We start from the raw sequence: 59,866 nt of genomic DNA, 5'->3' as shown, positions 1-59,866 counted from the left end.
TTAACCTCCATGCATTTGGAGGTTTTCCAAAATTTTTCCTGTGGTTGATTTCAAGTTTCCTAGCATTGTGATCTGAAAGTGTGCATGGTATGATCTCTTTTCTTTTACATTTATTATGGGCTGTTTTGTGACCCAGTATGTGATCTATCTTGGAGAATGTTCCATGTACACTCAAGAAGAATGTGTATTCTGCTGCTTTAGAATGGAAAGTTCTAAATGTATCTGTTAAGTCCATCTGGTCCAGTGTATCATTCCAGGCCATTGTTACTTTATTGATTTTCTGTGTAGATGATCAGTCCATTGCTTTAAGTGGAATATTAAAGTCCCCTGCAATTACCACATTCTTACCAATAAGATTGTTTATGTTTGTGATTATTTTATATTTTTGGGTGCTTCTGAATTGGGTGCATTAACATTTAAAATTGTTAGGTCTTCTTGATGGATAGACCCCATAATTACGATATAATGCCCTTTGTCATCTCTTGTTACAACCTTAAGTTTAAAATCTAGTTTGTCTGATGTAAGTATGGCTACTCCAGCTTTCTTTTAACTTCCAATAGCATGATAGATGGTTCTCCATCCCCTCACTTTGAATCTGAAGGTGTCCTCAGGTAGAAAATGGGTCTCTTGTAGCCAGCAAATGGATAGGTCTTGTTTTGTTTCGTTTTTTATCAATTCTGATGCCCTATGTATTTTGATTGCAGCATTTAGTCCATTTACATTCAGTGTTCTTATTGAAATATATGGGTTTGAGTCATTGTGTTATCTGTAGGTTTCGTGCTTGTAGTGCTGTATCTGGTACTTTGTGGTCCTTACAACATTTTAATCACAGAGTCCCCCTTAGAATCTCTTGTAGGGCTGGTTTAGTGGTGATGAATTCCTTCAGTTTTTGCTTGTTTGGAAAAACCTTTATCTCTCCTTCTATTCTGAATGATAGGTTTGCTGGGTAAAGGATTCTTGGCTGCATATTTTTCCTATTCAGCACATTGAAAATTTCCTGCCACTACTTTCTGGCCTGCCAAGTTTCAGTAGATAGGTCTGCTACTACCCTTTTGTGTCTACCCTTGTAGGCTAAGGCCCATTTATCCCTAGCTTCTTTTAGAATTCTTTCTTTATCTTTGTATTTTGCCAGTTATCAGCTATGATTTGTTCAAATATACCTTCAGCCCCTTTCTCTATAAGGGAACTACTTCTTCTGGAACTACTTCTGGAACTTCTAGGGTATGAATATTACTCCATTTCATTGAATCATTTTAGTTCTCTAATTCTCCCCTCATGCTCCAGAATTTTTTTTATCTTTTTATCAGCTTCATATTTTTCCCTAATTTCACCTTCTCTTTCACTTAATTTCCCCTGTGCTTCTTCACTCCTCACTGTCACTGGCCCTTAGTTTATTTTGGACCTCATTTACGGCATTTTTAATCATCATGACTATTTTTTAGTCCCTTGATCTCTGCAGCAATAGATTCTCTGCTCTCTTCTATGCTTTTTTAAAGCCCAGTGATTAATCTTATGACTACTATTCTAAATTCTTGTTCAGTTATATTATTTATATCTGTTTTGATCAATTCTTTAGCTGTCATTTCCTCCTGGAATTTCTTTTGAGGATAATGTTTCAGTTTTGCCATTTTGGCTAGTTTTCTGTCCCTTATGTTTTAAAAGCTTGTTATGTACCCTGCACCTGCCAGCACTACTGTATTAAAGAGGAGTCACACACTGTCCAGGGCCTGGCCCTTCAGGAAGTGTTTTTTGGAGAGTGTTACTTGTTCTCTGTTGTTGTGACTTTGGTTACTTTATCTCCCTACTCCTAGTAATGTTTTGGACTCTTCACCAAGTGTACTTTGATTTTTCTTTGAAGTAGCCCTGAAAAGTAAAACAAACAAACAGACAAACAAACAAAAACCTAAACATCAGCTACAAGTAAACAACAAGGTGGAGGGGGGGTTGATGGAAGAGGCCTTATCCCATACAAAGGGAGAAATCACAGGGGTGGGGAAAAATAAGAGAAAATAAAATTTGACCAGAGAAACTATATGGCTTAATCCAGAGAGAGAGAAAGAAAGGGAAATAAAGGAGGTGTAGAACATGTATCAAGAGAATAGGTTAAATATGTCTGCTTAAACAAACCAATAACCAGAGTAACCAGACTAGAGAAGGGAAGAGATGAGGAGAAAAGGAAGGAAGAATATATATATAATAAAAGTTGTCCAAGAATTAAATCAGACAGTGCAACAGCACTGGTCTGGAGGAGGGGCTGTCTGGTTTGTCAGCTACAATCCCACTCTTGGAGATAGGCAGTTACCAGGCATGGAGGGATATAGTTTGGTGTAGGCAGGTCCCGCCTCCACTGTGGGTCCACTCTCCATTCCCTGAAGCCCTACCTTGTTGGTAATGGGGAGAAAAATGGAAACATCCCACTCTCTTTCCATGGACTGGGGGTCCCAAACCATTCTGTTCAGGCTGTTCTCACTGTGCTGCGGGCACAAACAAGGGAAAGGGAATAAGCCCACTGTGCTGCGGGCACAAACAAGCATGTCCTGTGCTTCCCTGGCCCTTGGCTAGGATTTAAACCCCAATGTGTTTAAGGTTCCCACTCCATCCACCCCTGTTTCGGGGAAGTTTCACTCCTTTGAGTGGATATATATTTTCTTGCCACAGCACTCCAAAGAGGGGATTGTTTTCTCCCACTGAGGACTGCACCTCTGAACTAGTTACCCAGCCCAGGGCTGGCTTTCCTCCTCCCCAGGTGCATGAACAAGGCAGCTGGCCCCAGTACAGAGAAAGCCCCTCATTTAGATATTGGATCTTTTTCTTTCCAGTTCTGTGATTTTTCTCTTGTCCAGATACAGGCCTACACTTCCACAGCCTCTCTTTCTCTTCTCTTTGTCCCTTCGCAGAAGGGGATCCCTTCCCTATGTTCCTTTTATCTCTCACAGTTCACAACCACACACCTGTGGCCTATCAGGTTGTCCTAGTGGGTCCCTGGAAGCATCTTTGTCACTTTTCTGCCTGGACTCTTGGAGTTCAAATTCCTTTGGCCTCAATATTGCTTTGTTTGGGAGACGAGAGAACTTGGGATCGCCCTACTTCACCATGTTGGCCCCTCAAAATCTACACAATTTATCTTTAAAAATAGCAAATGAGAGCAAATGAATCAAAAACCTGGCTATAGGCTTAATTCTTGAATGGTAATAGGAGTGGAGTAATGGGAAAGCCAACTCCTATAAATGGTAACTTCAATCTGATACTGCACTAGAATTACTTGTTTTAACCCCTTTTAAATATGACACTGGTGCTTGAGTGGAAACTAGCCATGTGTCATCTAAACCTCCTGAAAAGTTCTTACAATTTGGAAGTCCAAATTAAAAATTTTCAAACTTCAAGGGTAAGTTCTACCTTCTTTCATGCTTCCAGAGTCAGGGGAAAAAGCACACACACCTTAATGTCAGATAAAATTTTCTACATTCTCTAGCTGAAGAGAATTATAGGGGGCAAACATTAAATAAGAAATACTTTCATGAGGGGTTTCTGAAATGATTCTGATGTGAACAGTGAAAATCTGTAGTTCCATGGAGTAGAAAGACTTGTCCACAGAGGAAATCATCTTTTATAGTCATTGTTAAAGATAAAAACTGATTAGGTAACCTATTAACTCTACTCACCTACTGCAAGGTATTTGCTTAAGACAAATTAGTAGCTACAGAATATCTGCTATAATTGAAACTGTGTAGGTACTCTGGGGGCAGGAGGAATATGACTTTTTTTTCCCAACAATAATTACTGAATATCTCATATGCCAGGCACTACTCAAGATACTCAGGATTTTGGTCGTGAGTAAAAGACACACAAATTTCTACCCTATGATGTAAGTTCTAGGGGGAGGAATAGACAATAAACAGGATACACAGCAATAACAAGTGTTGTAAAGAAAAATAAAGCAAGAAAATGGACTAAAGAGTAATGTTAGGAGGTGTACACCAATTGCAAGTGACAGGGAAGAATGGTTCTCCATTGAAAAGATGGTGAAGGAGGTAAAGAAGGAATCAGGGAGGATGTCTGCAAGAAGATCATTCCAGGGAAAGGGAATGAGCACAAAAGCTCAGAGACAGGAGATTGGTAAAGTGGAAGAACAGCATGGAAGCCAGAGTGGCTGGAGTAGCATATGGGAGAGAAAGAGGAGTAGGAGGTGGGGACAGAGAGGTAAAAGGGGACAGATTCCCTAGTGTCTTATTATAGGTTATTGTAATGACTTTCACTTTTACTCTGAGAAGGGAGCCACTGTAAGAGTTTGAGCAGAGGTGAGAAATGTTCTAAATTGAGTTTTTAAATGTTCTTTGAAAGATTCATACACACAAAAATAGCCTGATATATAGCAAGTAATTACACCACCAAAGAATGAAAGCAATCACTAATATATTTTTAGCTAATGAATTGAGTGCTTACTATATGGTTAAGTAGGTTATTTCACAAATATGCCCAGTAAACCTATTCTCTAATTTAGTTGAGGAAATTGAAGCCTGGAGAGTTTCTACAACTATTTCATTATCACACAGCAGAGTGTAGCAGAGCTGGCCTTCAAACCTAAGCATTCTCAATTCTGACTCCTTGAAAGGAAAGCTTATGCTTTCTGGCTTCTTCATTGCTCAGGGCAATACAACAGAGGGACTGATTTGCTCTTTCTGATAAGTTGAAGAGGGCTCTGCAAAGAAAGCAATGGTTGAAAATATCCTAGAAGAATGACTAGATTTCTTGGAAAACAGTAGGTACAAAGTCATCTAAGCAAAAGAAAGCATGGTAGTTCAGGAAGAGGTTTTGTGTGGCTACAGCTTGGTTAACCCATAGCAGTGTCTTGGGATGACATAAGACAGGTGATTTTAACAGGCCCTAACCCAAAAGGAAGATTTCCTCTTTGCTGAGATAAATATTTTTTTCTGCAACTGATCAAGGGTAAGAAGAGCCCTACCAAAATGTTTGCTTCTAGGCAGAAAAGTTTGCCTTCTGAGGACAGGAACCTCCTCTCTTATTTGCTGTTGCTTCCCAGCTCCTAAGACTATTAGATTATATGTATTTTCAGTAACAATGTATACTTCTTTCGTGCCAATTCAAGTCCAGGAGTGAATGATAGCCATGCAGAGCTAGGTGCATGTTTTTCTGCCCTCCGAGGGAAATGAAGCATTCACAAAGTTAGCATATACTACACTACTGGTTTGGCAAATTTGCTCAGCCTAGATGTGATTGATTCACTGGACTCTTGGTTGTCCCTCGTGGCACACAGTTTCCTCAATTCCAGATCTTATTATCTAAGAGGAAAGAATCAACTCAACTAGGAAATGAGTAGACTTTGTTAGGTTATCAACCCTTGGCAGGGGACATCCTCTCATCTCCACGTCTTGCTTATCAGGGGTAGCACCAATGATGTCATGCAAGAGACAATATAGGGATGAGACAAGTTCCTGTTCCCATAGACTTAACATTTGAAAGAAAATAACCCACTTCTGGAAAAGGAAGTTATTCCTGATTAGACAGATACGAGAGTCTCATGTGTATAAAATGGAACCACTGAAATTCTGTCCATTTCAAAAATATATATAGATTTATTTATTTTTTGTGTATATCTAGATTTTAAAAAGGATTTGGCAATCAAAAATAATGAAATCTTGCCATTAACAACAGCAGGGATGGAAGTAAGCAATATAAGTCAGAGAAAGATAAATATCATATGATTTCACTCATATGTGGAATTTAAGAAACAAAGCAGATGAACATAGGAGAAACGAAGGAAAAATATAAAAACAGGGAAACACACCATCAGAGACCCTTAAATACAGAGAATAAACTGAGGGTTGCTGGAGAAGTCTTGAGTGGGGCGATGGGCTAAATGGGTGATGGACATTAAGGAGGGCACTTGTTCGGATGAGCACTGGTATTTTATATGTATTGTTGGATCTGGTTGGCTAGTATGCTGCTGACAATTTTTCCTCCATGTTCATCAGGGAAATTGGTCTCTAGTTATCCTTTTTAGTGGGGTCTTTGGTTTTGGAATCAAGGTAATTCTGGCTTCATAAAATGAGTTTGGAAGTTTTCCTTCCATTTCTATTTTTTTGGAACAGCTTCAAAAGAATAGTTGTTAACTCTTCTTTAAATGTTTGTAGAATTCCCCTGGAAAGCCATCTGGCCTTGGACTCTTGTTTTTTGGGAGATTTTTGATTGCTAGTTCAATTTCTTTACTGGTTATGGGTCTGTTCAAATTTTCTATTCCTGTTTCAGTGTTGGTAGTTTATCTATTTCTAGGAATTTTTCCATTTCTTCCAGATTGCCCATTTTATTGGCATATAATTGCTCATAATATTCTCTTATTATTGCTTTTATTTCTGCTGTGTTGGTTGTGATCTCTCCACTTTCATTCTTGATATTATTTATTTGGGTCCTTTGCTTTTTCTTTTTGATCAAACTGGCTAGTGGTTTATCAAGTTTGTTAATTCTTTCAAAGAACCAGCTTCTGGTTTCATTGATCTGAGGTTGTGATCTCTTTCATTCTTGGTTTTATTTATTTGGGTCCTTTCCTTTTTCTTTTGGATAAAACTGGCTAGGGGGTTATCAATTTTGTTAATTCTTTCAAAGAACCAGCTTCTGGTGTCATTGACCTGTTCTACTGGGGTTTGTGTTGTTGCTGTTTGTTTGTTTTTGGTTTCCATAGTATTGCTTTCTGCTCTAATCTTGATTATTTCCTTTGTTTGGCTGATTTTGGGTTTTATTTGCGGTTCTATTTCCAGCTCTTGAAGATGTAACGTTAGGTTGTATACCTGAGACGTTTCTTCCTTCTTTAGGAAGGCCTGGATTACTATATACTTGCCTCTTAGGACTGCCATTGCTGCATCTCAGAGGTTTTGGGCTGTGGTATTATCATTTTCTTTGGCTTCCATGTACTTTTTAATTTCTACTTTCACTTCTTGGTTAGCCCATTCATTCTTTATTAGGATGTTCTTTAGTCTCCAAGTATTTGTCCAAATATTTTCTTGTGGTTGATTTTGAGTTTCATAGCATTGTTCTCTAAAAATATGCATGGTATGATCTCAGTCTTTTTGTGCTTGTTGAGGGATGATTTATGTCCCAGTATGTGATCTATTCTGGAGAATGTTTCATGTGCACTTAAAGAATGTGTATTCTGCTGCTTTAGGATGAAATGTTCTGTATATATCTGTTAAGTCCATTGAGCCGGTGTGTCATTCAAAGCCACTGTTTCATTGTTGATTTTCTGTTTAGAGGATCTGTCCATTGTTGTAAGTGGGGTGTTGAAGTCTCCTACTATTATTGTATTATTATCAATGAATTTCTTTATGTTTGTGATTACTTTTATATATATAGACGATACCATGTTGGTGGCATAAATGTTTACAATTGTTAGGTCTTCTTGGTGGATCGCTTAATTATGATATAATGCCCTTTTTCATCTCTGTTACACTCCATATTTTAAAATATAGATTGTCTGATAAAAGTATGGCTACTCTGGCTTTCTTTTGGTGACCATTAGCATGATAGATGGTTCTCCATCCCCTTACTTTGAATCTGAAGGTGTCTTTAGGTCTAAAATGGGTCTCTTGTACACAGCATATTGATGGATCTTGTTTTCTTGTCCATGCTATTACCCTATGATTTTTGACTGGAGCATTTAATCCATTGATGTTTAGAGTGAGTACTGAAAGTATGGATTAATTGCCATTATGTTGCCTGTAAATTTGGAGTTTCTGGTGGTGTTCTCTGGGCCTTGATGTCTTTGTTGCTTTTGGCTTTTTTTTCCCCATCTTTTCTCCCCTCAGAGTGTCCCCCTTAAAATTTCTTGCAGGGCTGGTTTAGTGATCATGAAGTCCTTCCGTTTTTGTTTGTTTGGGAAAGTTTTTATTTCTCCTTCTATTTTGAATGACAGCCTTGCTGGATAAAGAATTCTTGGCTTCATATTTTTCTGATTCAGCACATTGAGTATATCCTGCCACTCCTTTCTTGCCTGCCAAGTTTCTGTAAATAGGTCTGCTGTGAATGTGATCTGTCTTCCCTTGTCGGTTAGGACTTCTTCCCTTGCTGCTTTCATGATTCTTTCCTTTACTGAGTATTTCTTAAACCTGACTATGATATGCTTTGTTGATGGTTGTTTTTGTTGAATCTAATAGGAGTTATCTGTTCTTCCTGGATTTGGATGTCTGTGTCTAACCTTTGTCCCCAGGTTAGGAAAGTTTTCTGCTAGGATTCCCTTCCATCAACATTCTACCCCTTTTTCTCTCTCTTCATCTTCTGGGAACCCTATGATTCTGATGTTATTCCTTTTTAATGATTCACTGAGTTCTGTAATTCTTATATTGTGCTTTTTTGTCTTAGTCTCCCCCTTTTTTCTGCTTCATTATTCTTCATAAGTTTGTCCTCTGTATTGCTGATTCCCTGCTCTGCCTCATCCATCCTTGCCACTGTGGCATTCATTTGAGATTGCAGCTCAGGTATAGCATTTTTTATTTCATCCTGACTAGCTTTTATCTCCACAGAAAGGGATTGTAATGTATTTTCAACCCCAGCTAGTGTTCTTACTATCATGATTCTAAATTCTGCTTAAGACACATTGCTTGTATCTGTGTTAAGTACCTGGATGTCATTTCTTCCTGTTCTTTGTTTTGGGGGAAATTCCTTCATTTTGTCATTTTGAAGGAAGAAAAGGAATTAATAAAGTAAAAAAATAAAAATTAAAAAATTAAAAACAACACAAAACAAGCAAATAAAGGATGCTAGATACTAGGTATGTTTTGGTCTGGTTGTTGAAAGAACTTTGATAAAGAAAAAAGGGAAAGAAAAGAATAAAAAGGAAAAAAGGAAAACAGTTGAAATTTGAAAAGTGAATACAATAAAATAGAATAAGATGAGATGATAAAAGGAAAATAGAATTTAAAAACAGAATTACAAAAAAGTGAAAAATATAATAGAAAAATATTAAGGAAAAAATTTTTATATAAAAATGGAAAATAAAAACAAGTTTTCTCTTTGTATATTCAAGAATAAGAAAAAGGAAAAAAATTAATAGATGGAGCAGCGAACAGAGTGAAATATGATTGAAATTACATCCATTTTCCCCTAGCAGTCAAATTATGAAGCACTTTATAATCCATAAAGTAAGCAGGTGGAGACACTCGTGCTCCTCAAGAGTGTGGTTGCCCAGTTGGGTGAGGCTTAGGGTAATTGTTCCATTCTCCACTAGATGGCGCTGCTTAGCTTACTGTGGTGGATTGTTGCGGCACGTGTAGGCATGTATGCACATGCGCGGGAGGGGTGAAAATGGCATCACCCCGCTAGCCAGTCTCTAGTTTCAGAACTCTGTGCTCTCCCAGACTGTAAATCAAGCACCCCTCCTTTGTCTACAGCTTCCATGTACTCCCCACACCTACATTGTCTGTGACAAAGCTGTCAGGCTGCCAGGAGGCACTTCCCTCCTGAGTTTTATCTCAGATGGGGTGGTGTTTCTCAACCTCTCACTTCTGAGGGACTGCAGCCTTGACCCACTCAGTCCCTTTGGGGGGTTCTTGCTGAGTAATGGCAGGATACTGGCTGTCCCCAGGAATGTTTGTGCAACCATGCTGCTGCCAATATCTAGGGACTGCGGCTGGGCACTACCCCACCCCACAAAAAGTTCACACATGTAGCAGCAGTGTTTTAGGGACTCCAGCAAATCACAACACACATCTGTCACAAAGCTTGATCCCCAGCATTCTTGTTCCAACACCAGTGAATGTGGATGTCTGGTGTCCATGTGGACCCTTGCCTGTGTGGTGGCCATACAGGCTCTACCAAATGTCTTCCCAGGAGGGGAACCACCTCTCCCCATGTGACCAGAGGACCTCTTGGACCTCCATCTTTGCTCCTGGGGGTTCACCCTTCCCACCAGAGCACTGCCAGGTATCAAGCTACAGAGCCTCAGACTCTGCGCTCCCCCTTTTTGTAGAGTCTTGATAGAATTTAAACCCTCTCCTTTCTCCTTTCTCCCTTTTCTGTCCACTATTTTGCAGATGTTTCCACTCTTCCTCTTTCTCTCCAGCTGCTTTTGGTGGGGCAAGGGTTGCTTTTCCTATACTCTGCCCCTGTCTCCGTCCTCTCTCCACAAGCAAAACCAGCTCCCTGCCCTCTGCGGATTCTGTCTCCCCCAGTTCACCTCTCCACGTCAGGTACCTGCAGAGTTCTGTGGTTCAAGTTGTGCAGATTATTGTGTTAATCCTCAAGTCAGTTTTCTAGGTGTGCAAGATGGTTTGGTGTTGATCTGGCTGCATCTCAGGGATGACAAAGGCAAAAAACTTCCATGATGTTCAGCCATCTTGGTTCCCTCCTATTCCTTACAAATGGAAGAGTTGAATTCCATGTAATAAATGGACGTCACTACCCTAGTAAGATGTCAACTTAATGATTTTCCTTAACATACTGCTGAATATAAAAAAACATTGAAAGCTAGGGAAACTGAGGGAGGACTTGTTATTTCCATGTGTTTTTTGAATCTTAAGGATCTAGAAGGAGAATCGGGGACCCTATGCTATCAGTGTACTTGTTTGTACACAAGAAACAGTTACATCTTGAATGCCAGTTTGAGTGTGCCTTGCCACCTTTTTTTTTTTTTTTTTTTTTTTGGATTTTTGCTTCCTCACTCTGATACTCTGTATAAAATAACTTCAGATTAGTATTTCACTCACATTGTTTTTATCAGGGAACTCATTTATTAACAGTAGATACAGCTTGTAATACAAACTCACATGAGTACTTTGAATAATTGAATCCATTACAGAGAATTCTATAGGATAGTCCGTGATAGACTTGCAACTTTAAAAGCAATGAAAGCAATTTTTAAAATGTGCTTAGACTTGACTTGACATATTTTCATATTTCATACTAGTAAACTGAAGAAGTACATTTTAAAATACTTTGAAATCACTGCTATTACAAATAAATATGATAACATTTTTTTCTGGGAATCAAGACAGGTAATAGTGCTTGATGATACTGCCATGAAAATGAATTTTAATTTTCAATCTCATGATGGTAATTCTTAAAAACTATTTATTCTTTGGTGGTTGCAGCTGTAGAGCTGAATGTCATGTTCACAGTTTGCATATTTGTGCAGATTTGTTTAGAAAATGGGCTCTGTTGTGAACTTGTTTCAAAATTGCCAAATGGGTGTGTAATGAAAACACATCTGCTAAACAAAAAGAAAACCAAGTATGAGAAAGGAATTAGCAAGGAAACATTAGTTTTAAAAGTTCTCTTATAATTGAAGTGTGTTGCAAATGAAGTGGATCTTTGCCCAAACATGCTATTCATAGCATCCAGAATCATCAAATAGTAGGCACTCCAGGCAGAGCCAGAAGTAGATAAGCCACAAGCAATTACGAATAATGCAGAAGAAGACGGGATGGCAGATTGGAGGTGAGGTAGTAGTGGCGTGATTGTCCAATATCAAGTACCAAGAAAACATATGTTGAAAAAAACTAACAACTAAGGTGACCTTGTGTGTCTTGCCCCAAGGAGTGAAGAGAAAATTTTGAAAGGGATTTTTAAAATTTGTTTGACTTACGGTGTCAACATTTTGACCAGCTCAGATGCTACCCCATCAGTGAGGTATTCTCTGCAAATACATATGTACACATAGACATATATTTATACATACATGTGTGTACATGTATATTGAGAGAAAAATCTTACTGGTGGGCATGTTATAAATTTTATTTACAAATTATTTATGAATTATAAATAGATATATACAAGACCTCCAGTGGCAGTCTTGAAATCCCAACCCCCCCCCCACTTTGTTTGCACCATATGATATATGATAAACAGTAAAACCTTAGTTTGTGAACATAATTCACTCCAGAAACTTGCCTGTAATCCAAAACACTCGTATATCAAAACAAATTGCCCCATAAGCAGTAAAGGAAACTCAGATGATCCCTTCCACAAGCCAAAAATATTCATATAAAAATGATTACAATAGAATAATTTAATACAAAATAATAAAGAAAATACAAAATATAAACAAAAAGATTAACTTACTCTTACGTTTGAAAACCTTCATGGCTGGTGTGAGGGAGATGACAGAAGAGGGCTCTTGCTTAAGAGACAACTTTCCCTATCACTAACAATATCATTGCTATCTATTGGCTCAATGGAATCTCTTTATTTTTGTGCAACTTTAACAAAGAACCTATTCAATTACCTAGAATGAAGCAGAGCATTCCTAAGCTTACTCTTATATGGAAAAGCAAAGGACTGTCCATAGGTGCTTTGAAGGAACAAAAAATACACGAGTGCCGGTTGTGGGCACCTTCCAACGTTCTGAAAAATCACTGATTTCTGCCAAACACCACAGCCTGAGACCAAGCATTTGAGTATGGGAGAAGATCACCCACAATCCCGCAGCGAGAAAGAGAGAGAAGAACCATTGTCTCAGTAGTGATCATGTGATTTTCAGCATCAGAAACTACTCATATTGCAAGACATCGCTCTTTACCAAGTTAAAGTTTATTAGAAATGTTTGCTCGTCTTGCAGAACATGCACAGTACAGGTTACTCACAATCCAAGGTTTTACTGTATTGTCGTATTATCTCTTTATTATCTACTCCATCTAAAATATATGCCTCATAATAACAGAAACTCTCTTCTCTCTTCACTCCTCTATTTCTAGAACCAATACTTGACACAGAGTTGATGTCCATAAAAATGTGTTTAATAAATGAATAAATCACCAAATAGGAGCCCCTTTTTAGCACATAGTGAAATATTACCTCTATCTGTGTACCTCTATCTGGGTAAAGAGGCTCCTTTGATCTCCTACTTCTATAAAACATCCATATTTCTCAGATGGATGAGAAAACATCTCACAGACAATTAGAACATCTTTGTAAATAAGGAAGTATGTCATGTCTTCTCTATATGGCATTATATTCATTTGAGAAAGAATTTTGCTTCTAGCTTATAAATCTGTATTTGTCCATTGATTATTATTTATCACTCTTTCTTCATACTCAGTTTGAGAACTCAAAGTTTTTTAAGTGAAACTTAATGAATTCCTTTCCCAAGTAGCTTTTTTTCATTTGAAAAAGCCAGACTTGATAGTATTAAATCCAGAAAGAAGGAAAGAAATTCCTAACAGCATTATACAGACCACATTCCTCATTTTTTTCTCCCATCAAATCTTAACAATAATTGCACATTAGAGAACAAAATTGGTAAATGAGTGCCCTTCCACTAAGCTGAAATTCTGCCACGAACAGAAAGTAATTTTTCTAAAATGCAAAGTACATCAATTATTTTACCCCCTTGTTTAAAACCCTGCAGTAGCTTCTCATTGCTCTTGAAGTGAAGAACAACATCTTCATCTCTGCTCACATGTCTACCTGGCCTGGCCCTTGCTTATCTCCCCAGTCTCATTAATCATCCATCTCTCACTTGGCCTGTGAGCTCTGGCCAAACTGCCTTCTCTCGTTTTTTAAATTCCATTCTTTATCCAAATGCCAGGCTTCTCTGATTTCACTCCCACATCCTTCAGATCTCAGCTCTGAGGTCCCTTTCTCTGGCAGCTTTCTCTCCCTCAAATTCTCATTCTAGACGAGGATCTTTTGTTACAGGCTCCCATAGAAACTTTCCCTCCCTCCCACTCTTCTCTGTCCTTTCCTTTCTTGAAGAGCACATACCTCCATTTCTAATCATACGTTCTTCTGCATTCTCATGTGACTAACACCTTTCTCCCAATTAATCTGTAGGAGAGCACAGATACCTCTTTTACTCACCATTATTTTCCAAGCTTGAGAACAGTGCCTGGCATATGTAATAGGCCACTAGTACTTGCTACATTAATGAAAACAGTTCTCAAACTCTATGATTTGCCTTGCTGATGGAAGTCAACTATTTAAGTAGTGTTAAATACTCTTAGCTTAATACAGCAATAATTGAGGTAGGGAATTATATTGATGTTTCCTTGTTGCCATGAACATAGGTAGTTAAGGAGCAGCAAAGGAAGAAGGAATGTTAAACAGTTAGAAGTAACTTCCTCAGGGGCTTCTTCGCTGTGCTGAGTACCTATAAGTCCATCTAATCTTTGGACATTCATTTCCACAGGGAGTATAAAATGCAGTAACATTCATGAAAGTACTCTAGATTCGTTTTGCCTATGATCTCCAAGAAAACGATTTATGACAAAATGTTGATAGTAATAATGAAATGAATATAAGAGAAAAAGCTGGGAAGTGTGAAAACAAAGCACCCAGACCCTGCTGAACATTTCCAGGGAAATAAATATTTAGGTACTCCATAGTGAGAAGGTCATGCTTTGTAATGCGAAATGTTTCATGCCTCATAGCACGGAAGTTATGAAAGATCAGTCAGTAATCAAAGAGTAACACCATCCGTTAACCAAAGCAAGAGATGACACAAAGATGATAAATGAAGTGTCTCTTTCGAAATGGGGAAAAAATGAATGAAGACTTCAGACATTGAAATCAGTCTGGTTTCCCTCTGGGATTTCGGAGAGGATTTTACATTTTTTCTCACTTGGCTTCTTCCATATTTTTGTGTGGACATGAGGCCTGTTAATACTTTCAGTACAAACTCAAATCAACAAAAATAGTTAGAATACATGGAGAAAAGAAACCGGATGATGGCCGAGCTTGTTTTCCTGGATCTGATATTGAATAGTTGTGTGACCTTGATGAAATAACTTGACCTCTTGCTTGGGTCTGACTTTATGCAGTACAGAATTTAATGAGAAACATACAAATGATTGTTGTTATGCCTCCTAACATACCTGGAAGAGGGGATATGTGTTAGTGTTTCCTTTTACCTAACCTTATGATTGTATGTGTGTGTGTGAACTCGAGGTGTATTCCAGAGTGCTGGGATGGCTTTTTTTGGTTTCTTTCAGAATCCCTTTCTAACTTGCCCATTGATGCCTGGAATTCCTCAAAAGGGGCACAGCATTTCATTATATAATTAGCATTATAAATTAACATACAAATCATTCTGGGAGAGGTGACACATAGAATTTCATACTATGAGTTAAAAAGACTTGAAGAAGCTCTTTTTCTGAGAGTAAATTTTGACAGGGTTAAGAAGCTGAAGGAAGTGAATGCTGACAAATGGGGAAGCATAAACATGAGAAAGCTTAGAGTACCAAAAGCACATTTTACTTGCTTCACATTTTTGTCTGGAGCTGGCCCTGGGGAGCAACTTGAAGAGGACCATTACATAGACTTTGAGTTTTGGTAGCAAACACCTCCCCTCCATCCTCCTCAAGAGAATGTAAGCTTGTAGGGTTGTACCCTGGGCCCACTTCACATTGAGAACACTTAAATTGTTGAGCAATGCTACACAGTACCAGGAACTGCACCAAAGGGAGCCTATCTGATGGTAAAATAGCAAATGGAATATACTTCAATACCAGTGTTTAGAACATGAAGAGCAATGACAGTTCAGTGAGGTTAATGTAACAACTTTTGCTTGTTTTTTTTTACTGTTTATATAATTTCTGTTTGTTTATTTATTTGGCAGCCAGCATGGAAAGCCTATATTTTAAAACTATCCATAGAATATGAGGGCACTCTAGGCATTTTACATTACCTTATACTTAATAATAACAACCCGTTGCTAAGGATCACAGCACAGATGGCATATGAAATTACTAGGAGGATGCGGCATTTCTGACAGTCTCATTTAGTCTGATTTTGATAAAATAACTATTCGATGAAAATGAGTTTCTGTGTTTTGAGTATTCTGGCATATTCTGGCATGTTGTAGATCGAACATTAAATAATAGTGTCTTGTTCTGTATCTAATATTAGTTCCCAGCATATCTGTCCTTAGTACCCTTCAAACCCAGTGTTCCATTGTTTTCATTTTCTTTGCCTTTTCTCACAATTATCAAGATGAAAATGAAGTTAAGGAAGCTGCTGAGTCTCTGCACGTGTATATAATGGATATCATGTTGACCCATATTCCAAAGACCTCTGGAAAACACAGGGACAGGTAAAAAGGAGTAAAGAAAAAAGGGGGGGGGTTATTGATAATGTACAGAGAGCCAGCAGTCTGATACCAGGGACAAGACCTATTTGGGAACCAGACAAAAAAATACAGGTATTCTAGTCAGAAAGAGGATTGTGTCTGGGACCACTTTGGTCATCTCTCCAAAAGGCTTTCATTTGAGTAGTATTTACTAGATAAGTCCCACTCTCAGGGGCTTTTTCTTAAAGACACTGCTGGGTTTCTGACACCTACAGGTATGTAGACTTCCCTCTTCTCCTGCACCATTTTTGTAGACTTATTTAGCAATTCAAGAATCCTTTCAAGATGTTAAAATCCAAACTACTATCAAGAATAACTATCCTAGGGGGCACCTGGCTGGCTCAGTTGGTGGAGCCCGCAACTGACTCTTGACCTCAGGGTTGTAAGTTCGAGTCCCATGTTGGGTGTACAGATTACTTAAAAATAAAAATCTTAAAAAAAAAAAAAAGAACTATCCTAATTATGATGGGGTTGAGATTGCTATCAGACTAGATGCATGAGGGAAGATTGCAAGAAAAAGGAAAGATAATTATAGTGAAATCCAGGATCTGCAAATCCCAGCACACCACTCCATTGTGCCCACAATTGCTGATTCTTGGTATTGCTCTGAACTTAAGTACTTTCTCCTGAGCTCTCTTGAAAGGGCCAAGAAGAATGAATAAATTCTTAATATTAAAGAATGAATAAAGAATAGGAAGAGATTAGTGTGTTTTTTGGTATTTTATTCTCCCAGCAACACAAGGCATGTAGACTATCAAAGACAGAAACTATCAAATTACAGATTTTCAAAGGACCCCTAAAAACACCTAGTTCCCACCTCTGTTTCTACATAAACTTGTCATTCTGAAAACTTAAGGTAAGATTTTATGTATATACTTATTTTAAAAGTTTTCTGACAGCCATATAGCATTGTTTTTCCTCAAATATTTCAGTTAGAATTAATTTCTAATATGTAATACAAGTTTGGCTGTAATTTAAGGCAATTTCTTTTTTTTTTTTGTCTTTTTTCACTGTTTTTCATGTTGGTTTTCTTCTTATACATACCTGCTGTTACATTTTAGATAAAGATATTAGATGATTTTATTCCCTTAGTTATGAGATTAAAATTGCTTAGGACTGCACATTCATTTTTTATGTTCAAGTTCTAGTGGCAAATTCATTCTTTATAAACATGCTTCTTTATATGGTGTGTCCCCGCGTGGTTTGCAGTTCCAAGGGCAGCAATGACGAAAATTCTTGAGGTAAAAGCTCATCTGTGACTTGATTCCTCCAATTCAGTTCTCACAACAATTCAGTGTCTCAGCTTTACTCCCTTTTGAGTGTTCTCCTTGAAACTAATACTATGGAAAACAAAACAAAACAAAAACAAAACCCCTCTTAGATATGGATAATACAGAAGGAGAGGGAAAATCTACAAAAGATCTCTTATGGACTGCTCACTGCTTGCTTCAGGGATATTTTTGAAAACAGAAATTATATCTACACAGCCAAAAATGCCTGGAACCAGGGCTGTGCTGAGTTGCAGACTCTGTCTGTCTCCACAGCCAAGCTGGGGCAGCTCTGGCCACTCGGCCTGGGCTCTGGGCCACTCTGGTTGGCAGCCTAGCCAACCAGAACAGGCCAGGGAGGTGGGGCTGTGGGGCAGCCTTGCTGTCTCCCCAGGACTGTGCAAGTGAAAACTCTAATAGGATTCCTGAGAAGGATTAGACCCAATCAGAGTGCTGATGCCACGTTAATCCTTCGGCTACTTTAACTCAAGTCCCCAGTGAGGCTGAGGAAAAAATGGAAATTATTACTTTTCCTGTTCCTCCCTCACTATGAAAGCATGACTGCACAACCTTCAAAAAGCCATCTTTAACAATCCCACTATCTTTTATCTATTTCTCTAACTGGATTTTTTGGCAGTAAAGGAGGATGTGAGCAAGCAACACATGTGCAACTAAACTTAACAAGAGCAAGAGCCAGCCTTGCTGGCTGATGGAACTGATACTCAAAGCAGTGGTTCCAAGCGTTGTAAAACTGCCATGATGTGGAGATTTGGCTGTATGTATGTCAACTAGATGATTACAAGTCACCAAACCAGGTCATTTGAGTCCATCATATTCCATCTGGGAACTGAATTACTTAATCTGGCTGCCTAAAATAATCAGATTAACTAGAAAACTGCCAGACTATTTAGGTTTGGGGTTGGTAAATATAAAACAGTAAGATAAAGAAGTACCATGCATTGCAGATTATAGGGAATTTAAAAAGTGCCATCAGATCCTTCCCATAGAGTCCTCTCTGGCATGTATGTGTTTGCTTTCCAGTAGACTGCAGGCTAATACTGTCTCTATCCTAGAGGTATTAAACATACCTTCCCCTTCTCAGCTTTTGCATTAGGAGGGAAATCCGTAATGGAAACTGACCAGGTGGAGATCTCATTATTTTTGGTGATCAAAGAAAAACAATTGATCCTTGGACATTGTTTTCCCTTGTGGAACAAGAATTGTAATTTGTGCCATTGGTTGGTTCTCTCCCTACCCAAAGGAAAATTAGGAAATTAGAGTGCAGATCCTAAAATAGGTTGTACTTCTGAACTCACTGGTGATTAATAATAGATATCTCTAACCCCTAGACAATTAGTGTTCATATATAATTCCCTTGACTCAGAGGGGAAACAAAAGAAACAAACAAAAAAAGAGTAAAGCCAAATGTAAAATCGAATCAGATTTTGTACACTGTTCCCCATAGCCAAAATGGAGACTTGGAAATTTATGCTGTCCAATTACAATGTTGCTTCACATTTAAAGGAAAGAAGAATAGAGCAGTTATCTAAAATACCATTCCAGGTCAGAGCATACCACTGTCACTGACTGGCTAAATTTGTCTCCAGCTTTGTGCTTATTCTCCCTCCCCCAGCTTCTGGATCCTTCTCTCTCAGGTTTGACCTTATAATTGTACTGACCCAGACCAATCTCGGAGCAATGGAGACCCTCAATTCAAAACAGATTAATCTCCCCAGGATTGATAATCTATCCAAGGTCTACATCCCCTTTCATTTCCAGCACTGTCAGTAAGATGGACAGTTAGCAGTCAGCAAGAAAAACTCCCTTTGGTCACCTATGGTGCAGTAGCACATACATTATAAAATAGAAATATGTATTTATGGCATGCTGTAAAGAGAGCTCTAATCTGAACACTGAAAAAAAAAGTGAATGATAATGTCAACCACATACATTCATCTATTTCATCCCCTTGCATTTAAGTTTTGCTTTGTCTTTTTCCCCAAAACTGGGTAGTTTAGACATTTCCTATAATACATCTTCATTAGAGTCCATAAATGTTTTATGGATGTGCATTTAGAAAAGTTGCTTTAAAACTTGAATTTAAGCAAGACCATCACTACAAGAAAAAGAAAAGTATCATTGACATCTGCTGAAGTGTTCATTTCTCTGAAAGCACAGAGGGTATTAACACAGACTCTCTCTCTTGTTAAATGGTAAGTTTTAAAATTGTTCAAAGAATGCCAAAGGGTTTTTTTTTAATGTTTGTTTATTTTGTAGAGAGAGAAAGAGAGACAGGAGAGAGGGAGAGAGAGGGAATATCCCAAGCAGGCTCCGCGCTGTTGCTATAAACATTGGATGATGTATACCTCTGAATTAGTATTTTTTCATTCTTTTTTTATTTTTTTTTTTAACGTTTATTTATTTTTGAGACAGAGACAGAGCATAAATGGGGGAGGGGCAGACAGAGAGGGAGACACAGAATCGGAAGCAGGCTCCAGGCTCTGAGCCATCAGCCCAGAGCCCCACGCGCAGCTCGAACTCAGGGACCGCGAGATCATGACCTGAGCTGAAGTCGGACGTTTAACCGACTGAGCCACCCAGGTGCCCCAATATTTTTTCATTCTTAAGGTAAATACATAGTAAATGCAATTGCTGGATTGTAGAGTAGTTCTATTGTTAACTTTTTGAGGAAACTCGGTACTGTTTTCCAGAGTGGCTGCACCAATTTGCATTCCCACCAACAGTGTAAAAGTGTTCCCCTTTCTTGGCATCTTTGCCCACACATTTTGTTTGTGTTGTTAATGTTAGCTCTTCTGACAGGTGTGAGGTGGTACCTCATTATGATTTTGATTTGTATTTCCCTTGTGATGAGTGATGTTGAGTACGTGTTCATGTGTTTATTCACCATCTGCATGTCTTCTTTGGAAAAATGTCTATTCATGTCTTCTCATTTTTTTAATTGGATTATACATTTTTTGGATGTTGAGTTTTCTAAGTTTGTTTTATATTTGGATACTAACCCATCAGCAGGCATGTCATTTGCAAGTATCTCCTCCCATTCCATACACTGCCTTTTAGTTTTGATTGTTACCTCCACTGTGCAGCAGCTTTTTATTTTGAGGCCCCAATAGTTTATTTTTGCCTTTATATCCCCTGCCTTAGGAGACATGTCTAGTAAGAAATTGCTACAGCCAGTGTCAAAGAGGTTACTGCCTGTGTTCTCATCTAGGATTTTTAATGGTTTCAAGTCTCACATTTAGGTCTCTCATCCATTTTGAATTTATTTCTGTGTAGGGTATAAGAGAGTGGTCAACTTTTCGTTCTTCCGCATGTTGCTATCTAGTTTTCCCAACACTATTTGTGGGAGAGACTGTCTTTGGCCCATTGTATAATCTTTCCCGCTTTGTCAAAAATTCATTGGGTGAATAGTTGTGGTTCCTTTCTGGGTTTTTATTCTGTCCCATTGTTTTATGTGTTTATTTTTGTGCCAGTATCATACTGTTTTGATAAGTACAGCTTTGTAATAGAACTTGACGTCCAGAAACGTGATGCCTCTAGCCTTTCTTTTCTTCTGTAAGGTTGCTTTGGTTATTCAGGGTCATGTGTGGTTCCATACAAATTTTAGGATTACTTGTTTTAGCTCTGTGAAAAATGGTGGTCATATTTTGATAGGGATTGTATTAAATGTTTAGATGGCTTTGGGAAATAAAGACATTTTAACAATATTTGTCCTTTCAATCCATGAGCATGGCATTTTTTTCCATTTCTTTGTGTCATCTTCAATTTCTTTCATTAGTGTTTTATAATTTTCAGAGTACAGATCTTTGATCTTTTTGGTTACATTTATCCCTAGTTATCTTACAGGTTTTGAATGGGATCAATTCCTTGTTTTCTCTTTTTGCTGCTGCATTATTGATACATAGAAATGCAAAAGATGCCTGTATGTTGATTTTGTATTCTGCGACTTTACTGAATTTGTGTATCAGTTCTATCAGTTTTTTGGTGGAGTCTTTTGGGTTTTCTATATACTGTATCATGTTATCTGCAAATAGTGAAGGTTTGACTTCTTCCTAGCTGATTTGAATGCCTTTTATTTCTTTGTATTGTCTTACTGGTATGGCTAGGATTTCCAGTACTGTGTTAAATAACAGTGGTGAGACTGGAAATCCCTATCTTCTTTCTGACTGTAGAGGAAACGCTCTCAATTTTTCCCCACTGAGGTTGATATTAATTAACAGTGGCTTTTTCATAGATGTCCTTCATGATGTTGAGGTATGTTCCCCCTAAACCTACTTTATGAGGGCTTTTATAATGAATCGATGTTGCGCTTTGTCAAATGCTTTTTCTGCATCTACTGAGAGGATCATATGGGTCTTACCCTTTCTTTTACAACTGTGGTGTATCATGTTGATTGATTTATGAATATTGAACCATTGTTGCAGCCCAGAAATAAACCCCACTTGATCATGAATGATTCTTTTAATGTACTGTTGGATTTGATTTGCTAGGATTTTATTGAGATTTTTTGTATCCATGTTACTCAGGGATATTGGTCTGTAGTTTTTTGTTTGTGTGTGTGTGTGTTTTTTGTTTGTTTGTTTGTTTTTTGTTTTTTTTTGTCTTTTTTTTTTAGGGGAGGCTTAATATGGTTTTGGTTTCAGGGTAATTCTGGACTCAGAGAATGAATTTGGAAGTTTTCCTCCCATTTCTATTTTTTTGGAATAGTTTGAGAAGAATAGGTATTAACACATCTTTAAAAGGTAGGGGGCACCTGGGTGGCTCAGTCAGTTAAGTGTCCAACTTTGGTTCAGGTCATGATCTCACAGTTCGTGAGTTCAAGTCCCGCATCAGGCTCTGTGCTGACAGCTTAGAGCCTGCTTTGAATTCTGTGTCTCCCTCTCTCTCTGCTCCTCCCCCCCTCATTCTCTCTATCCTTCAAAAATAAATAAAAACATTTTTAAAAAATTATAAATGTTAGGTAGAAACACCTGTGAAGCCATCTGGACCTGGACTTCGGTTTGTTGGGAGATATTTTTATTACTAATTCAATGTCTTTGCTGGTTATCAGTTTGTTCCAGATTTCTATTTCTTCCTGTTTCAGTTTTGATAGTTTATATGTTTCTAGGAATTTATCCATTTCTTCCAGGTTGTCCAATTTGTTAGCATATAGTTTTTCATAATATTCTCTTATAATTTTTGTATTTCTGTGGTGTTGGTTGTTATTTCTCCTTCCATCTGTGATTTTATTTATTTGGGTCCTTTTTATTTTCTTTTGGATAAGTATGGTTAGGGGTTTATCAATGTTAATAATTTTTTTCAAGGACCAGTTCCTGGTTTCATTAATCTATTCTATTGTTTTTTTAGTTCTTATATCATTTATTTCTGCTCTAATCTTTAATACTTCCTTCCTTCTGCTGGCTGTGGGCTTTATTTGTCCCCACCCTCAATGGGGAAAAACTGAGAGCTTTTACAGCCAGAAAGAAAACAGGGATTTCCACTCTCACCACTGTTATTTAACATAATACTGGAAATTGTGGCCATAATAATCAGACAAATGTCTAGGTGTAAGATTAGGTTGTTTCAGATTTTTTTTTTTTTTTTTTTTTTTTTTTTTTTTTTTTTTGCTTCTTGAGGTATGCACCTGTATAGCTATGTTCCTTCCTTTTAGGACCACTCTGGTTGCATTGCAAAGGTTTTGGACAATTGTGTTTTTATTTGTTTCCATGTATTTTTTTCTTAATTTCTTTTTTTTCCTGGTGACCCATTCATTGTTTAGTAGTATGTGGTTTAACCTCCATGTATTTGTGGTCTTTCCGATTTTTTTTTCTTGTAATGGGCTTCAAGTTTTATAGAATTGTGGGTAGGAAATATGAATGATATGATCTCAATCTTTTTGTACTTGTTGAGACCTGATTTGTGTAATCTTTTCTGGAGAATATCCCAGGTGCACTTGAAAAGAATGTATGTTCTGCTGCTTTAGGATGAAATGTTCTGAATATATCTGTTAAGTCCATCTGGTCCAGTGTGTCATTCAAAGCCATTGCTTTTTTATTGTATTTCTGCTTAGATTATCTGCCCACTGATGTGTAGATGGGGTGTTAAAGTCCTCTACTATTAATGTATCATCAATGAGTTCCTTTATGTTTGTTATTGCTTTATATATTTGGGTACTCCATATTGGTGGCATAATTAGAATTGTTACATCTTCTTGTTGGATTGTCCCCTTTATGGTGATACAATGCTCTTGTTCAGTATTTGGCTTAAAGTAGAGTTTGTCTTAGGGGTGCCTGCATGGCTCAGTCAGTTGAGTGTCCGACTTTGGCTCAGGTCATGATCTCATGGTTCATGGGTTCAAGCCCCATGTCGGGCTCTGTGCTGACAGCTCAGAGCCTGGAGCCTGCTTCCTATTCTGTGCCCCTCCCCTGTTCACACTTGGTCTCTCTCTCAAAAATAAGTATTTAAAAAAACTTCAACTCTAGTTTGTCTGATATAAGTATTACTACTCCGGCTTGCTTTTGATGTCCATTTGCATGATAAATGTTTCTCCATCCCTTCACTTTCAATCTGCTGGTGTCTTTGGGTCTAAAATGAGACTCTTATAGGCAGCATATATAGATGGATCTTGTGTTTTGTCCATTTACATTCAGAATAATTATTGGTAGATGTATATTTAATGCTATTTTATTACTTATTTTGTCATTGTTTCGGGAGATTTTCTCTGTTCCTTTCTCTTTGTCACTTTTGGTCTTTCCTTTGCTCTCAATGAGTCCTTTTAATATTCTTGCAGGGCTGATTTAGTGGTCATGAATCCTTTAGTTTTTGTTGGTCTGGGAAACTGGTTATCTCTCCTTCTATTCTGAATGATAGCCTTGTTGTGTAAGAGTATTCCTGGCTGTGGATCTTTCCCATTCAGCATGTTGAATACTTCTTGCCACTCTCTTCTTTCTTGCCAAGTTTCTGTTGAGAAATCTGCAGGTAACCTTATGAGTCTTCCCTTATAAGTTAATAACTTCTTTTGCTACTGCTTTTAAGATTTTTTTCCTTATCACTACATTGTGCCAATTTAATTGCAATGTCTTGCTGTAGGCCTGCTTTTATTGGTTTTGATGGGAGTTCTCTGTGCCTCCTGGATCTGGATGTCTGTTTCCTTCCCATGATTAGGGAACATTTTCAGCTATTATTTCCTCAAATTTTCTGCCCCTTTTCTCTCTCTTCTTTTTCTTCTAGGACTCCTGTAATATGAATGTTATTACTTTTGATGGAGTCACTGAGTTCCCTAAGTCTATTCTCATGTTCCATGATACTTCTTTTTTTCACCTTTATCATTTTCCATTATTTTGTCCTTTTTATCACTTATGCATTCCTCTTTCTTGCAGCCTTCTGTTGATTGCATCAAGCCTATTTTCAATATCAGTTATTGTTTTTTTTTCATTTCTGATTCTTTAACTCTTATCTCTGCAGTAAGGTTTCCCTGAAGTCTTCCATTCTCTTCTCAAGCCCAGCCGCTATCCTTAGATTGTTGCTTTAAATTCTCCATCAGGCATGTTATTTGTATCTGTTTCACTTAGATCTCTGGCTGTGACCTTATCTAGTTCTTTAATTTGGGATGAAGTCCTCCATCCCGGCATTTTGTCTAAGTCTCTATCTTCTTTTGTATGTTAGAAAAACCCATTATTGTCCCTGCTCCTGAGAGTAATGGCTTTGTGAAGAAGAGGTCATATAGTGTCCTGGGTCTGATGCTTCAGGGAATGCCTACGGTGTGGGCTGCATGTGCTTTACTGTTGTGTTTTGGCTTCTCTATCCTTCAGGCCAATCATCCCTAGAGGCTCTCCTTGCCTGAAATGGGTAGTGTTTGCTTTTTGCCCAGAATATGGCAAGTTATAACTAGATATGCTGTGGTCTGCTTGTTAAATGAGACCTGATTCTACTTCCACAAACCCAAAGCTTTGCAGGACTCTGGTCAGGACATGTGGTGTGTTTAGGGGTTTCTGCTGGTCTTTTGGGGAAGGATCTTGACATACTGGGACTGAGGCAAGCTTGACTGAGAAGGGCAGTCACACCACAATGCAGCAGTATGGGACTTGGAACAAACAGGGTAGACAGCAAGTGTCAGTGTTTTGCTGCTTAATACAGGTAGTTCTATGTTTATGCTGAGACGTGGGGGAGGGCAGTGGCAAGAGCTAGCTCCTTTGTTTCCAGAGAGGCATCCCATTAACACTACCTCTCAGCAACTCACTCCAAGAGGAGCAAATAATCTCCCCTCTGTGCATCCCAGGCATTTCTCAGGTCACTGTTTCAAAGCCTTCTGCCCCCGGGGTGGTTTGCCTGATTTCTCTCTACAAGTAGTGGAGCATGCCCAGGGCTCTATCCCAGGCAAGCCTGTTGGCCTTTATTTAAAACTGCAGTCTTTAAACCCTGCTGGTCACAAGAAAATCAACCCCTCTCATTTTTGCAGCCGCTGGCTTTGGGGAAGTGTTTTCCTTTCCTGCAGACTCCACTTTCTAGCCTTTCTCTGTGACAAGGGCTCCTTCCTGTCTGTAGCACTTGGAATCCATTTCTCCTCTAAGCCACATCTCCACACTTCCTACCTTCCTCTATGTGGCTTCTTCTCTCCCTTTGGATGTGCAGTTTGTTCTTTTAGTCCTCACAATGGTTTCTGGTGGTATTTAGAAAGATTTGATAGCTATGTAGTTGTGTTGCAGGGACAAGACAAGGCTAGGGTCCTCCTACTATGCTGCCATCTTAGTATCCAGACATGATTTATTCTTAAAAACTGGAGGGGAGTATTTTCTCCAAGGAAAAATTTTTTATGAGTGTGCAAAGGGGTTTTCAAATGAGTCTTGTTACTTAATAGTAATGAGTGAAAGCAAAATAAGTAAAATAAGTGAAGACTGTTATTTCCATCCTATGACCCAATCCATCCCATTTTGAGCTTTTTTACGTTTATCCTATTTTGAGCCTTTTGTTTTTAATTCATTGTCTGATGTTATTATTGTAACCAAGCGCCCCCCAAGCCAAAAATCCATGTAGCACTTGTCATTCCCCCAAAATGTAACTGCTAAGAGCCTATTTTTGACCAGAAGCTTTACTGATAAAATATACAAAATGTGTTAATCATCTGTTTATGTATTATGTATACATATGTATTCTGGCAATAAAGTAAGCTAGTGAAAAAGGTTTAAAAATCAGAAGAGAATATACATTTACAGTGCTGTACTGTATTTATTGAAACAAAAAAATCCGTGTATAAGTGGACCTGTGCAGTGTGGTTTAAGTATGTTGTTTGGATTTTGTTTTACAGTCTAATCTCCCATTTACATTTATTATTATAATGAAAATATTGGGTCTTATGTTTACTTGTTAAAGGATTTCTATCTGTTTTAAAATGCTGTACTGATGTTTTCATTTTCTGATTTCTGCCATATGTATTCATGTCTTTTGTCTTATATTTCTGTTTTAAACCATATGTAACCTATTTTAAATTCTAATCTTGTTTTTTACATTTAAAAATCATTTAATTTATATTTTGAGTGGGATGCATTGATCAGAACAAGAAGCTATTGCATACTAAACATGGATAAGCATGAGTTTACTGGAAGCAATTGAAGTTAAGTTGTAGAATGAAGAAGAATTGTGCCTATTAGCTAGACATTGAGGGGAAAGGAAGGGAGAACAGGAACAGAGAAAAGTAGAATCCATTGCATGACTTGCATTCTCTTAACATACTATGAAGGTATATTAATTATCTATTGCTATTGTAATAAGTTACCCGAAACTGAGTACCTTCATACCAAATTTTATAACTTCAGGTTCTGTAGGTCAGAAGTCCAGTGGGCTCAAGTCTCTGCTTAGAGTTTCACAAGACTGGTATCAAAGGGTTAGCAGTGTTGTGTTCCTTTATGAAGGCTCTGGGAAAGAATCTTCTTGTTTATTTGGACTATTGGTAGAATTCAGTTCCCTACAGTCGTAGGACAGAGGTTCAGTTTAATTGCTGGCTATCAGCTGAGGGGTGTTCTCAGCTTCTAGATGCTACGTGCATTCCTTGGCTCATAGTCCCCTTCCTCCATCTTCAGAGTCAGTACTTGGGTCAGATCCTCACACTGCATCCCTCTGACTCCAGCTGGGAAAGGTTCTCTTATTTTTTGTTTTGTTGGTTTTACTGCAATATTAAAATAACACACAAGCAATTTGAATCCAGTCTTGCTCTGATTTAGTCAACTTTTCACCAAAAAGTTGCCAAATTAATTTTTCTTAAATATCACTTAAATAGGTATGAAACAACCAGCTAGCTTGCTTGCTTCCTTCCCTTCCTCTCCCTTCCTTTTATAGGCTGGTGTGATTAGATTTGTCTGAAAGGGATAATCTTTCCATTTCAAGATCCATAAACTTCACATCGGGACAGTCTTTTTTTGCTATGTAACATGACCTACTTATAGGTTTCAGACATTAGGGAGTAGACATTTTTGAGAGGTATTTCTTCATCCTATAGCAGAAGGATAGGCAAGAACCTATTAGAAATCAGCTCAGGCAGCATTAGGAGTTCTGGGCAAAGCTTCATTGTATTGACCGGACAATAGTATCCTGCCTTATGAAAATGAATTATAATAAGAAAAACCATATGCAAGTTAAATGAACAGTAATTATAGGTGGAATTACACATGGCCTGGAGAATCTCACTTTGGGGAGGGTCTAGCAAGAGTTTGATAAGGAGTTTTGATGGAGATCAAGAACAGTAAGTGAAGGGAAAGAATGTGACACCTATGCAGGGAAATACAACAGAGACCTTCTGGGCATTGCAGACTTACTGCTATTCTTTGTGACCCAGGTTGGAGTAGATAATAAGTAATAAATCATGTAGTGGTCTCATCCAAGTTGCCTCATTTAGTGTGCATTACTATTTGAAAAACAAAACAAAACAAAATTCTTATTAAGAAATGTTTCCTGAGAAAAAGCAGGTGATCAGCCTTCTGTGCTCTATGTAGGGGTGCAAAGCACTCTAATCACTCTATACCTTGAATTCTGTTCCCTTAACATTATCCTGGAGGGTTATGCCATTCCAGGAGAAGTGGCATGGAGACAACAGTATTTGTCAATGTTTGGAGTCAAGGTTGAAATATTATATTAAGAGTTACATAAAACCATTCCCTTCCCTCTAGAAACCATGAGTTTGCAATGTATTTTATTTTTTTCATTTCATGTACCTAGCTTCTCAATATTTTCTGTTACATCTAAATTTTGCATCTAGATTATTCTTAGTACATTGTTTTTATCTATTCTTTTGAGTTTTATATTCAATTTTACTAAATAGATTTATAGCTATCAGTAATTCTACTGAGAGACCTTTTATAAAACTATTTTTCTATTCTTTAGTTCTTAATTGGATAGAGATGATATTGTATCAGTATGTGCTCAGTGTAAGAAAAGTAGAAACATTTCTTTTTCTGAAATATTTATTCTCCAAAAATCATTCTGTAGGGCAAACATTTAATCAGGCTCTACATAAGATTGCTTTTTCTTTTTCAGCCTATTTTGGATTCATCCTTTTCTCTCCACCTAAATTTTATTCTTCTACTTCAGACAGAAATATTCAGACTTAGATTTCTCTGTTAACCTTTCAACTTCTTTCCTCCCCAGTCTCTGCCCATCTCTATCAGTCCTCACGCTGGTGCTAATCCACTTTCCTAAAACATTTTGACCTTGCTGGTTTGTTCCTCATGACCTTACTAAAGCTGCGTGATATATGTTACTCCTTCTTGGATTGTCATTTCCATTTCTTTTCCCTGATCAAATCCTTAGGTTTCTTTCAACACTAAATGCAGATTATATCTTCTTGGCCTGATGACACCTGGCAACTTGTCTTTTCCTTGTCTCAATTCATGTAATATATATCATTCACTTCAAGGACATTAGCCTGAATTATATGTACTCTGTGCTCTTCTCTCATTGATTCTGTGAATCTTACTTCCTTTATCATATTTTAAGTTTGGTTAGGTCAGTGATTGTTTTTTCTTTAATGGCCTCCCCTGCACCTGGCCTGGTGCTATGCTCAGAGCCCAAGAGTGATTTGTTGTTCACTAAAATAAATAAGTTTATGCTAGATAACTCGGCTCAATAATTTAATGTAACTTTAAATTTAAATACAGAAGTTAAAAATGTGTTCATGGTTTTAAAATAAAGTTGTAAAACAAAGAAAATGAAAACTAAAAATCTCCTTAGCCTCTTTTTTCCCAATGTAAACTCTTAATGGTAACTTACATATACTTACACCTACAAGTAGAGAAAATATATAGGAATCCTATATAGGAATTTATAGGGAATCAAAATATGTAGGAAAATATATAGGAAACAGTGGATATACGGGTTTTTTTCTCACTTATTTTTTTCTTAGTTTGGTGATGTTTCCGTATCAGCATTTTTGGCTATATTTTATTACTTTTTAATGACTATGTAGCCTTTCATTGTGTAAATGTGCCAAGCACTATGGTGACAGTCAGTCTTGACAGTTTCTTGCTCTGGAACAAATGTAGCTACATTCATGTCAGATCTCTTAAGTAAACCTCCATCTCCAAAACCAGGAATTTATATTAACAGTGAGAAGAAGCACATCAGAAAGAGTGAGAGAAACCTTTAATCTAACACCAAATTTTAACAGTAAGTGGATAAGATTTGATTAAAAGTTTGGTTAATCATGGGAAATACACTATGTTGAGCTCTATAGTAAAAAGGTATAAAGTTAACATTTGCACACTATTTTCCTTGGGATTATGACAGTCAGGGAGGGAGCCACATAGGAATCTGGAGGAAAAATGTTTCAGGCAAAAGCACAAGACAAGTACAAAGATTTGGGGATGGGAACATGGGGCTTAAGTAGAGTGAAGAAGAGAGCAAGTAGTATGAAATACTTTGCCTTGTTCCTGAATCAAATGGGAACATATTGTAGGGTTTTAAACGGACAAGTGAGTTAATCTGACTTATATTCTAAGAGTCACCTGCTGTTTTAAGACTACGTTGGAAGAGGGCAAGGGAACAGAGTGACTTGTCAAGTGTAGAGGTGTAGAGTCCAGCTCTACAGTAATCTAAGTAAGATTAATTGTAGCAATGGACTGTGAAATCTAAGCTACTGTGTTGGGGGGAAATGAGGGCGCCGTTGTGGGAATGAACAGTGAAAAACTGATAGGCTCAATGGATCATTAGATTCTGGTGGGGGCGAAGAGTGGTGGAGTATGGATATTAAAAGGACTGAGTGGGAAAACAGGAACAGCAAAGAAAAGAAAGCTGAGATAGCGTGGAGGTTAAGATGACTGAGAGGAAATTGAGGAACTCATAGGCCAGAGTAGTGCAAGGTTCATCTATAGCAATATTGATATTTCAACAAATTATGGCCAGAGTAAGGTTAGAGAATATGCTAGTGAGCCGGGAGCTAATACTTGGAAGGATGATGGGGGTGCTGTCTTCCTTATTGAAGAGTTGAACATTTGTTTCCTGAGAGCTTCTTCTATATCAGAGAATATTCAGGGGAAAAAATGCCATGATTAGCACAGTTTAGGGTCATGCTTATAGGAACTGAGTTCTAGAGCCAGACAGCTTGGGATCAGATGTCCTCTTCTATTTACTAGCTGGGGGACCTGAAGCAAAATCTTATCTCAACTGTAAATTGGAGATGAAAGTACCTTCTTCCCAAGGTTGTTGTGAGTCTTACTTGAGACAATATATGTAAAGCACATAGACCAGCGCCTGGTGCAGACTAAGTGCTATGTAAGTGTTTGCCATTAATAATGTCACTTTTTTCCCTTGGGTATCACAGGGTATGTCAAGGAAATAGTCAACACATGCATTGTAAGTTGGTTAGAGGAGAAATTGGTAGAGAGCAATTTATCAGTGCCTTTACACAGCAATTCTATTTATCCTTTAGCTATACTTGCCCATCTATAAAATGACATATACAAAGATATTCTTGCTATATCATTGATAATAGTAAAAAGTTAATAATAAAATTATAATAGTAAAAAGGAACAACATATCCATAGAATACATCTGATGCAGCTCTTTAAAAGAATTCATTAGCTTTGTAATGTTGATACAGAATTCACCAGGACACATTGTTAGGTTAGAAAAAAAAATCAAATGCAGGACAGTATATATACTTAGCATTTGATATACACATATAAACATTTCTCTGTGTGTGTGTTTGTAAATGAATATAGGATTTTTGAAAAGTTACACAGGAAGCCTCTGCTTCTCAGGAGGAAAACTGGGTAGAAGATAGGGGTAAGAGCACCATTACTGTTTCAACTTATATTCCATGGCAGCTTTTATATTTTGTGTTGTGTTTATATTAAAAAAAAATATTTTTTAACTAAGTGTTGATTTTATAACGTTAAAAGGCAAATCCCTTCAGGAAATATTTCTTGTACAACCAAGCTCATGGCAGGCTGTACAAGAGTCTGAGGAACACTAACATTAGTCCTTCCCTTGTACTTGTTGGGGAGGCAGGGTGCATCTCATGAATCTTTCCAGAATAAACCAGAAATACGAAATTGAACGATCTAGGGGGTTAAGAAGGCTAAGGGGCTGACAACTGTTTCAACTGGGGACTTTTGAACTCAAAACCAGATCTGAATATACATGTAATGTATTCAGAATGACTCAGGAACATGATCAATATCTATATATTTGGTTCAAAAAAAAAAAACTTCTCAGTTACCTGTCACAATACAGCAATATGAAAGCAATAGATCTCCTTATTCTTGTTCCAGCTGCTTTCTAGTAGCACTGCAACTAAGATGTTCTATTTATTTAAACCTAAATTTAGCATGAGGTGACTGGGCAGCTCAGGACACTGTAATAAAATGTTAGTGAGTGGTACTATGATCCATGGCTGCTGATGAGAATGTAGGACGTTAATGTTTCCAACAAGTCTTAAGGCCATGACACACATGGAAAAGAAAATAAGAGAGAAGTAGTAATTGAGATTCTGAGAAGGGACATTGAGAATTACCTACAAATAGAAACTGACCTTTTTTTCTTTTTCGTATCCTTAATCCCCTTCTAACCAAATATCACAGCGATGTGTTGGAAAAGCAGGCATGGTTTCTGTGCTACAGGCTATAGCCGATGTGTGAACAGAGCAGTTTCTAATCCTGTACCAAATATAAAATTAACTTAAAAAATGGCTTTCTGTTTCAGTTTGTTTGCTCATAAGTTACAAAGCCTTGATAGATATTTGAGGAAAATGAAAGCAATAAGCTCAAAGTTGTTCAACTGAGAAAAATAGCGGCTTTGAGCAACAGACATTTCTGAGAAACCTCTACCCTCAACCCTCCACACTTAGTGCCACCTTCCCTCTGAAGTCATACGTTAGGAAGAATGTGCTGTGTTGAGCAATGCTGTACCACACATGGGCTGCCGACCAAGGGAAGGCTATTTCCATGCTAGATGGATTCCAAAGAAATACATTTTGTTGGAGCCTAATCCCGGCATCTGATCTTGCCCAGAGAAAGCCCTTGTGGTCTTGAAAGCCAGAAGATCCATCAGAATAATTCAGAGATTGAGAGTTTGGGTTCACTCTAGGGCATAACCAGGGACTAGGTTTGGCCCAATGGTCTCAGGCCACCCTAATGCCATTTTTAGTCAAAGCCCCAAACTGACCTGTTTTCTCAGGAGTCCTTATGAGAATCCCCACCAACACTTGCCCAGCTCTGAGACCAGCAATAAAGGTGTGCTGAGTATAGGACCCTGAGGCCTAGAGAGCCAGGTGTGGTAGTAGCTTAAGAGCTACTATACCCCGGCAAGGAATGTCAGGAATCCTATCTTCTTTCAGAGTCCTCGTGAGAGCATCAGACTTTAGATTCCCTTCATGGATGTCTCATCTACCTAATCAGTCTTTTACCCAAGTCTTAAGTTCTCATCAAAATTTCTGGGCAGTCCAGGGTCTATCTAGCCTAGTTAAAAGCATCCACTAGCAGCCCTTTTCTCCTGGGCTAGAAGGCCCAGGAGGGTTTTTTTGTTTTTTGTTTTGTTTGGTTTTGGTTTGTTTTTGCTCTGTTCAGACACCCTTCAAACAATGGGCATTTCAACACCAACCTAGGCACATTTAAAATTTTTACCTCTGTAGCTTGACTATTTAGGCAGCAGTCTGGTCTTGGATTTATTTGTTCCTCCCAGGCTTTCTTCAAGCTCATCACCACTAGATCCATCCTCCTAACTCAGAGCTCCCAGAAAACCTGATGGACAGGGAAGAACTATTTGGAATACTTGAATGGAAATGTACCTTGGCTGAGATGTGTCTGGGGGCTTAGCCATAAATAGGCCCCAAACACTCATCCATGCTATCTCGGACACACACAGGAACCAGACGGCCTCTATAAAAGAAAAGAGAAAACAGGAATATAAGTACAGGTCTACCTTGACAAATGCCACCCTAAGGGAAACACTCACCTCATCCTATGTCTACAATTCTAAGAGTAAATAGAAATACTATGCTTTCCTGTACTTGTAGGAAGGGTACTGCTTTATTCGTTTTTAAAAAATGACAGAGGAATCCTTGTTCTTCAGTTTTCTAATTCAGGTTGTAGAAGTTGACAGAGCATGACAAGTCTTCCTCTTACCCTAGTCCCACTCCACTGCTTCCAAAAGGTCATCAGAGAAGGAGCAAAGCCAAAAGATGCAGAAGAAGCACTGCATTTTTAAAAGACTGTCAGATTATGTGATTGATAGTACAGCTAACTCAGTATATTGAAACAGTAAATAAATAGGGCCCATGTGCCCTAAGTTAATATAGCTCCCAAGGGTGCCTTGGTTTCAAGGGCACAGTTTACGTCCTGCAGAATCTCACTCAATTAAATAATAAAAATAAAGTAGCAGAAAGCAGGCTCTCAATCAGTGAGTTCCTGCTGAGAACCCAAGCTCTGCTTTGTGCTGAGGGGTGCAGATGACAGCTTCCCTATCTTCGGGGGGCCCACAATCCAGTGGTGGAGGGAGAGACTCACACCCAAGAGCAGCACAGCAGAGGACTGAACAATGGGCAATTACGTGCTACGTGTTTGCTGAGACAAAGGAAGAATGGGTGAGAGAGAGGTTCGGGTGCAGGACCCTGGAGGGAAGGAGTGAGGACAGGTGGAGAGAGAGCAGCAGAATGACCTTGCTGGAGGTGGAACCGACAGGCTCTGTTCATGGACTGTGAAGAGGCTGGACCGATTAGAGCAGACCATCTGCACTGTGTTCATAATTTCATAAGTACCACTTTCAGAAAGAAGAATGTGTTGATCTAATGAATATATATAAATGCAAAAGAGATAGGATTCGTTTTGCTTTGCTCTTCCATCATATGTCTGTGACAGTTGCTTCAGAAATCATACGATACAAGCTTCAGGCTGAGGATGAAACTTTGAAAGAAAGGAACATTTTTAGTTATACCAATTACTTTAGGATCTCCTTGTCTACATTTAACATAAAGCTTTTCTGGTGTGAACCGTGGTCATTTCAGTCTTTTCTTTGATTTCCAAATATTAGATTTTCAGCCTGAGATTCCAACCCCATACCTTTTCCTGTATAAAATTAGTGAAGAGTCCAGTTGACTAAAAGTAGAGTATCAGGCTTATATAGGATTTAGAAAAAGAAACAGAGGAAAAGGAAAACAGTTCTGTGCAATAAGCCTCATGTTATATTTAAAAGAGAACATAAATATGTTTAGTCTATAAAGCTCTGTCTGCCACTAATAAGGCACATGACCTCAGTAAGAAGGAAATGATAAGACTTAAATAGTTCTGATAAACGAAGGGCAAAAAACACTTTGTGGATATATTTTGATCACAAATACTATCTTAGCATTTACTTTTTTTTTAAGTATAGGTTTGTATTTTCCTGCAAAATGAGTAATATCCAAATTTACTCTTTTCTTTTATTAAAAAGGATTTTTCCCTTGCAGAAAAGGCTAATACCAATGAAAATGTTAGGCAAAAAATTGAAAATTAATGAATAAAGAATGTATATGACTTTGGAACAGTCCTTGGGGAGGTGAGGCCATCTGGCTGTATAATTCACAACCCACCTGAGACACATTCCTCAAGCTGTATGCTGCTCGCTGATTTTGTACTTCTTGATAAAGATCACGTGAGAAATTACCAGCCTTCTGCTCAAAATGCAAGGTCCCCATACTTAATACTCACATGATGGAAAAGTAAACGTGCAATATCTCCCTGGTTCCTTGACCAGTTATTCTTTATCAGACTCTAGCTTGAGCTGCTTCTCAGTCAGCCTCTGTGAGCAAGTACACAAGTGAGTGTGTCCCGAGCTCATTGACAATGCATAACTTGCCAGGACCGCACACCCAAGTGCCATCAGAGAGATGAATGTGTGTTCTCCCCACCACTCCTGAAACAGAGCAGGTCTGCGTCCAGACCAGTCTCCCAAAATTCAAAAGGAAAATCCTAAACAGCAAAATACTTTTGTCAGAAGTCTAACAAGTTCATGAAAGCAAACAAAGAGGAACCCCACCACACAGACCCACAAATTACATTAAGGAAGACAGCGGGACCCCCTTATCTTTACACAAATAGGCATCATAGGCCCTAAGGTACCTGGGAGAATGAAAGCTAAGGAGTTACCAGCTGCAGGCGTGGCTCAAACGCTCACTGCCCCCCTCGGGCAGATACTTAGCTGGGGTGAGTCTGAGTTCACATTTATAAAAAAAGGACAGTACTCCATCTCCAGGGTTTTTTGACAATTACCGATAATATATTTGAAGGAAATTGCATTCAAAAAGTTCTCAAAAATTATACTTAGTCTTAACTTAGTCACTAGTAATGGTTATATTATTTCCACTTTTATCATTGACCCAACGTAGAGAAACTAGAAGCTTAGAAGCCTAATTTGCCAATCAAAACCCACCATCCTACAGGACTGGAACCAAGAATATCCTATCTTGCCACAGTAACATCTCTTTTTTGCAGTTAGTACTAGACTCTTTGGCACAGAGCATATTTTCCTTTTTATGGAAGTGAATGCAATATTACAAAGATGCTTTTAATCAGAATCAGGCCACCTAAGCAAGCAACATCTCCTCAATAGGAAGTAAAATGTTACTGTTCCATCATTTTGCCACAAGGCGGGCAACATGCTGGGAAATGCTTTTGCCCACTTGTCGCTCCTTGTCTAATCAATTTTTATTCTTTTCATAGTTCCATGTAATGGGGTTGGAAATGGCTAAATAAAGTGAAAGATGTTTTGAATTGCATTACTAAGTGGTAGCTACATTATTTCATAAATGAATAGTGCTAACTACATTCATATAATTTATGTATCGAAGTGTCATTTGGGGGAAAACATCAGTGTCAGATTTTGCATTTAAACGCCTGCATTAGCTGTCAGCTGTGCAAAATCCCATAAAGACAAACGGCTCCACGGTAGGCACACAGATGAGGGTATTCATGGCCCACATTTGCAAGTAGACGTGCTACTGTAATCACGAAGAAGTTTTCTGTAGTCAACTCCTTTAGAGCTTATGTAAAAGTTCCTAACTTCCATTCAGACAACAGCCACATCTACACGATCCATACTGAATAGCAGAGTCTGAACCTTTAGAGCATCATTTTTCTCTTAATTCTGTCTCTGCATAAAATTAATCTTATTTTTGTCATTTACCTTTAGAACAACCAACAAAAATGAGATTTAATGAACTGTATAAGTCAGTGGCATATAAGTCTGATATTTATATTGCAAATTTTAAATTGATACTTCTGTACTACTGCACCCTTCCAAATTAGTGGATACTTATGAAGTATGATTATTCTGCTATGTGGTGGTATGTGTGCGTGTAGGTGTTTGTGCATGTACACCCATAGCCTATAGGATAGAAGAAAAGGAGGAAGAGAAGAGAAAGAAGCCTTATGCCATCAAACGTTAAAAGTGTGAATGAAAATTGTCAAAAAAGCTCAATTTAATGAAACCTGTCATTAAAGCTGAATTTAATGAAACCTATCCCTAAGGGGTGCCTGGGTGACTCAGTTGGTTAAGCATCCAATTTCAGCTGAGGTCATGATCTCATGGTTTGTGGGTTCAAGCCCCGCATCAGGGTCCATGCTGACAGCTGAGAGCCTGGAGCCTACTTGAGATTCTGTGTCTCTCTGACTCTGCCTCTCCCACACTCATGCTTTGTCTCTCTCTCTCTCAAAAATAAATAAACATTAACAAAAATTAAATATATATTTTACTTCTCTAATTTTTTTAAGTTTATCTGAGAGAGAGAGGGAGACAGAGAATCCCAAGCAAGCTCCATGATGGCAGCACAGAGCCAGACTGGTGGCCTGAATACCTGAAACCATGAGATCATGACCTAAGCCAAAACCGAGTCAGATGCTTAACCAACTGAACCACCCAGGTGCCCCTACATATTTTACTTCTTAATCATCTATTCAACCAGAGTTTATTGAGCTTCCATGTGCTGAGCAAACTGCTGATTGTGAACACATTAAGTCTGCATGATGTATGGTCTTTGCCTTCAAGGAACAAGTCAGGAGGCGGAGAAACATAAGGGCCACAGACAAAACAGAAATGCCCTCTGACATCATTAATGGGATAAATGTTTTAATAGAACGATATCCAAGGTTTCAATGGGGGACAAAGGAGGAGAGCCTTAATTTAGCGAGTAAGACAGGCTATGTCAGGAAAATGTGGCATTGGTACTGACATTTGGAGACTCTACGTGATTTCCAAGGGAGGATGAGAAGAACAAGGGCATTACTTCTGAAAATTGCAAATGGATTATCTAGAATATCAAAACAGGATGAGAGGGGACTATGAAAATAGACTAGCAGGGAGCAGCACTACTCAGTCCAGGCCAACAGTTGCTATACTTCAGTAGTCCCAGGATTGTCTGATCTCTCGATTTATAAAGAAAAGCAAGGAACCCATATCTTTATATGCATTATACCCGTTTTTAAGTGGTAGCAGCTGATTATCAAATACTGAAAAAAAAAAATTCAGACCTATCAGAAGACAAATGTAAAGCAGATCTGACCTACTGTTTTCTATTTGGTGTCCTCTGATCTCATCGAACACTGTGCACCCAGGAGAATGCTAGCAGACCCTTTGCTGACAGAATAACACTAAGCTTTAGTCCTGTGAAACACAATTTGAGGCAGATATTCAAATATTTGTGCAGTGGAATTTATTTTAGGTGTAAAGAAATGCCAGCAACTCAGTCCAGAATATTTGGGAGCGAAATCACAAGATTAACCAAATTAAGATTATATTTTTGCCAGACAGGTCTTGATTACATTATATCATTTTTAGAATTAGAAATTATATGGCTGTTTATAATGGTCCGTTAAATGTACTGTTTGATGCCAAAGAAATGAAATGCTATTTCATTAATTTTTATTGTCTGTCAAGTGGTTATTTTTCTTTCAGATGTTTTGCTTTGCTGGAGAAGGCTGAGCCATTCACATGTGCCTATGCAGTTATCCCTCTGACTTCCCACCTATGAATGAAAGTGGTTAGGGACAACTTGATTGGAGCTTCAAGTCCTCAGAAACCTGATCCTGATAACACTGGTGCTTGGTTGAGTTTTCCCAACAAATAATGTTGTAACGGAGCATTGTGCTTCTTAACCAAAATTCAAGTGTTTAAAATTCGTAGCAGCAGACATGCTTAGGTGTACAATTGTCACTGTTCCCCAAAGGTAATAGCAAAATTGATCAAAAGCATGGTGTAGACAAGGGCACCTGAGGTGCTCAGTTGGTTAAGTGTCCGACTTAGGCTCAATTTATGATCTCATGGCTCTTGAGTTCGAGCCCCACGTTGGGCTCTGTGCTGACAGAGCTTGCTTCAGACTCTCTCTCTCTCTCTCTCTCAAAAATAAATAAACATTAAAAAAAAAAAAACTAAGGAAAAGCATTGTGTATACACAAAAAGATAGGAAGACAGTATGTAAGTATGCAAAATGGTACCATAGTTGTCTCAGATAAAAATGTGTGAAAGTCTAAACGCACTTTAATTTGTTATGTTTAATGCTTCCTTTCACTTCCCCTGTATAGGGAGTGACTGTAAAACTTTAACATGAAAATATAACCTGTCTTCTTTTCTTTCAGAGGGGGAAAGGCCAAGATTAGGCAAAGAGTCCTAAGGGGTAACTTCAATTCATGTCCGTCAAAACACAACCTGAGAAAGACAAAGAAACATGAAGGGCAAATATTTGATAACATTATATTAGTCTGAACGTGAGCTACGGCAACTGTGAGTATATATACTGAAATCAACATTTCAGAGCACTGGAAAGTAGCATGCATGTCAAAGTTATGAAATTGCTTTGATGGTAAACAACAGCAACAGCAACAAAACGGGAAAGAATAAGTAACCAGAATTATGCCACAGTCAGTGAATCTGAAAAATTAGGAAGACTAGAAGTCGACAAAACCTTGGTCCCTTTGGGCAATATGGATAGTTTGTTATTAATACTCAGTGTTCCTTTGAGAAGGTGAATAGCTCATTAAGGCTACAGAGAGACTTGCTAAGAAATGCAAAGGATTGGGAATAAAACTTGATTTCTTTAGAAACTGAAAATGATGCTTCTGAAGCTCCCACCAGCTAAATAGGTCCTTAGTGTGCCTAATGCCGAGATAAATAATGCTAAGTGTGTTACTACCTCCGTGTTTCCATTGCAATTAATATAATCCTCCAGGGATAAAACAAGATATCATGTAAAAACCCCTGGTACATTAAACTGAACATTAAATTGAGTCAGATCTTCTCAGCTGCCTAAACCATGCTTCAGCAAGTGCAACATTTGGGACATGAGGGTAACATCAAAGGCAGTTTTGATACTCCAGGGCATGGTACTCTAGCACCTGGAAGAATTAAGGGAACAATTTTAAACAATGGGAGAATCTGGCTCATTAAGAAAAATTCTTGCTAGAATAACAAACATAATGTGCACATTAGTCAGCAAGTGCTTTACTCTCTCTTGGGCATGCATGCCACACGTATCATTTCTTCCCCCATTTGTAACATCCCCTTATATAGCATCACTTGCCCATGTAATTAATAGGTTCTTCACTCTGTCTTCCAACTCACTAATGGTTTTTTACGAATTTTAAATTAACAGGATTAGACAGAGCATCACACCTAGTTACACACCATATGGTAGTTCCTCCCAAGTGCCATTTACTATTATTTTATTTATTCAGATCCAGGATATAGACACAGCCATGTTCCTACACGAATCTCAAAGGTCAGATAATCTGTTTCTCTCATTTTAACAGATGAAGAAGTTAAGGCCAAGCGAGGTTTAGTGATCTTTAAAAGATGACATTGCTCCAAATATTGACTACCAAATCTTAGACTAGACATTAACCGTTTCCTCTGCAGATATTCCACCTGCAGTCTGGAGAGAGTTATGCCACATGCAAGCAAAATCAGAGGAAAAATATTTTTCAAAAATCCTCCTAATGAGTCAAAAGAAATGGCGTCCATGAGCTTGAAAGGTAAAGGACTTGCATGTTACATTATAATTTGCATACTCGATGCTTTTAGGGCCTGGCAAGTTGTACCATCAGTGAAATGGATTTTAAGATGATAAGAAATTTGTGAACTGTACTAACTGTAAAGACTGGGCTCCTTTCAAAATTACTTTAATTCCAAAAGAAAGTATAAATATAGAACTATACATCTTGGTGAGTTCCAAATCAATTTTACAGAGTCCACCAATTTGTGATATTATTTTTTAAGTTTGTTTGTTTATGTCTTTAAGAGAGAGAGAATCCCAAGCAGGATCTGCGCTGTTAGCACAGAATGCAATGTGGGGCTTGATCCCACGAAATGTGAGATCATGACCTGAGGGGAAATAGTCAGATGCTTAACCAACTGAGCTGACCAGGCACCCCCAATTTGTGATATTTTAAATCCATCCCACAGGATGGACTGAATTATCATTTATCACTGCATAAATGAGATACTTTTATTCAGAGAAAAAAACAGGAGTTAGATATTCATCCCATACCATACACAGAAAAATTCCAAATTTTTTAAGATAAAATCATTTAAATAAATAAAGTGCAGGAAGTTTATACTTGGATGACTTCCTCTGATCAACACACATAGGAATAAAATACAGAAAGGAAAAACCAAAATGGCATAATAGGATAAAAGGTGAACTAAAACGTATCTTGAATCAGAAGCGGAAAGAAAGCAGGATGCTGAGTAGGTCCCAAACCCATTGGTCATCTGAGCTCTGGGTCTGGGAGCAGGCAGTAGGGACCAAGAGCTAAGCTCTATGAGCCCCTGTGAGTAGAGAGCCAAAAGTAGTTCAGGTGAGTCAGGGGCCACTGTTTAAAGTTACAGACAGGAAGGGAGTTCCCCTCTCACAAAACATAATTTTAAAAAGCACTGTGCTGTCAGCACAGAGCCCAATGTGGGGCTAGAACTCACCAGCTGTCAGATCATGACCTGAGCCAAAGTCAGACACTTCAGTGACTGAGCCACCCAGCCACCTCTTAAATGTTACTGTTTCTTTGGAGCTGCCCACGTACAAAGGCAATGAATACATTCAGAATAGTAAATCAAGAGACCTGTATGATTAGTATCCACACTTTCCATGTCTTTGGTATCACTGCAGAAACACTGCAGTGTATCACTGTAGAAACAGCCTTAAAACTATAAGCCAGAGATAGAAACTTGAGAACAGAGAAGGTCTCAAAATATCTGAATTAATTAACACCATACAGACTTCGGTTTTTACCCACAATGCAAGCAAATTAGATACGAAAGAGTAAACATGTATGAAAACACATACACACATACACTAAAACCTTAAAACGTGCTCCTTAGGTACTCACTCACAGGATACCAAGGAAGCTGTAATGGAAATGATGACACACTTAGAAACAAATGACAACTGAAAATACTATAGAGCAGAATCTAGAATTCTGTAGAATACTATAGAGCAAAAGTAAAAACAAAATAAATCTGAGGAAAGTCGAAGCAAGAAAATAATAGGAGCAGGTATAAGTAGAAAACAAAGAAGTGAAAAACATCACCAATGAAATCAAACCTGATTTAAGGGGGAAAAACTGAAAGAGAAATAAGATTAATCGATGAAACATAACACAAACATTAGAAATGAAAAGGACACATCTACAAAAAGCACACTTTAAAATGAAATCAAATTCAGGGAGCAATTTGACATAAATATAAATGCCAAAATATTAAATAATACAGTAGTATTTAGAAGTAAAGGTGTATATAAAATGATACATCATGTTCTAAATCCATTTGCCCTGGGAATATAGAAAGAGTTCAATAGAAAACTAGTAAGTATTACATTAATAAAAGTTAACAGGGTAAACCACCTGATTATAATAAATAGAAGAAAAAAAACATTTCATAAAATTCAACACTTTGTTTTAAAAAAATCTACTTAGATGACAAATATAGATAATTCCTCTATTGGATTTTAAACTTTAGCCAATGCAATGTATTACAAATGAAGAAACAAAATTAAATGTATTCCCTACCTATGTATTGTGGGATTTTCACAAATAGAAGATATCACAAGGTGTGCAGGATACAAGGTCAACATCAGAATTATTAAGGTTCCTACACAACAATAACCAATTAGAAGAAAAAATAGAAAAAAAATTTTGTCCATTGTAGGAAACAATAGTAATGACAAAACCACAAGGAGGCCAGGAATAGCCCTAACAACAGAAAGGTTTGGAGGAATAATACAAGCCTGAAGAACATAAACTTGAATAAATGGAGCTTTATTCACAAATACAAAGGTTTAATATTGCCAAGATGTCAATTCTCCCTTTGATTTTTAAATTTATACACATAAGTGTTTTTTTTTAAATTTTATGAAGGTCATATGAACCCATTTTTTAAAAAGTAAACTCACCTAGCCAGCCTGTATTAGCCAGATTTCGTTGGAATGTCTTCTATTTACTTCCAGAGTCTCTATATGACTTACTGGCTTCTACAGGTTCCTACTTAGGACTGCCCATTCACAATTCTAATTCTGTAATACATCCACCCTACTCTTGAGATTTTCTGATCCCTAGTTTGGCGAGTCCTGACCTCTGGTCTTACCTCCAAGCTTAGGTCATCCCCACCCTCCCCCCCCACCCCCCCACAGAGAACCGACTGCCGGTTTGTAGTTGCAGAACGTGTTCCACAAAACAGAACATGACCACATTCAGTGGATGGCTTCTACCTTACACTCAGTTTAATTTCTCTGTTTGACATCCAAAAACTTTAGGAGAAAACATTTTTGATGCATAAATGCTTCAGTTCTGCTAACGCATGTCTCATAATGGGTGTGCTGCTATCCATGATGTTGTGCCCTGGAAATGGGGTTTTCAGGCCAAAATGACTCAGTGAGGCACCATCTCTAGAAATCTAGTCATTTGTACTTACAAGATGGGTCATTCTCAGGAAGTAATGAGTAAGGTACCCAAAGGGAAGCTAAAGATTTGAAAGAAGTCTTGTGAGATTTGGGTGAGTCAAAGCCTTTTTTTTTTTTTCCAAAAGAAAAATAACCTTGGTTAATTTTCAACGTGTGAAAATCTGATTCTTCCAAAATGGAAAAGCAGCAGAACAAACTTTTTATAACTATGTATTACAAGAAACCTGGGTAATGATTGCAATTTTTTCAAGTTATTTTAAAAAATACATGTAACACATGAAGCTATAAATTTATCTGTCAAACACTTTAAAAATTAAACAGGTCAAATAATTTGTTTACTTAGAGCTTCCCTCTTATTATTTGCAACTCCTTTAGTACCTGGGAAAAACAACCAGATACTGGATAGCACTTTCTTCAAAATAACTAGTTACAAAGAATGTTTAACGTAATAGTCTATGTTTGTAAGTCTAATGAAAGTAGTAAAATAAGATTCAGTTCCATGACTGAGCTACCTGGAGGGTTAAAATTCACATTTATACACGATATTAAAAAAAAGGACTTTAGAAAGAAAGCATATTTCTTAACTTTTAATGTGACTAGAGGAGACAGCTCAATTATGCCTGAGGAGTGTTATTAGCCACAAAGGTGGTTCTCTACTGCCTTTGTCCCTCCTGTTCCACACTTATACAGACATGCATTCCACACTGCTTCTATCCTGTGGGAACAACCCTCTTTATTTCAGTCTGAGGAGCCTGCAACTCTTCATGTTGGGGTTGTGAGTTCAAGCTGCATGTTGAACATAGAGACATTAAAAAAATCAACAACAACAAACGTAATTGTTTTGTCTCTCATATATTTCTAAGTTCTTCATTTTCAGTTAGTTTAGCATGAGCTTGTTCATCAATAGCCATGATCTGCTAAGGAGAACTAACCGTTTCCCCTTTGATCATCTAATCTGTGTGTGTGGCAAAGATGACCCCGAACAGAATGGTCTCAACACATCAGATCCTTAGAACAGTGTTACTTATTAGTACCTATTAAGAATTGGTAGCACTCTAGTAATTATGATGGTTTATCTTATGTGTCAATTTAACTATGCCTGGGGTGCTCTCTCCTGTTTTATCCCTTCTTCAGACTCGGCTGAACATACTCCCCACAGAGCTCTAATACCAAGTATGTGCTTAAACACTGTTTCTGGGTGTGTCTGTGATGGTGTTTTTTTATTTTTAAACATTGTTTTAACTTCTAAACATAAAACTTTATTATATCTCTAGTTATGTCCTTTTGTAGGATATATTTAGGACCAAGTACTGTATAGAGAATCGTTCTGCTAATTGAGTTTCCACCCTCACCCATAGATGACCCTTATCCCCCTTCCCTACCCAGCTTAAGTAACTTGATCACAAAGAAAGTGGTAGTTTGTTGGACAGATGGAGCTCAAGTCTAAATCCTACAGTATAAGAACAAACAAGGAGAGGAAGTCTCATTCCTCTCAGGGCCCTCCCAAGTTAGCAAAAGAAAAGAATACAGAAGATTCCAATAGACATCACAGTAGTCTTGCATATCTTTCAGGCCAGGTGCGGGACCCCAATAGCATTTTCTCTACCCACTCCAGTCCCTCTTCTCATTGGTTACTTCTTAGCCACACTTATGATACTACAAATTATCCTATATCCTGACCTTTGCACCTCAGTTTCTGCTCTAAGCAACCTGAGCACAGATTGGGTGAGGCCCACCCACATTAGGGAGGAGAATCTGTTGAAGGCTATTTTTGAATAGAATAGAAGGCTGAGTAAGAAAGAATTCTTTCTGGGGCACCTGAGTGACTCAGTCGGTTACGTGTCCAACTCTTGTTTTAGGCTCAGGTCATGATATCCCAGTTTGTGGGTTCGAGCTCCTCATCCGGCTCCACAATCTCTCCCTCTCTCTCTGCTCCTCCCCTGCTGGTGCTCTCTCCAAAATAAATAAGCTTTAAAAAGGGAGGGAGGGAAGAAAGAAGGAGGAATGAATTATCTGTCTTTGAGTTGGGACAGTGGTTTCTCCTGCCTTCAGACTCAAAATGCAACTTCTACTACCAGCTCTGCTGGTTCTCAGGGCTTGGACTGGGAGTGGAACCTACATCACAAGCCTTGTGGCTCTCCAGCTTGCTGACTACTCATCTTGGGCTTCTCAGCCTCTGTAATCTGGTTCTGTCAGCCAACTTCCTTTGTAACCTCTGGGAAGAAGGTCAGCAAGTCTATGTTAAATATCAATTATTAGGTAGGTAGTCTTCCATGTGCTGGAGATACACTGGTGGACAGCAGGGAAGACAAACATTAATCCCTCTTTCTTAGAGTTTAAAATGTAATGGGAGAGACAGACAACAAATAAAATACCTAATTGTTGAGAAACAATTCTCCATGTGTCTCTCACATTTCCACGTATATTGTGATCAGAGGTACTGCCTGCCTTTGTTCTGGGCTATTTTCTCAAGGTTGTTTATACAGTAAAGAAACTTGAAAAATATAGTCTCTTGTTCCAGAGCAAGGTCAGGTTTTCTTACAGCTTTGGATATAGTGATACTGATAGTGATAGGCTTTAGAGCTGAGTGAGATGGAAAGTCACTAGGAGGTTTTCAGCAAGGGAGTGACATAATTTGATTTGCAGTTTAATAGAATCACTCTGGGTTCTGGGTTGAAAATAGCTCAAAGGAGACCAGGACAGAAGGAGGGAGTCATGAGATTGAAAGATAAGGCAGAGAAGGAGTATGTAGCTAGAAATGGAGTGTTTCCTTGAGTTATAAGGAGAGGCAAAAGACTGGTGTTCCTTGGATAAAGGCATTTCTCCTTTTCATATTTCAAACCCCAATTAGTGTGCTATTTTTCTCATGAGCATTCTTTTTTTTTTTTCGTTCATTGAACTATAATTGTATAACCCTAATTAGTGCGAAGAATCCATTAGGCAATAAAAATTTCCTCTCTAGTTACAGAGGAGCACATGTCCTACATGTGAAGTTAAGAAAAAAATTTTTATTTCACCAAGTTAGAAACCAATTCATTGATAATTTGGAACAGATATTGAGCCTTTAGTGTTTTCTGATGCATCGTGAAGCAAATAAAATTGATGGGTTTTTTTGTTTTGTTTTTTTTTTTGTTTTTTAGTAAGCTATGTCAATACATAAGCCCTTTTATTCAGAGGAAGGTTTTTTTCTATCATTTCAAAAAGTAAAAATCATGACTAGGATAGTCATGGATATCCGAATCACTACTTTCTAGGAATCTTTTCTTCCTAAGCCAGTCATCTCAATCTTTCAGAGATAAAAATCTTACATGAATTCTGGCTGATTCACTGACATAATTAACCTTCTATAGCCTCCTATAATATAATAAACCTCATATAAAAATTAAGGGAGGAAATAAGAAAAATGATCATGGCAAGGAAGCCATGCAAACCCTAGATAAAATCAGGAAAGACCAATCTCCTTTTACAGACTTCACCATCATCCATCTTTTCTTAGTTCCCCAGTGAGGTATATTTCCTAATCAGATGGCATCATTTTTGGCTCACCCAGCCAGAGAGAATTTGTAGTTGAAATCCCCCCTTTTCTTTGAACTTGAGATTTCAACTAGACATCAGCTAGACAATGTCATGAATTCTTGATAAGCTACTCTTTGAAAAAACCCCAGATAATACCTGAGTATTTTAACTATTCATCCATCCATCCATCATAGCAACAAATATTTAACACTCTATCCTGGAGGGTACAGTGATTTACATGGAAAATACACATTCTCTGAAGAGAAAAATCTACATGCAAAGAAAGGCATTCTGTGGTAAATGCAGTTTATACTGCTATTATGAAAGTTAATACAAAAAACTATAGGAAATAGAAGAACCATTAAACTGCAGTGGTGATGGGCCAGGGGCTACTGAGCTGTACATTTAAGGGTAAGTGGGATTTATTCGGGAAAAGAGGTAGAGGCAGGAGAACACAATTTTTTCTAACCCATCTCTGATAGGTGTTGTGGCTATGAAAAATTTAATACACTCCCCCAAGAAAGCTGCTTCACATATTATTATGATCTCACATTATTGAGATCTATTCCAGAGGCTTTAAGTAGCATAATGAATGTAAGAAATAATTTTGCAAGAGAGAAGATAGCAGAGGAGTAGGGTGACCCTAAGCTTGCCTCATCTCTAGAACACAGCTAGATAAAAATCCAATCATTCTGAAAACCCAAGAAATTGATCTCAGAACTCAGAGAACCAACTGCACAACTAGAGGGAGAGAAACAGCCACATCATGAAAGGTAGATGCTGTGGAGAGTTTATATGGGGGACTAAAGAATTGGAGGTGCTGCAGAGGGTAGGGAGCCCTGATCACAGAGGTAGGAGTCAAAGAGAAAAAGTGAAAACAGTCTTCAGGGGATTGCACAAGAAAAACCCTGCCCCAAAATCATGGACTGGGAAAAAGAGAGGAGTTGACTACCACAATTTTTTATAAGTAGTGGATCTCAAACTCTGAAACTTTAGAAGTCCCTGCCATCACCAGGATCATGCCTGGGGGCTTAGTGGTGCCCTGTGGGGAAGAACAGAGACCTGAGATCAGGCAGCATGGTCTGAGGAGACCCTGGGTCACATGGGGAGAAAAATTTCTTGTCCTTTCCAGGGACAAAAGAGCTGGTGGGCACCAACCAACTGCCCTGTTCTCTAGCATAGGAAAGAGATACCTGTTGAGGGCAGCAAACCTTGGTACCAGCTTTTTGCTGCATCCTACCATAAACTCAGTTGCTGCACAGTCGTGCAGCTGCTTTTCTGTGACAAAGCAGCACTAGCCACAGTTCAGTGAGACTCTCCCACAAAGGATCAGCTCAGGTCCCTAAAATCTGGAGTTTTAAAACCAAGCTGCACACCTGAGATAAAACACAGGTGTACTATGTCACCAGGCAGGCAGACAGATAAGACACAGACAAGGGTGAAGGCAGGGATCTGATGGAAGCGGGCAATACAAGAGGGGAGATTGTTTGCTCTCCTTTGAGGGCTTCCTGAAGAGTGGCAGATGTGAACTCCGTGTTGCAGGGACAAGAGAGCTGGGTGACACCAGCCCCCACCCCCCACCCCACATCAGCAATGACCAACTTCAGTGAGCAACAAACCTCCCCAGAGTGGAGGCTAGAGCCACTTACACCAAGTCCCACCCCCCGCCCCACCCCCCGCCAGCCCTGTGCCCTGCAGGTACTTTTCACCAGGGCAATTCTGCTTGAGAATTAGTGCAGCAGTTCCCTCCTGAAGAAAACCAGCACAAATTCCTCCCTCACACCAAGTCTACTGATCATAGAGGGCTGCAAAGCTTCAGCTCTAGGGGAAATAGGATCTAGCTTTTTAAAATCAGACCTAAACACACCTACTTAAAACTTGCTACACAGTAGACAAGGTCTACTGTGCCTCTCCCCACAGCAGGCAAGGAGAAATTCTTCAGAGGACTGACCTAAGGGAACGAGTAGCCAAAACACAAAAGGAGAGTACACACAACATACACCAGAATCAATTCGCGATTCGGCACCAGTCCCAAGACAGTATAGGACCTCTCCTTCATATATCCATCATTTTCTGTAGCATGAATATAACATGCTTTCCTAACACTCACACAAAACAATCTGGCCTAGACAAAAATGTCAAGACGGAAGGATCCATACCAAAAGAAAGAACAAAAAGTAGAAGTAATGGTCAGGGATTTAATTGAAACTGATACAAGATGCCTGAACCAGAATTTAAAACAACAATCATAAGGATACTAGCTTGGCTTGAGAAAAAGCATAGAAGACACTAGAGAATCGCTTGCTGCAGATATAAAACAACTAAAAACTAGGCAGTCCGAAATATAAAAAAAAATACATCCATTCAGTTTTACATCTCAGTTACAGCAATGAAAATGAGGATGGATGAAGCAGATGAATGAATTATGGAATGCAATGAAGCTAAAAAGAAGGAAATTAAAGTATAGTCATGAATTTAGACTTAAAGAACTCAGCAACTCCTTAAATCATAATAATATGTCACAGGAGTCCCAGAAGAAGATACGGGAAATGGGGGAAATACTTGAGTAAATTATAGCTAAAAAGTTCCCTAATCTGGGGAAGGAAACCCAGATCAAAATCCAAAATGCACAAATAACTCCCATGAAATTCAACAAAAGCCAGCTGATACCAAGACACATCATAGCCAAATCACAAAATACTCAGACAAGGAAAGAATCCTGAAAGCACCAAGGGAAAAATAAGTCCTTAACTTTCAAGGGAAGACAAATCAGGTTCACAGTACATCTATCCATAGAAACGTGGCAGGCCAGAGAGAGTAACAGATATATTCAACATGCTGAATGGGAAAAGTATGCTGCCAAGAATACTTTATCCAGCAAGACCATCATTCAGAATGGAAGGAAATAAAAAGAGTTCCTATCAATAATAACTTGGAATGTAAATGGACTGAATGCTCCAATCAAAAGACATAGGGTAGAGAGAGGGAAGATGACGGCGTAGGAGGACGCTGGGCTCACCGCGCGTCCTGCTGATCACTTAGATTCCACCCACACCTGCCTAAATAACCCAGAAAACTGCCAGAGGATTAGCAGAATGGAGTCTCAGAGCCAAGCACAGACAAGAGGCCCACGGAAGAGGGTAGGAAGGGAGGCGAGGCGGTGCGCGCTCCACAGACTGGCGGGAGGGAGCCGGGACAGAGGGGCAGCTCTCCAGCCAAGCAGAGCCCCCGAGTCTGGCTGGCAAAAGCGGAGGGGCCGGACAGAGTGTGTTCCGACAGCAAGCGCGACTTAGCATCTGGGAGGTCATAAGTTAACAGCTCTGCTCAGAAAGCAGGAAGGCTGGAGGACAAAGGGAGGGAGAGTTGCTGAGCCCCCGGATGACAGAGCTCAGCTTGGCAGAGAACAAAGGCGCTCGCCAGCGCCATCTCCCCCGCCCATCCCCCAGCCAAAATCCCAAAGGGAACCAGTTCCTGCCAGGGAACTAGCTCGTTCCGCTCAAACACCCAACTCTGTGCTTCTGCGGAGCCAAACCTCCGGCAGCGGATCTGACCCCCTCCCGCTGCCACAGGGCCCCTCCTGAAGTGGATCACCTAAGGAGAAGCAAGCTAAGCCTGCCCCTCCTGCCCCCGTGCACCTTGCCTACCCACCCCAGCTAATACGCCAGATCCCCAGCACCACAAGCCTGGCAGTGTGCAAGTAGCCCAGACGGGCCATGCCACCCCACAGTGAATCCCGCCCCTAGGAGAGGGGAAGAGAAGGCACACACCAGTCTGACTGTGGCCCCAGCGGTGGGCTGGGGGCAGACATCAGGTCGGACTGCGGCCCCGCCCACTAACTCCAGTTATACACCACAGCACAGGGGAAGTGCCCTGCAGGTCCTCACCACTCCAGGGACTATCCAAAATGACCAAACGGAAGAATTCCCCTCAGAAGAATCTCCAGGAAATAACAACAGCTAATGAACTGATCAAAAAGGATTTAAATAATATAACAGAAAGTGAATTTACAATAATAGTCATAAAATTAATCTCTGGGCTTGAAAACAGTATAGAGGACAGCAGAGAATCTCTTGCTACAGAGATCAAGGGACTAAGGAACAGTCAGGAGGAGCTGAAAAGCGCTTTAAACAAAATGCAAAACAAAATGGAAACCACGACGGCTCGGATTGAAGAGGCAGAGGAGAGAATAGGTGAACTAGAAGATAAAGTTATGGAAAAAGAGGAAGCTGAGAGAAAGAGAGATAAAAAAATCCAGGAGTATGAGGGGAAAATTAGAGAAGTGATACCCTAAAAAGAAATAATATATGCATAATTGGTATCCCAGAGGAGGAAGAGAAAGGGAAAGGTGCTGAAGGGGAACTTGAAGAAATTATAGCTGAGAACTTCCCTGAACTGGGGAAGGAAAAAGGCATTGAAATCCAAGAGGCACAGAGAACTCCCTTCAGACATAACTTGAATCGATCTTCTGCACGACATATCATAGTGAAACTGGCAAAATACAAGGATAAAGAGAAAATTCTGAAAGCAGCAAGGGATAAACGTGCCCTCACATATAAAGGGAGACCTATAAGACTTGTGACTGATCTCTCTTTTGAAACTTGGCAGGCCAGAAAGGATTGGCACGATATCTTCAGTGTGCTAAACAGAAAAAATATGCAGCCGAGAATCCTTTATTCAGCAAGTCTGTCATTTAGAATAGAAGGAGAGATAAAGGTCTTCCCAAACAAACAAACCTGAAGGAATTTGTCACCACTAAACCAGCCCTACAAGAGATCCTAAGGGGGATCCTGTGAGACAAAGTACCAGAGACATCACTACAAGCATAAAACATACAGACATCACAATGACTCTAAACCCATATCTTTCTATAATAACACTGAATGTAAATGGATTAAATGTGCCAACCAAAAGACTCAGGGTATCAGAATGGATAAAAAAACAAGACCCATCTATTTGCTGTCTACAAGAGACTCATTTTAGATCTGAGGACACCTTTAGATTGAGAGTGAGGAGATGGAGAACTATGTATCATGCTCCTGGAAGCCAAAAGAAAGCTGGAGTAGCCATACTTCTATCAGACAAACTAGACTTTAAATTAAAGGCTGTAACAAGAGATGAAGAAGGGCATTATATAATAATTACAGGGTCTATCCATCAGGAAGAGCTAACAATTATAAATGTTTATGTGCCGAATACGGGAGCCCCCAAATATATAAAACAATTACTCATAAACATAAGCAACCTTATTGATAAGAATGTGGTCATTGCAGGGGACTTTAACACCCCACTTACACAAATGGATAGATCATCTAGACACACGGTCAATAAAGAAACAAGGGCCCTGAATGATACATTGGATCAGATGGACTTGACAGATATATTTAGAACTCTGCATCCCAAAGCACCAGAATATACTTTCTTCTCGAGTGCACATGGAACATTCTCCAAGATAGATCTATACTGGGTCACAAAACAGCCCTTCATAAGTTTACAAGAATTGAAATCATACCATGCATACTTTCAGACCACAATGCTATGAAGCTTGAAATCAACCACAGGAAAAAGTCTGGAAAACCTCCAAAAGCATGGAGGTTAAAGAACACCCTACTAATGAATGAGTGGGTCAACCAGGCAATTAGAGAAGAAATCAAAAAATATATGGAAACAAACGAAAATGAAAATACAACAATCCAAATGCTTTGGGACGCAGCAAAGGCAGTCCTGAGAAAATACATTGCAATCCAGGCCTATCTCAAGAAACAAGAAAAATCCCAAATACAAAATCTAACAGCACACCTAAAGGAAATAGAAGCAGAACAGCAAAGGCAGCCTAAACCCAGCAGAAGAAGAGAAATCATAAAGATCAGAGCAGAAATAAACAATATAGAATCTAAAAAAACTGTAGAGCAGATCAACGAAACCAAGAGTTGGTTTTTTGAAAAAATAAACAAAATTGACAAACCTCTAGCCAGGCTTCTCAAAAAGAAAAGGGAGATGACCCAAATAGATAAAATCATGAATGAAAATGGAATTATTACAACCAATCCATCAGAGATACAAACAATTATCAGGGAATACTATGAAAAATTATATGCCAACAAATTGGACAACCTGGAAGAAATGGACAAATTCCTAAACACCCACACTCTTCCAAAACTCAATCAGGAGGATATAGAAAGCTTGAACAGACCCATAACCAGCGAAGAAATTGAATCGGTTATCAAAAATCTCCCAACAAATAAGAGTCCAGGACTAGATGGCTTCCCAGGGGAGTTCTACCAGGCATTTAAAGCAGAGATAATACCTATCCTTCTCAAGCTATTCCAAGAAATAGAAAGGGAAGGAAAACTTCCAGACTCATTCTATGAAGCCAGTATTACTTTGATTCCTAAACCAGACAGAGACCCAGTAAAAAAAAGAGAACTACAGACCAATATCCCTGATGAATATGGATGCAAAAATTCTCAATAAGATACTAGCAAATTGAATTCAACGGCATATAAAAAGAATTATTCACCATGATCAAGTGGGATTCATTCCTGGGATGCAGGGCTGGTTCAACATTCGCAAATCAATCAACATGATACATCACATGAATAAAAAAAAAGAGAAGAACCATATGATCCTGTCAATCGATGCAGAAAAGGCCTTTGACAAAATCCAGCACCACTTTCTTAATAAAAACCCTTGAGAGGAGCGCCTGGGTGGCTCAGTTGGTTGAGCGTCCGACTTCAGCTCAGGTCACGATCTCACGGTTTGTGAGTTCGAGCCCCGCGTCAGCCTCTGGGCTGATGGCTCAGAGCCTGGAGCCTGCTTCCGATTCTGTCTCCCTCTCTCTCTGCCCCTCCCCCATTCATGCTCTGTCTCTCTGTGTCTCAAACATAAATAAACATTACAAAAAAATTAAAAAAAAAAAACCTTGAGAAAGTCGGGATAGAAGGAACATACTTAAACATCATAAAAGCCATTTATGAAAAGCCCACAGCTAACATCATCCTCAACGGGGAAAAACTGAGAGCTTTTTCCCTGAGATCAGGAACACGACAGGGATGTCCACTCTCACCACTGTTGTTTAACATAGTGCTGGAAGTTCTAGCTTCAGCAATCAGACAACAAAAGGAAATCAAAGGCATCAAAATTGGCAAAGATGAAGTCAAGCCTTCGCTTTTTGCAGATGACATGATATTATACATGGAAAATCCAATAGACTCCACCAAAAGTCTGCTAGAACTGATACATGAATTCAGCAAAGTTGCAGGTTACAAAATCAATGTACAGAAATCTGTACAGAAAACTGATCACAATTGCACCAAGAAGCATAAAATACCTAGGAATAAATCTAACCAAAGATGTAAAAGATCTGTATGCTGAAAACTATAGAAAGCTTATGAAGGAAATTGAAGAAGATATAAAGAAATGGAAACATTCCCTGCTCATGGATTGGAAGAATAAATATTGTCAAAATGTCAATACTACCCAAAGCTATCTACACATTCAATGCAATCCCAATCAAAATTGCACCAGCATTCTTCTCGAAACTAGAACAAGCAATCCTAAAATTCATATGGAACCACAAAAGGCCCCGAATAGCCAAAGTAATTTTGAAGAAGAAGACCAAAGCAGGAGGCATCACAATCCCAGACTTTAGCCTCTACTACAAAGCTGTCATCATCAAGACAGCATGGTATTGGCACAAAAACAGACACATAGACCAATGGAATAGAATAGAAACCCCAGAACTAGACCCACAAACGTATGGCCAACTCATCTTTGACAAAGCAGGAAAGAACATCCGATGGAAAAAAGACAGTCTCTTTAACAAATGGTGCTGGGAGAACTGGACAGCAACATGCAGAAGGTTGAAACTAGACCACTTTCTCACACCATTCACAAAAATAAACTCAAAATGGATAAAGGACCTGAATGTGAGACAGGAAACCATCAAAACCCTAGAGGAGAAAGCAGGAAAAGACCTCTCTGACCTCAGCCGTAGCAATCTCTTACTCGACACATCCCCAAAGGCAAGGGAATTAAAAGCAAAAGTGAATTACTGGGACCTTATGAAGATAAAAAGCTTCTGCACAGCAAAGGAAACAACCAACAAAACTAAAAGGCAACCAACAGAATGGGAAAAGATATTTGCAAATGACATATGGGACAAAGGGCTAGTATCCAAAATCTATAAAGAGCTCACCAAACTCCACACCCGAAAAACAAATAACCCAGTGAAGAAATGGGCAGAAAACATGAATAGACACTTCTCTAAAGAAGACATCCGGATGGCCAACAGGCACATGAAAAGATGTTCAACGTCGCTCCTTATCAGGGACATACAAATCAAAACCACACTCAGATATCACCTCACGCCAGTCAGAGTGGCCAAAATGAACAAATCGGGAGACTATAGATGCTGGAGAGGATGTGGAGAAACGGGAACCCTCTTGCACTGTTGGTGGGAATGCAAATTGGTGCAGCCGCTCTGGAAAGCAGTGTGGAGGTTCCTCAGAAAATTAAAAACAGACCTACCCTATGACCCAGCAATAGCACTGCTAGGAATTTACCCAAGGGATACAGGAGTACTGATGCATAGGGGCACTTGTACCCCAATGTTTATAGCAGCACTCTCAACAATAGCCAAATTATGGAAAGAGCCTAAATGTCCATCAACTGATGAATGGATAAAGAAATTGTGGTTTATATACACAATGGAATACTACGTGGCAATGAGAAAGAATGAAATATGGCCTTTTGTAGCAACGTGGATGGAACTGGAGAGTACGATGCTAAGTGAAATAAGCCATACAGAGAAAGACAGATACCATATGGTTTCACTCTTATGTCGATCCTGAGAAACTTAACAGAAACCCATGGGGGAGGGGAAGAACAAAAAAAAAAAGAGGTTAGAGTGGGACAGAACCAAAGCATAAGAGACTGTTAAAAAATGAGAACAAACTGAGGGTTGATGTGGGGTGGGAGGGTGGGTGATGGGTATTGAGGAGGGCACCTTTTGGGATGAGCACTGGGTGTTGTATGGAAACCAATTTGACAATAAATTTCATATATTAAAAAAAAAAACAAAAAAAACACTAATTCAAAAAAAAAAAAAAAAAAAAACAAAAGACATAGGGTATCAGAACGGATTTAAAAAAAAAAGCAAGACCCACATCTATATGCTGCCTGCAAGAGACTCATTTTACACTTAAAGGCACCTGCAAACTGAAATTAAGGACATGGAAAACCATCTATCATGCTGATACACGTCAAAAGAAAGCCAGAGTAACCATACTTGTAGCAGGCAAACTAGATTTTAAACCAAAGACTGTAACGAGATGAAGAAGGCCACTATATCATAATTAAGGGGTCTAACCATCAAAAAGAATCTAACCATTGTAAATACTTATGCCTCCAACTTTAGAACAGCCAAATATATAAATCAATTAATGACAAACATAAACAAACTCATTGATAATACTGTAATAATAGTAGGAAACAGATCACCTAAGCAGAAAATCAATAGGAAACAATGGCTTTGAAAGACACACTGGACCGGATGTACTTAACAGATATATTTAGAACATTTTATCTTAAAGCAGCAAAATGCACATTCCTTTTGAGTGTGCATAGAACATTCTCCAGAATAGATCACAAACTGAGTCACAAACCACCAAGTACAAAAGATCGCAACAAGTACAAGATTGAGATCATGCCACATGTATTTTCAGCTCATAACACCATGATACTTGAAGTCAACCTAAGAAAAAATTTGGAAAGCCTTCAAATACATGGACGTTAAAGAACATCATACTAAAGAATGAATACGTTAGCCAGAAAATTACAGAAGAAATATATATATATATACATACACACACACACACACATACATACACACATATATACACCACATTAATAAAAGAAAGGATAAAAGCAATATGATACTGTCAATACATGCAGAAAAAAATATTTGACAAAATACAGCATCCATTCTTCATAAAAACTGTCAACGTAACAGGGGGCATATACAAAAGATCTCAGTTAAGACTATATACCAAAGAGGCCTCAACATCATAAAGACCATACACAAAAGACTCACAGCTAATATCATCCTCAATGAGGAAAAACTGAAAGCCTTTCCCCTACAGTTAGGAACAAGACAAGCATGTCCACTCTCAACATTACTATTTAACATAATACTGGAAGTCTTCGCCTCAGCAATCAGACAACACAAAAAAAGGCATCCAAATCAGCAAGGAAAAAGTCAAGCTTTCACTATTTATAGATAGTGAATAATAATATTATATAGAAAATCCAAAAGACTACACCAAACAATTGCTAGAATACATGAACTTAGCAAAGTCACAGGATATAAAATCAACATGCAGAAATTTGTTGCATTTCCATACACTAACAACAAAGCAGCAGAAAGATCAAAGAATTGATCCCATTTGCAACTGCACCAAAAGCCATAGGATACCTAGGAATACACCTAAAATAAACCTAACTAAAGAGGTAAAAGATCTATATTCTAAAAATTACAAAACATTTATGAAAGATATTAAAGAGAACACAAAGAAATGGAAAAGCATTCCATGCTCATGGATTTGAAGAACTAACATTGTTAAAATGTCTATACTACCTAAAGCATCTACACATTTCATTCAATCCCTATCAAAATACCATCAGTATTTTTTGCAGAACTAGAACAAACAATCCAACAATTTGTATGGAACCACAAAAGACCACGAATAACCAAAGCAATCCTGAAAAAGAAAAGCCAACCTGGATGCATCACAATTCCAGACTTTAAGCTATGTTAGAAAGCTGTAATCATCATGACAGTATGGTATTGGCACACAGACACCTAGATCCACAGAACAGAATACAAACCCAGAAATGAGGGCACCTGGGTAGCTCAGTTGGTTAAGTGTCCAACTCTTGGTTTCAGCTCAGCTAATGATCTCACATATTGTGGGATCCAGCCCTATGTTGGGCTCTAGTCTGACAGCACAGGGACTGCTTGGGATTCTCTCTCTCTCTTGCTCTCTCCCCTTCTCTCTCTCTCTCTCTCTCTCTCTCAAAATAAATACATAAAATTTTAAAAAAAAAGAAAAAAAAAGATAATCCAGAAATGGGCCCACAAATACATGGTCAACTAATCTTCAACAAAGCAGGAAAGAATAGCCAATAGGGAAAAAAAAATCTCTTCAGCAAATGGCATTGGGAAAACTGGACAGCAACATGCACAAGAATGAACCTGGACCACTTTCTTACACCATACCCAAAAATAAATTCAAAATAGATGAAAGACCTAAATGTGGACAGGAAACCATCAAAATCCTAGAGGAGGACTCAGGCAGGAATCTCTTTGACCTTGGCCATAGCAACTTCTTACTGGACACATCACTGGAGGCAAAGGAAACAAAAGCAAAACGCAGCTATTGGGATTTCAAGATAAAAAGCTTCTACACAACAAAGAAAACAACAAAAAAGCAACCGACATAATGGGAGAAGTTTTTGCAAATGACATAGCTGATAAAGGGTTAGTATCCAAAATATATAAAGAACTTACCCAATTCAACACCCAAAACACAAATAACTCAGTTAAAAAATGGGCAGAAGACATGAACAGACACTTTTCCAAAGAAGACATCCAGATGGCTAACAGACCCAGGAAAAGATGCTTAACATCACTCATAATCAGGAAATTACAAATCAAAACCATGATGAAATACCACCTCACGCCTGTCAGAATGGCTAAAATTAACAACCCAAGAAACAACAAATGTTAGCGAGGATGTCAAAAAAGGAAAACTCTCTTACAGTGTTGGTGGGCATGCAAACTGATTCAGGCACTCTGGAAAACAGAGTTTCCTCACAACATTAAAAATAGAATGACCCTATGATCCAGCAATTGCACTACTAGGCATTTACCCAAAGGATAAAAAAAAATTCAGATTCAAAAGGGGTACATGCACCTTGATGTTTATGGCAGCAATATGAACAACAGCCAAACGATGGAAAAAGGCCCACAGTCCATCTACTTATGAATGGATAAAGAAGATGTGGTATATATGTACAGTGGAGTATTACTCAGCCATCAAAAACAATGAAATCTTGCCATTTGCAACAACACGGATAGAACTTGAGGGTATTACGCTAACCAAGGTAACTCAGACAAATACCATATGATTTCATTCATATGTGGAATTTAAGAAACAAAACATATGAACATATGGAAAACAAAAGAGATGCAAACCATAAGACTATCAACTACAGAGAACTAAGGGTCGATGGAGAGAGATGGGTAGGGGGATGGGCTAAATGGGTGATGGGCATTGAGGGCACTTGTTGGGCACCCATTTTAACTAGAATTTAAATAGAATTTAAATAAAAATTTGAAAAAAATTAATTCTTCATCCATGATATTTCAGACATTTAAGATACTTAGCTAGCTAGGACTTCACAGACCCACTTTCCTGTGTGATGGAAGTTTAAGAACCCAGTCCCATCTAGCAAGGCATCTCTTCACAGTGCTTCTGTCCTGATTCAACTACAAACTTGCTTTAGAATATAGTTGCATATATGAAATCTAAATGCAGGCAAACTAATTTATGGGGA

At 38.6% G+C, this 59,866-nt stretch overlaps 1 long non-coding RNA gene across 1 annotated transcript; it reads left to right on the top strand.

Annotated features, from left to right (window-relative positions):
• Window positions 1-19,922: 19,922 nt before the first annotated feature.
• Window positions 19,923-40,812, top strand: LOC122231426. Its single transcript, XR_006208670.1, has 3 exons — window positions 19,923-19,965; window positions 39,426-39,570; window positions 40,702-40,812. It is a non-coding gene; the product is annotated as an uncharacterized LOC122231426 (long non-coding RNA).
• Window positions 40,813-59,866: the final 19,054 nt, after the last annotated feature.

This window comes from Panthera tigris, chromosome A1 (assembly GCF_018350195.1).
Source record: "Panthera tigris isolate Pti1 chromosome A1, P.tigris_Pti1_mat1.1, whole genome shotgun sequence".
In the NCBI taxonomy this organism is placed as follows: Eukaryota; Metazoa; Chordata; class Mammalia; order Carnivora; family Felidae; genus Panthera; species Panthera tigris.
Note: the sequence above shows the minus strand (reverse complement) of the source record. Positions and strands in the feature narration are given on the sequence as shown.